At 40.6% G+C, this 72,089-nt stretch overlaps 5 protein-coding genes and 1 pseudogene across 5 annotated transcripts in view; 5 read left to right on the top strand and 1 right to left on the bottom strand.

Annotated features, from left to right (window-relative positions):
* LOC127636426 (C3a anaphylatoxin chemotactic receptor-like) overlaps positions 1–1,801 on the top strand; it is a 1,840-nt gene extending 39 nt beyond the window's left edge. Inside the window, exon 1 of the mRNA XM_052116898.1 lies at positions 1–1,801. This exon is cut by the window's left edge and continues 39 nt beyond it. Within this exon, the coding sequence (XP_051972858.1) occupies positions 1–977 (977 nt within the window). The 3' untranslated portion in view covers positions 978–1,801.
* A 15,345-nt stretch (positions 1,802–17,146) lies between these two features.
* LOC127636319 (C3a anaphylatoxin chemotactic receptor-like) lies at positions 17,147–18,115 on the top strand. The gene has a single exon (XM_052116780.1). The coding sequence runs from the start codon at positions 17,147–17,149 to the stop codon at positions 18,113–18,115; it is 969 nt and encodes a 322-aa protein (XP_051972740.1).
* A 5,198-nt stretch (positions 18,116–23,313) lies between these two features.
* Positions 23,314–41,998, bottom strand: LOC127636438 (uncharacterized). The gene is made up of 2 exons (XM_052116915.1): positions 41,902–41,998; positions 23,314–27,056 (listed from the first exon to the last, which is right to left on the bottom strand). Exon 2 carries the CDS (start codon positions 26,333–26,335, stop codon positions 25,637–25,639), a length of 699 nt encoding a protein of 232 aa, XP_051972875.1. The 5' UTR covers positions 26,336–27,056; positions 41,902–41,998; the 3' UTR covers positions 23,314–25,636.
* Positions 38,004–38,981, top strand: LOC127636320 (C3a anaphylatoxin chemotactic receptor-like). Its single transcript, XM_052116781.1, has one exon. The coding sequence runs from the start codon at positions 38,004–38,006 to the stop codon at positions 38,979–38,981; it is 978 nt and encodes a 325-aa protein (XP_051972741.1).
* An 18,486-nt stretch (positions 41,999–60,484) lies between the features above and the next one.
* Positions 60,485–64,076, top strand: LOC127636321 (C3a anaphylatoxin chemotactic receptor-like; annotated as a pseudogene).
* Positions 64,077–71,967: 7,891 nt separating this feature from the next.
* Positions 71,968–72,089, top strand: part of LOC127636322 (C3a anaphylatoxin chemotactic receptor-like) — a 2,320-nt gene continuing 2,198 nt past the window's right edge. Inside the window, exon 1 of the mRNA XM_052116782.1 lies at positions 71,968–72,089. This exon is cut by the window's right edge and continues 614 nt beyond it. The gene's annotated coding sequence lies outside the window, so the exon portion shown is untranslated.

Consider the following 72,089-nt stretch of genomic DNA (forward strand, 5'->3'; position numbering starts at 1 on the left):
ATTACTATCCAATGAACGACACATACTATGACTTCGATGTACCTTCAGAAGAGAGCGTTGCTATGGGAGTGACTTCTCAGGTCGTCTTCTGCCTGACGTTTCTCCTTGGAGTTCCAGGAAATGTCTTTGTTGTGTACATTGCTGGGATGAAGATGAAGAGGACCGTTAATACCGTATGGTTCCTCAATCTAGCGATTGCAGACCTCCTGTGCTGCCTTTCCATACCTTTCCATGTGGCGGAGATTCTTCTTGACCATCACTGGCCATATGGATCGGTCATGTGCAAGATTCTTCCCTCTTTTGTAGTTATCAACATGTTTGCCAGTGTCTTCACTTTGAACGTGATTAGTCTGGATCGGTTCACCCAGGTGATCACACCGGTTTGGGCTCAGAACCATCGTAACTTGATGCTTGCACGGGTGTCCTGTGTAGTGGCGTGGGTGCTGTCATTACTCCTTAGCCTGCCCTTTATGATATTAAGAGAAACTTATGATGAATTAAATATAACAATCTGCACATTGTATGGTTATGAAGAAGGTGAGACTAATACAAATGGAATATTGAGTGTCATCAGGTTTGTGTTTGGTTTTTTGATTCCTCTCGTATGTATCACGACATGTTACGGATTCATCGCACGAAAGTTAGGCAGGAGTAATTTTCAGTCTGGACGAGCGTTTCGCATCATGTCGGCTGTTATTGTGGCATTTTTTCTGTGTTGGCTGCCGTATCACATTGTGGATTTGATCACGATATATGGCGGAGAATCGAGTTTCTCGGTGGCATCTACCATGGACCCATTGGTCATCTCTTTGGCGTATTTCAACAGCTGTCTGAACCCGGTTCTGTATGTTTTCATGGGGCAGGATTTTAAGGAGAAGGTCAAGCTTTCTCTAAGACATGTGTTTCAAAGAGCTTTCTCAGAGGAGGAGACACAAATCTCACGATCCACCCAGTCTCAACAAATGCACTCAATGTAGTTTAATAATAACTCATGTATGCTTTGCATTTTAATCATTTTTACCATTTCTTTTCAAAACTGAAACTTAAGGCGAAACAGCACATGACATAACATAAGTAGCTTAGTCTAGCACTTCTCAATAGGAGGAAGTAGAACTCTGCTGTTCTATTTTGGCAGGAAGTTATGAAATGTACATTAAATGTACCTAAAATATACTCTTAAAGTGTGCAATGTGCAAAAACATAGAGAGATATTGAACTGAGTGTTAATATGATTTTTTTTGTAATCTGTTTGATCAGAGAGTGTTTTCCTGTGCAGCTGGTTTCAGTTTTAAAGCTGTTAGAATATTGCTGTATGATTTAAAGACGTTTAGAGTTTGATTACTGATGCCGTGTGCCATATATTATGAAGACTTATTTTTTAATTTATCTGAAATAAATTAATATTCTGTCTTGTACAAACGTTTCTAGTGTCTTTTAGATGTATGTTATTTTGCACTTTTTATGATTTTCAATATTGTTACACTGTTGTCATGTGACCGCGTAGAAGTATGAGGCTTTAGTTCATTTACTGTAGTTGTTTTACTATTGTTACCATGAAACATCCCATTCAGTTTAGAATAAAAGTATTTTTTTTTGTTTGTTTTTTCAGTCAGGAAAAACAATGTTTGTATTTACAGGAAAGATTACTCAGTGTTTTCACCTAAACACTTTTCAGATTGTTCAATTGATCGTTATCCCAGCAACCAATTTCCCGTATTGCTGATTCATGTCTCACTCTGTGCTCTTATAATAATAATAATAATAATAATAATCATATTACATAATAAAATAATGTCAATATAACCACCTGAGATCCGAGTGTGACTGTTGTGTGCTTATTCCATTTCCCTTTTTGATTTGTACATTTGCATTTATGCATGTGGCAGATGCTTTTATCCAAAGCGACTTACAGTTCACTTATTACAGGGACAATCCCCCCCGGAGCAACCTGGAGTTAAGTGTCTTACTCATGGACACAATGGTGGTGGCTGTGGGGCTCGAACCAGCAACCTTCTGATTACAGTTATGTGCTTTAGTCCACTACACCACCACTGTATCTAGTAGCACCTAATAAACATGCACCGATCAGCCACAACATTAAAACCACCTGTCTAATATTGTGTAGGATGCTCCCTTCCTCCAGTGTGCTGTCTGTCTGCACTGGTCTCAGAACAGTTATAGGAGAGCTATAGGATGCTCCCTTGCTCCCTATTTAGTGCATGACTTAACCTCCAGTGTGCTGTCTGTCTGCACTGGTCTCAGAACAGTTATAGGAGAGCTATAGGATGCTCCCTTGCTCCCTATTTAGTGCATGACTTAACCTCCAGTGTGCTGTCTGTCTGCACTGGTCTCAGAACAGTTATAGGAGAGCTATAGGATGCTCCCTTGCTCCCTATTTAGTGAATCAATTAACCTCCAGTGTGCTGTCTGTCTGCACTGGTCTCAGAACAGTTATAGGAGAGCTATAGGATGCTCCCTTGCTCCCTATTTAGTGCATGACTTAACCTCCAGTGTGCTGTATGTCTGCACTGGTCTCAGAACAGTTATGAAATGCATCTTATTTTCATCATAACTCCATATAAAGCCTCTGAAAGACACATTTTCAGTTTTTGGATGAACCCATGTGATAATGTACAGTCAATATATGAATGCATTTACTAATGTTAATTAATAGAATTGTATTGCACAGAGATAACAGAAATAAACAGCATAATGTATATTAAAATGAAGCAAAATGACCCACAGATCGACAACATCGTGTGAGAGAAATACTTGGAGCGAAAAGAAGTCCTAACTTCTCTTTTGGTCTGCATCATCACTGCCTTGAATGTGAGACTTTAAACAAATTCTGTCCTGTTTTTAGACACGATTTGCTGACTTATTTTCTCAGAAGAAAAACTGATCGCAGCACTTTCCAGTTGCAATGTTCCTCTTTTAATAATAAGTGAAGTGTCCAGTGCAGATTTAAAGGGACAGTTTCAGCTCCGTAGGTCCTTACAATGCAAGTGAATGGGTACCAATACTTTGAAGCTCCAAAAGCACATAAAGGCAACATAAAAGTAATCCATATGACTCCAGTGGTATAATCCATGTCTTCAGAAGTGATATGATAGGTGTGGGTGAGAAACAGATCCATGGAGCCGTTAATTTGTGGGGAGAACTGAAAAAGTGTGTGTGAGCAATGAGGCCTCCAAACCTGACTCAGTTACACCAGTTCTGTCTGGAGGAATGGGACAAAATTCCAGTAACTGATTGTGAGAAGCTTGTGGAAGGAAACCCAAAACATTTGACCCAAGTTAAACAATTTAAAGGCAATGTTACCAAATACTAACAAAGTGTGTGTAAACTTCTGACCCACTGGGAATGTGATGAAAGAAATAAAAGCTGAAATAAATAATTATCTCGACTATTATTCTGATATTTCACATTCTTAAAATATAGTTGTCCTAACTGACCTAAAACAGGGAATTTTTTCTACCATTAAATGTCAGGAATTGTGAAAAACTGAATTTAAATGTATTTGGCTAAGGTGCATGTAAACGTCTGACTTCAACTGTTGTGGAGCAGAGGGGGGCGGGGTGGGGCCAGGTCGGAATATCGCGCGCCCGGTCCACAATCGGCCTGATGATGCGCGCGAGGGATAAAGGTGGCCGGTGACAACAGTTCGAGAGACAGAGAATTAGGCAGGCTGCCCACTGTTCGAGCGGCCAGCCCCAGATTTCTGCCGTGCACTCGAACAAATCGAGGAAGGCCTCAGGATCATCTGCTGCCCCCATCTTCTGTAACGTGGGCGGGGACAGCGTAGCGCGTGTGTCCGGGGTTGCGGTTGTGGCCGACGCAGCCTCCTGACTGAAGAGGCTCCGGATAGCGTGCCGGTCCTCTGCCTGAGCCCGCATGATTTAAAAAAAACCGGCGATCTTGGTCCTGCCGGAGCTCAAGCAGGGATTGCTGGTGGCTTTGGTGTAGGGTCGCGAGGGACTGGATGACGTCCGCCAGTTGGGAGGACTCTATGGGGCGACCTTTCTCCATGCTTGGAATTTTTTGATCCCGGGTTTCAGCACCAATGTAAAACAGTTAAAAGATGGGCAAGGAGGAGGCGAGAACCGGCTTGTCAACATAAATCATAATTTAATGCAAACTTAAACCAAAAGCATAAACAAACACACACATGACGGACATGCCCGTAATTCTCTCTCTCTCTCTCTCTCTCGAACCATCGTCACCGGCCGCCTTTATCCCTCGCGCAACTCATCAGGCCGATTGGGATCCGGCGCGCAATATTCCGACCCGCCCCTCCGTCCAGCTTCCATATCAACTGTATATATATATATACATATATATACAGTACTGTGCTAAACTCTTAGGCACATTAGATGTTTCACAAAAACATTTGTCTTAAGATGGTCATTTATATCTTCAGCTTTAGTGTCAATAGGAAATATAGTAAATGTTAGACTCCCAAATATTACTTTTGCAAATAGAAAATGGCCCCCACAGAACATCGTGTCAGTCTGAGATTATATGAAGAGACAGAAGAACTGTGGTGAATTCTCTAAGAAGCTTGAACATCCGATCTGCCAACAACCAAGAAAAACTGTGTCCAAGTGTAAGTTGGAGAATTGGGGCTGTTTTGAAAGCAAAGGTGGTCACGCCAAATATTGATTTAGCTTTTTTGATGTTTACTGTATTTTGTATGACATTAAGTGATAAATTAAAACTATCTATGTCATTATTTTTGAAGACATTCTCATTATGCAACATTTTTCACAAGTGCCTAAAACTTTTGCACAGACTGTGTATGTATGTGTATATATATATAAACATATACATGCAGTGCATTCAGAAAGTCTTACAAAGAAAAAAATTAAATATTACATTGTCATAAGTATTCAGACCCTTTGCTATGACACTTGAAATTTAGCTCCGGTGCATCCCATTTCTCTGGAGCATCTTTGAGATGTTTCTACACTTTGATTGGAGTCCATCTGTGGCAAATTCAATTGATTGGACGTGATTTCTGACATACAGCTGAAAATGTATATCAGAGCAAAAACCAAGCCATGAGGTCAAAGGAACTGCCTGCAGAGCTCAGAGACAGGATTGTGTCGAGGCACAGATCTGGGTAAGACCACAAAACAATTTCGGCTGCATTGAAGGTTCCCAAAAGCACAGCGGCCTCCATAATTCTTAAATGGAAGTTTGGAACAACCAGCACTCTTCCTAGAGTGGGCCGCCCAGCCAAACTGAGCAATCGGGGGTACGAGTAAATCATTGGTAAGAGAGTTGACCAAGAACCCGATGGTCACTCTGGTTGAGCTCCAAAGATCATGTGTAGAGACAGGAGAAACTTACAGAAGGACGACCATCACTGCAACAGTCCACCGATCTGGACTTTATGGCAGCGTGGCCTGACGGGCGCCACTCCTCAGTGCAAGACACACATAAAAGCACCTAAAGAGATGTCTTTTGTGTCAATTGAATGTAAGTTCCCCCTTCTGGTTAGACAGAATACGAATGGCACTGACATCTCCGGTAAGAGTTAAAACCATCCTGTGACCACATCTGTTGTAATGTGATCTCATGCACAGGGAAGCGCAGCGATTGGATGGAAGTGTTCCTTCTTATGAATAATGTAGATGTAGACAAAAACACTCAGAATCTAATGGCGTAGACACATACTCTCTAACCAATCACACACCAGACTTTAGACATACTCTATACCTCACATATTCGAGACATTGCTTCAACTTTTGTTTTTAAACTGGAATAACGAAAATGGCTAAAATGAACCACTTTCCCCTTAATATTAAACATAAGTGCTATCATTTCTTTAGGGATGTGCAAATGTGTTTTGTGGTTTCATGACCCTTTTAAAGGAACCAGGATTTACTGTCGAGGACTTAAAGTCAATGTCAAGATCTGAGGAAAGTAAACGAAGTAAATTCATTTCTTAATTTCTGAGAAATCGAAGCACAATTTCAATGAAGGTTTGAATGGAAAATGCAGGATTTCCATGTAAGTGACTACAAATATGATGTTTAAAAAGCAGATACTTAAACACAAACACACCAGGTAGAAGCAAAAGAGGAAGTTATGGTTACGGTTATAGTTTTTCTTTCTTACTTGCCAATAAATGTAGCATTTATTTAGTTGTACATTTGTCATCGAAATTAAATCGTCTACTAATGCATTGATCTGATATTCTAGAGGTGGTGTCCGCAATAAACAAATATCTTGTCCAACGCTTCAAAGGTTTCATGACATTGACAGTATGTGATGTTAGCAGGATAACGGGACACTTTGCACTACATCAGCTCAATCACAATAACGTGAACCAGATATTTAAAGATGATTACTTCTATTATATGACTTATCTTAATAATCACTCTGAGTGACTATTAAGATAAGTCTGTGTGCAAAAAATGGTTGATATTGTAAACTGATACATGTATTTTGTTTAAAAAAACAAATGTCCTTATCTTTGAATAATGATCCTGAATCAGGGCCATGGTCAGGGAGGATAACCCGCTAAGTTTCTCAATGCTAAAGGCTATGTACTGGGCCAAGGGGAGAGCGGAGACCCACCCAATGAGAAAAAAACTCAAAATTAACAGCACAATTTTCCTGTTTAATCAGAAATATCTGCTGATGAAAGTGTTATTTCATGTGTGCTGACAGCCACAGTTTCGAAGCAGGAAGCAGACTGTACTAATGCTTATAAGCTCAGAATTGTTTATGGTGGGTTTACTGATGGCATGTGGTCTCAATGATAAATTTTAATTTTAATTGTCAATCCTTTGACCAAGATGGTGAAGGCAGAGGTCAGTGAGGTGCATCACAGTCCAACTGGTAGATTGTGGCAGTTCATTTCGGGGTACTTAACTCCATTTTAAGTCCAAGTTTCAGCGAGTGGCCAGTGAAGTATCCCATGTTTTATGGTTGGAGACTAATTGAATTGAATATACTTTTCATGTAGGAAAATTTGTCTTTGATTCGATGCACAGCAGCTTGTAGACAACATACAACACAACATAATATAAACATTTCAAGTACAAAATAATACAAGCACAATGTAAAATACAAATCCACAAAACCTACAGTTTCTTATTTAAAAGTCTGACTGAGGTTGGTACAAAATCATTTTTAAAACGGTTAGACTTGCATAGCGTAACTCTGAACCGTCTATCTGAAGGTAAAAGTCTATATTCATCACTGAGGATGTGGTCCCATCAGATATGATATTTTGAGCTTGCCTCCGTGTAGACTGCTCATATAGCAGTTTTACTTGGGTCTCCGACTTCCTGGGCTGTCTGTCTCAGGGGCGCTTTGAAGCCTTCCTTGGGTTCTTAGCGACCGGCTATAAGATGGGTGGCGTCTGCTTTCTGCGGGTGGCTCCATGCCGGGGCCGGCCTACTGGGGCGGGCTGTGGTGGAGCAGGTGTTGCTGCTGCAGGGGGAAGCCCTTGGCGAAGAGCAGATGGGGTGTGGAACCTTGAGTCGTGCCAGGGCAGGATGTGTTGTATGGTTCCCATCTGCATTTTGACCACTGAGAATTGCTGGGCGAATTCCTCCATGGTGTCACCGAATAGGCCAACCTGGGAGATGGGGGGGAGACAAGATATCATACCTTGTCAGCCTCCCTTGACTCGACCAGGTTGAGCCAAAGTGGGATTCCTGGACAACCAGGGTGGACATCGCTTGCCCGCGAGACCACGCCATGACCTTTGTCACCCGGAGGGTGAGATCGGTCACAGAGCGCAGCTCCTGCATCGATCTCAGTTCAGAACTACACTTGTGCAGTTCTCTGAGCACCTCGGCTTGGTGCACCTGCAGGAGAGCTGTGGCACTGCAGCCTTAATCGCCAGTGACAACATATACCTACAGGCCCTGGACGGGAGTCTCGGACTGCCCCACCAGGTGGTGGCACTCTGCGGGCACCAGTGCACTATGATCACCTTGTCAACTTGGGGAATCGCCGAGTACCCCCTGAGAGACCTACTCTACCACCTGAGCCACCGCCACCCCATCCTATAGTGTTTTAAAAGCACTCATAAAAACAAGGTTACAAAAAACATCCGAAAGCTAGCTGTTTCAGGTACTAGGCGCAGTACCTACTCCCCTCTCTAAACAATGGAGGCTAGAGTATATTTGCACTCAAGCTCATCCATGTGCTCAAACACTCATCATCCACATCCTCACCGCCCTCTAGTGGCGGCTGGTTTAAATACACAATTTCACCACCTTTGCTAAATGAACAAACCATTATATAAATAAAATTAACCCTCACTTTTCCATTCTTAAATACAAAATCTTAGAATAACCTACTCTACCACCTGAGCCACCGCCACCCCATCCTATAGTGTTTTAAAAGCACTCATAAAAACAAGGTTACAAAAAACATCTGAAAGCTAGCTGTTTCAGGTACTAGGCGCAGTACCTACTCCCCTCTCTAAACAATGGAGGCTAGAGTATATTTGCACTCAAGCTCATCCATGTGCTCAAACACTCATCATCCACATCCTCATCGCCCTCTAGTGGAGGCTGATTTAAATACACAATTTCACCTTTGCTGAATGAACAAACCATTATATAAATAAAATTAACCCTCACTTTTCCATTCTTAAATACAAAATCTTAGAATAAATACATAAGAATGAGTTCAAATGAGACCAATAAATGTATTGTGTCCCTCATCTGTTTTTTGGAATTGTGCCCACACCTCTTTAGTATTCTTCAATCTATCTCTTATAAATAGTGTGACACAAACATTGCAACAACCAAAAAAAGCATAATGGTTTAAATGTAACAGAAGTGTATATGGTCATTAGAGACACATACAAATGTTTATGCACTTCCATAAATGATATATTTCATATATAATTGACTGTTGTTGTCATTTGAGGGTGCAATTGACATCATATTGTGCATCTATTTAGACTCGATACGTGCCTGAGAAAATACTGAAGTGTAGATTATCTGCATTAGTCAATGTGAGCACACTTTGAACATTTTTCAGAACAAGTCTGGACGGTTATTAAAATACCATAAAACTAGTCCATACAACACATAGCTGTTGCATGGCCCCGGAAAGCTTGAAATACAGTATAGAAGTCATATGGACTTCTCTTATGATGTCATTATACTGAACCTTTAATAGTGTTTTATAGTATTTGTTCATTTTTTAAGCTTGACAGCTCCTGCTCACTATAAACTGTTATTCTATGGACTATCTATATTTATGTTTCAAGAAAAAGTAACAACACTTGGGTTTTGATACATTAAATGAGTGAATAAAATCACATTTTCCATTTTTAGATGAACACTTTTAACCTGTTGATACACAATCGCCCGCACGCGGTAGTGACGTCACTCTGCTTACATTTAATATATAATTTACCGTCTATAAATGTAATTAATGTTAATAGATGATGCATCATTTCAAAGGTCGAAGGGTTCAATATTGATATCCGATCTCTGTATCACGATAGCAATCCTCCAGAAACAGTAATTTAGTTATTTGTGCAGGAGTACAAATGAAAACATTCGATATCAAAACGGGACTTTTATTATGAAAACACGATCGCCAGATGAATCCAGTTCAACACACTTGAGTCAATCGTCCATGTCAAGCTTTCATTGAAAAACATCCAATCGCACGTTTTGTCCATAAAAGTGATAAATGTGAGAAATATTGATATATTCTCCATTGTTTACATGAGATCTCGCCTTCGTCATCGTTCTTCATCAAACTGCAATCTGAGCAGCATTCATGTTGTAAAACTGTTTATGATCTGATATATTAGAGTCTCATAAACAAAACCAGCCCGTCTCCAAAGTCTATTTTTAAAAATGTGGCGTAGTTTTATTCATAATAGTCGAGCAGTGCCGTCAGATTTAGTGTCGTCTTGAGAGGCGGAGCCTTAATTTTACTCTGAACACTTCCAGAGATTTTACAGAGATTAAAGCTGCAGGAACTCATTTATTATTAAATCATCTTCAGATTAGAAACAAAACTTCTTTAGACTCGTGACTTTGAGAACATTGTATTTCTGGGTTGTTTTGCCACTTTTATTATGTTTTTTAGATTATAAAAACATGTTCAGCACAAAATATTTCCATTACTATAAACTTCATAGTTCTCTAACTTTAATAAATAACAACATATATTAATTCTGAAACTTGTGAAATAAACCCCAAAGTGTCTTCTTTCAATAGATACTACAACTGTGTCCAAACTCCAAAGGGTCCCGTAAATACAAGCATTTAAGTTCAGGTGCTCAAAAAGGGGGCGTTCATCAACAGGTTAACTGGTGACAGACATGACAAGGACTTACTCAAAATAAAATAGTCCTAGACTCTTTGGAGATGCTGTTCAAAATTCACAAAGTTCAATTGAATTGATTTACATTTACATTTATACATTTGACAGACGCTTTTATCCAAAGTGACTTACAGTGCACTTATTACAGGGACAATCCCCCCGGAGCAACCTGGAGTTAAGTGTCTTGCTCAAGGACACAATGGTGGTGGCTGTGGGGATCGAACCAGCAACCTTCTGAGTACCAGTTATGTGCTTTAGTCCACTACGCCACCACCACTCCTTTCAAATTAATTCCTAATAATATTTGCATTAAGATGTCGGATATAGAATGTAGAAATCGGGCCGGGATTTTACATAGCAACTGGCCCAAAAGTTGTTGAGCCGGCGGGAGGCTATATCGTGGCGCCGTTTTGTGGTCCGTTCAGCATAACGCGGTGGCTCAATTTAGCTTATTGTGGCCCATTCGGCCCTTTTCACGGCCGACACACAGGCCCGCTCGGTTTTTCCAATGGCAAGTCCACCCCTGATTATCCCTAAAGTGCGTCGGTCCACTGGGAAAATTCCCAGTATGCCAGATTACCAGTCCAGCCTTCCACTTCACATAATCTTTTTAAGAGCACTACAGAAAACTACCTCCCCCCTCGGTAGTCTCAGACCCCGGCGCATTTCAGCGACTGGTAGGGGACTCCTCCGCCCCTGGCAGCGGACCTGACCACTCCAGGCGGTCGGTTAGGAGCCCTTTCTCCCCTCGCAGTCGGCGGCCGTCCTCCGCTTCCAGGCGGCCGGGCTCCTCGTCCCCCGGCAGATGGTGTAACGTAATATAGATGGAAAGGAGGAGGCGAGAACCGGCTTGACAATGTAAATAATAATTTAATTATAAACTGAAACAAAAGACAAACAAACACACATGACGGACATGTCCGTAAACGATCTCTTTCTCCCGCACAATCCTCCGCAGTCGGCCTTTATCCCTCTCTGGGGCTTGATTAGCCTGATAAAGGACCGGGTGTGTAGGATCACGACCCGGTCCCGCCCTCCGCCCTGCCACATTCATATTTTGTGAAAAAAGGTTATGCATATGCGATGACATCACTTCTGTAACAGCTTTGAGATTTTGTTTTAAGTCTTTAGTTTTAACTGCACCCAGCGGCCAAACAATTTGCCTAAATACATTTGATTGAATAAGACTCGCTCAGTCAAAAGTTGCTGGTTCATGTTCTGGAGAAGAGTGTAACTGAACTATATTTACACGAGCTTAAACACGGTGCGCTCCACCGGAACTGGACCACGGATGCTGTCGTTGCACGTGTTGAGTGTTGTTAAACTCACCGCTGAGTTTTGCGCAGAGAGCGTTCGAATGGTTACTGCGATTTTATCAAAATCATTTGGAAGGTCAGATAAAAAGTGAAGGCAGGTGTCATCGAATCACTGACTCACTGGGAGACTCTGACAAGTGGTGATATGCAAGAAAAACTCCCAGTACTCTTTAGACAAAATTAGAGAAGTGCAGTGTGGAGCGGAGGGGGGCGGGGCCGGGCTAGAATGTCTGGTCCCCAATCAGCCTGATGGGTGCGCGAGGGATAAAGGCGGCCGGTGACGACGGTTCGAGAGAGAGAGAATTACGGGCATGTCCGTCATGTGTGTGTTTTGGTTTAAGTTTTTATTAAATTAATATTTATATTGACAAGCCGGTTCTCGCCGCCTCCTTGCCCATCTTAACCCCCTTATGCTGCGTTCACACCGGACGCGAATAGCGCGTCAGGCGCGAGTGATTTCAATGTTAAGTCAATGCAAAGACGCGTTACGCGCGTAAAAAATTCCTGCGGCGCGAATGAGGCGTAGAGCGGCGCGGTAGACGCTGAATACGCCTCATTCGCGCGTCAAGTTCGCGCGAATTGAGCGTCTGGCGCATTACGCGCGAATGGTGCATTTTGTGCATTCACGCGTTTGACGCGAATTCGCGTCTGCCGCCCGAGTTGAAAAATCTGAACTTTGGCGTCAATTCGACAGGTGTTAGACAGGCGTCAATTCGCGCCGCGTTAACCAATCAGGAGCCTAGCTGCCTGCACTCAGGAGGTAAAGTGACGTAAACTTTCATTATTATTGTAATGTAAAGACAACCAACATTAGTGTCTGGACAGTGTTGAATAAGGAAAAAAACACAGGACAGGTTAATTACTTTTGGAGGCTGGCTCCATTTATCATCAAAACAAAAATAAATAAATAATTTAACCTGATATACTACCATGGAAAACCTGACATTTTTTAAAAGTCTCAACTTAATAAATGTGCATGTTGTGGACTGGGAAAAAAAATATAAAAATATAATAATAATGGACTATTTTTAGATAGTTTAGCTCTTTATAGGTTTGTGGGTGGCTCTTAAAAGAGCCGTTGTGGGGAAGTCATGAGGAGGACTTCAAACGCTACTCCGTCGGCTGCCATGGTACTGCTCCCTCCGCCGAGAAGTGTGCCATGAAGACATCCCTCACCCGGAGTGCCTCTCTGGAGGAGTTGTTGGCCGCAACCCGACCCAGACCTGGCAGTGGCTCCTCTCCAGCATGTCCCGCCACCGCTGGTGGACCCAAGTACGGCGACGACGACCCATACGCCGCTGTTCTGCTCTCCAGAGCAAATAAAGAGCGGTGACTCTCTCCACGAATGCTCGATCAACATCAGCCATCTTGTAAAAAGATGGCCGTCATCGGATTTCAGCCTCGGCGCAGCGCCACGCTGCGTAAATTTCGCTTCAAACTTTTGTTTTTTACGCGCGTCAATTTCGCTCTTGACGCGCGAATGGATTCAAAGTGGTCAAGCGTATAACTAGACACGGTAGGCGCGAATTTGACGCGCTATTCGCGTCCGGTGTGAACGTAGCATTACATTGTAAAACTCGTCTTCAAGGAGGGAAGGAGGACACAGGAAACAGGGCTTCGAAAACACAGGTAAGGCTTTAATTGCCGTTTTCTCTTTATCAGTAAATATAACACAATGATTCATAAGCGCATTGGGTTGGCTTGTCAGACTCTCTCTCTGGACTGGAGGCTCTGTGGCTGCTTTTATGCCGCTCTCCCCATCCTCACTGAAATTAGAGACAGGTGTTAGACATAATTTAGCTCAGGTGCAAGCGCCCTTACCGCTTTCTCTCCCGGACGGGCGCTTGACCCCGCCCCCGCTGCCACATGCAGGTACTACATACAACTGTGCACCACCACACTTCAAGCACTGACTGTACGTGACATATTTCCAATTCTAAATGCTGAATTTCCCAAAATGGTGAATAGTTTGCACCCTTGGAAATGACTCAGTTGGTACAACATTTCAATCTTAAAAAAGTGGGCAAATATTGCATGTTTAGTTAGTGACATCATACATGACACAAAGACTCTTATTCTGAACTGCTTGCTGATGCGCGGCGCTGGAATAATCCACGAGGTTCCCACTTAGCGACTGAAACTTGAGTCCCGCCTTCATCGATTTGATTGACATCTTAAATTACACTGACGAGCGGTGTTAGACTACTGAGCGTAGTAAACATTTTACTTTTTTAAACCATTATGTTATACTTGCAACAACACCATGATAATTCAACAGCAGTGCATAATGGACTGCAGCAGAACAGCAACAAGGGTAACAATAATTGGGGGTACAATCTGGCCATATCTGATTATTGGAGGGGAACCGTCCCCCTCAAATGGCCCTGCTTTTACCCCAAGGAGCCTTTAGCCCTGTTGTACCCCTATACTACTAATGAAATTTAAGATTACAGTTTGAAAAATCTCTGTTTGTCTTTCATTGTTAGAATGTTCAAGATGTAACCAACAGAGGTTATTGAATACTGAATTGTGATTGGTCTGTTCTTTTCTAAATGTATTTATTTTAACCATCTACAGTATATCCACTCATATATTATGTGCACATACATTTGATGGAGTATATATAGTGAACTGGGTGTGTTTCTCTCCTGTGACATTGCACAACTCAGCTCAAGTTGGGAAATGTTGATGAAACCTTTAACTGAGAAAAATACAAACAGTTCACCAGAAGAGTCATCATCTTCTTCTTCTTCTTCTTCTTCTTCTTTTTTTTTTACTTTCCACTAAAACTAGCATTTATTTGGTATCATGTTGGTATCACCATAAAGCAAACTGGCCAATAATTTTAATATGATATTCTGAAGGTGCTGTCAGCATTGGAACAGATGATCTTGTCTGGACGCTTTATGTATGATTATGACATTGATAATATGTGATATTAACAGGAAATAAGAAGATTTCAGCTCAAAGCAAGATGAACACTTAGAGGTGATTGCTGCTATCACAACAGAAGGAATTCTATAATTAGAGTTGATTACTTCTATAAGATTACTTCCCAGAGTATGCTAAAGAAGATGTGTCTCCAGAAGTGGGTAGAAAGTTAGACAGGAGTCATTTTCTCTGTGGACGAACGTTATGCATCATGTTGGCTGTAAATGTGGCCTTTTTTCTTTGTTGGTTGCTGTATCTCACAGTGGATTTGTTTATGAATTGTATATTTATTTGTTATTGTACATTAAGTATTTTGGTGGCCTTGAGAGTGGAACCATTGGCCATTAATTTTGGTGCATTTTAACAACTGTCTGAACCCGGTTCTGTATGTTTTCATGGGGCAAGATTTTAAGGAGAAGGTTAAGCATTCTCCAAGATGTGTTTTTGAAAGTGACCTTTGAGTCCCCAGCTGCCCTGTCCTCTGAGTCCCCTGCATCTCCAGCTGGTCTGACATCTGAGCCCCCTACGTCTCCAGCTGCCTTGACCCCTGAGCACTCTGCATCCCCAGATGCCTTGACCTCTGCATTACCATCTGCCTTGACCACTGAGCCCTCTATGTCTCCAGCTGCCTTGACCTCTAATTCCCCAGCTGCCTTGACCACTGAGCCCACTGAGCCCTTGCTCTCTGAGTCCCCAGTTACCTTGCTCTCGGAGTCCCCTGTTGCCTTACTCTCGGAGTCCCCTGTTGCCTTGGTCTCTGAGTCCCCTGTTGCCTTGGTCTCTGAGTCCCCTGTTGCCTTGGTCTCTGAGTCCCCTGTTGCCTTGCTCTCTGAGTTCCCTGTTGCCTTGCTCTCTGAGTCCCCTGTTGCCTTGCTCTCTGAGTCCCCTGTTGCCTTACTCTCTTAGTTCCATGTTGCCTTACTCTCTGAGTCCCCTGTTGCCTTGCTCTCTGAGTCCCCTGTTGCCTTGCTCTCTGAGTCCCCTGTTGCCTTACTCTCTTAGTTCCCTGTTGCCTTACTCTCTGAGTCCCCTGTTGCCTTGCTCTCTGAGTCCCGTTGCCTTGCTCTCTGAGTCCCCTGTTGCCTTGCTCTCTGAGTCCCCAGCTGCCCTGATCTCTGAGTCCCCAGCTGCCCTGACCTCTGAGTACCCTGTTGCCTGGACCTCACAGCCATCAGCCAGTTGTCACCTGCTGCCTCCAGCATCCGCTCCTGATCCCCCATGTTCTCCAATTTCTGCTCCTGATACCCCGTGGTCTCCAGTGTCAATTCCTGATGCCCCGTGGCCTCCAGCATCTGCTCCTGATCTCCTGTTGCCTCGCCTGGCTCCCCCTTGTCTACTGGCTGCCAGAACCCTGGTGGTCACCTGCTGCCTCCGCTCTGGTCGTCCGTCTGGTCCACCATGGCCGCCCCTGGCCGTATGCCTATCAAACATTCTTCTAGACAATCACTGGCCATTTGGATCTTTCATATTTTTTTGATACCTCATATGCATCATGACATCCGTTGTCCTGGCTTTCCGCCTGGTCTGACTAGTGTTTGTGTGGTCCTTCCCCTAATGGCCCATAGCGTTCGCTAGGAGTTGTGACTTTTATTTTGAAGTTGATTTCTCTGTTCTTGTCTTAGTTCATCATCCCTTCCTGATTGTTTACAGGTGTTTCTAGTGTGCTTCATTATTATTGCATATTTTTTTATTTTATTTGACAATGTATTATTAAAAAGACTTAAAGTTCTGTCCCTGCTTGTATTATTCTCATTTGTAAGTTGCTTTGGATGATTGCATAATTATAATTCTTGATAATTTATTGTAATTTACTCACACAGAAAATGTATGTTCAACATAATAGTGTTAATGTGAAAATACTCTCGCTACAGCTGTGATAGTGTAAACATAAAAGTCTCAGATTGCCATTATGCATTTTACTGTTAATGTTTTAGTCCAAGACTGTGAGAGGAACAATTATGCAAATTACTGTAACATGATTAAGTGAATGTATGATTGTGCTCCTGGTTATTCAGACTGTAAATAACATTGACTTCTCAGAAAAGAGCTGAAGTCATCCTGTGACACAGATCTGTTGTATTTTCAGAAAAGGGAACCAGTTTTTACTGTCATTCGACATTTGCAAGATCATCACTTGAGCAGCCGACATAGTAAGTAAATAAAGTAAATGACTATATTTGATAAACTCTTATTTGATATCTTAATTTGTGTCTCAGTTAAAAAAACCTGTAAAAAATGTAATGAATGTATGCATGGAAAATGCAATATTTACATGTAAATGACCGCATATTTTGTTTAAAAGTGCATTAAAGTGGTTAATGTATATGGTTACTGTAACAGATAATTGTGATTTTTAATGCTTTGTTTAACTTGAAAGTTACATTTATTTGGTTGCACATTTGCAATCAAAGTTAAAACATCTACAAATGCATTGATGTTGTATGTTTGCTGTGGTGTCAGCAATAAAACATTTTTTTTTAAATATGATGATAAATATGTTTAAATATTTAAATAACTTTAAATATGATTCATATTAACAGGATATACAGGACACTTTGGGTAACATCAGCTAAATCAAAATGAACCTGACATCTACATACAATGAAAGTGAAAATATTTCTTTCTATGATTACGAATACGAAGATGTGACTCCACAAGTGCAAACTGCTATAGAAGTGATTTCTCAGATCTTCTACATTCTGACGTTTCTCCTCGGAGTTCCAGGAAATGTCTTTGTTCTGTACATCGCTGGAATGAAGATGAAGAGGACCGTTAATACGATATGGTTCCTTAATCTGGCGATTGCAGACCTCCTGTGCTGCTTTTCTACACTGGTCTTTATAATAGGGTACTTTATTGGCAATTACTGTCTATTTGGATCTGTCATGTGCAAGATTATTCCATTTGTTGCATTTGTCAGCATGTTTGCCAGTGTCTTCATCTTGAGTTTGATTAGTCTGGATCGGTGTACACAGGTGATCACTCCAGTTTGGGCTAAAAATCATCGCAGTCTTTTGCTTGCGCGACTGTCCTGTGTAGCGGCCTGGATCCTGTCTATAGCTCTTAATGTGCCCTTTATGATGATAATTATAGCGCTTGATTTTGATTACTTGGAAACATATAGAATATTGACTATCATCAGCTTTGTGTTTGGTTTTATGATTCCTCTCATATGCATCGTCACATGTTATGGATTCATCGCACGAAAGTTGGGCAGGAGTCGTTTTCACTCTGGACGAGCGTTTCGCATCATGTCGGCTGTTATTGTGGCATTTTTTCTGTGTTGGCTGCCGTATCACATTGTGTATTTGATCTGGATGTTTGGTGTGAATGAAAGTGTCCAGGTGGCTGATAGACTTTTCCCATTGGTCATCTCTTTGGCGTTTTTCAACAGCTGTCTGAATCCAGTTCTGTATTTTTTCATAGGGCAGGATATTAAGAAGTTTAAACTTTCATTAAAGTTAAAACATGTTTTTGAAAGAGCTTTCTCTGAGGAGGAGATACAAATATCACAATCCACCGAGACACAACAAATACAATCATTATAGTTTGATTATAACTCATTTCTTTATTGTCTTTTCTGATGAATCAGTTTTTCTTCTTTGCCCCATTATTTGCTTTTATAAGTGTATCAGATGTTAAGAAATTAAATAATGAATCATAGAAGTCACCAAATGAATAAATAAGAAGCTTATTCTAGTGTGTTTCAATATTAGGAAGTGTGTCTGGTCCACTCTTCTTCTTATTTCAGTGAATATATGAATTTGATCATTAATATGAAAAACACTTTTTGTATAATATTTATCAGTAGTTTATTAGTGATATATTCCCTCATATGGTCTCTATTGTGAAGTCTTAAAACAAATGGAGATATTAAACTCCCCCAAAACTGCTCTCATGTATAATGCAAATGTTCAACATGAATACAGCTTTTACTGTTTTGCTTTTTATCACATTTATTTCAGTCATTTTATAATTTTGCTGTTAAATATTTTCTATTTTCTCTTTTTAATGTTGCTATGCAGTTATCAGAAGTGAGTTATGTATAGAATATGTGTTATAAACGTTATTTTTAAAATTGTTTTATGACCTTTAAACCTTTTAAGTAATAAAAAGAGTTTCATTGTGCTAAAAGAGTCGTTTCTTGAATCAGACTGTTTAAAGTGACCCAAAGGTTCAGCTACTAAACACAAACTAAAGAAAACTTAATTGTCATGGAAATGTGTTTTAATGTTATTTTTAGACATGTTTTGTGGACTTTTTTCTGCAGAAGGAAAAACAGACCGCTGCAAACTTAGAAGTAAAACAAGTTCCTCTTTTTAATCACATCAACACAAACAGTTCCTATCAGCCTCAAATACAGACAGTATGTGCAATAATTCATAGTAATATTTGAATGTGAAAATGTCTTGTAGAGAAACTAAACAGATCATTATCAAGGTAACATTTTGATTCAACATTTACTGTATTGTCAGTAATGTGTGTTTGTAAATGATGCACCAAAAACACACACGAGTCAGTAATAATTAGAGTAGATCGACTCATTTAATGTTTAAGTGGTTTGGAGGATGCAGATTCAGAGTTTTATATGCAAGTATGCAACTGGCAGTCGGTGGACATGAGTAGAGGTACACAAACTCTTTTGGGATCATTGAAGTCCAGATGTTTCAATGCATCCTGGATCATTTACAGAAGTTGTACATGCAGGAAAGCCGGCTAAAAGAGCAAGTTCCTAGCGGACCAGAATGCGGCTATTGTCGATTAGTCTTGATGAATTGTGACGTTGTGTTGAATTGTTGGCTGGGAGGACGAGGAGCTCTTCACTAAATTGAGTTCTTTCATCCAGATCAAGATGTCCACCACAATCTAAACTAAAAGATTCACTAGGCATCATTGAAGTTCTCTCAGAAATAACTATAAGTGTCATAAAAGTGCCAAAAAATGACGTGATTGCTTCAGCTCGTTTTTGATCTCACATTTGCTCTTATGACACCATCAGTTCGGTTTAGGGAGGTCAGTTTTGTTCATTTAATATTTCATAGAGAACCTTACAAACCTCATCTGTTTGAGAGAACATTTCATATGTTAAATTGTGCCCCATTTTTGGAGCATGGCATGAAAATAGCATGGCCTAACTAAAGTGGTTGTAGTTTCTGAACCCTTTGGGCATAATTTAGTATCTTCTGAAAGACACCCTGCGGTTTAATAAATGACATTTTTCAAATTTATAAAAAGGTTTAAAAAAAAAGCTAGAAAAGCATAAATGTACTCACAAGTGTTTAGCACAGAACATTTATGTATAATAATTTATATATATATATATATAAAAATAATAATTCAAATCCAGAAAAGCTCTGGTCTCATATCTACAAGTCTCAATAAGTTATGTTTTAATTGTTATGATTATAGCACAAAAAAATAAATGCTTCTGTAATATAATTGTAGTGTAGAGGCAGAGGAGTTTGGATCCATTTGCAGTAGTTTATTCACACATGCGATCAAACAGAGAGAAGCAGACATAAACAGAAACAGGCTCTGATAAAGGGACAATCAAGTACTCGTAATCAGACACAGGCAAGGGTCAGGGCAGGCAGCAAAGGTTCACAGAGTCTAGAGTCCAGGCAGAGATCTAAGGTCCAGATAATAACGGGAATCAGGGAATAACGCTTGGTAATGTCAGCTGAGCAAAACAACATTTCCCAAAGTAACAATGAAAGGGACAGTCCAGATATAGGGGAGATAATGATAAACAGGTGACGGTGATGAGGATAATCAGATAAACCAGGCAGGGATGGAGATAGATAATGACCAGAGGGAAAGATGGGAAGTGCAGTTCTAAGACTCCGAGAGAGAGCGGATGAAACCAGAGGGAGGCGTAGCTGAGCGCTCCGTGACAATAATACAAAGCACAATTGTAACTTGAGGATTCTTCCTTAAGCCAAGGTGACCCAAAAAACCTTACTTGACACTCCGGTTAATCACAAAAATTTTAATTTATTAATACAAATAAATAAAACCCAAGATACCAATAAACAAATGCAATGAACAAAAACATACAACAAATTAATTGCAACTCAAATATTAATAGTAGGGCTGTCGATTTAACGCATTAATTCAGTGCGATTAATTTGACAAAGAAATAATGCATAATACAAATGCAAACAGATCAATCACACCATAAAGAAGATTCCTAGAAATTGCAAGCTTATAATACCATCTGTTATACTTCAGAGGGCAGCAAGTGAAATTTCAGCTGTATGAGCAACACACAGTTTATACAGTGAAGAAAACCCACAACACAAACATGCGTTACGTTCAAAACACTTGGAGCGCAAATGCAAACTAAGGGATCTCAAGATGTGTTTAAAGAGTATTAAACTATATTTAAATTGAAACAGTGAACTAAACATTTTATGTTTATGACGCAACGCACCGGAGACGCGACACAAGCATGTCTGACGCAGGTGTAGATTGACGGGTCCTTAAACAAGTCCTCATATTAAATCTCCAAATTCACTAGTGAAATGGATTGCTGTGAACTGTGTGTCAATGATTGACTTATAATCAATAATACACAAAAAATACATTGTATTCTAAAGTCGCTTTTTATATTGTCTTATTAATGATTAATTCTTCTGCTACAAGAATGTAATGCATTTTAATTAGCTGATTTTTAAAAAAATTATATATAATTTTTAAATATTTAAAGATAACTTCTGTATAATTATATATTGATATAAATATTGTAGCTCTCTGGTTTACTTATGGTCGACTCTTTTACGGAGTTCACATATTCCTTTTTTATTTTCACAGATTACTTGAGCAATCTTCAATCACTTTCAGTAACCATGAATCACCGCGAGATGTTATGAATCATTGTGAATCACCGTAAGAGCTGTATGAAAACATAAACATACAATAATTAAAAACATACAATGTATACCAATTAAAAAAACATTTACATTAAAACACAGTTTCACCATTTTATAACCAAGTATTTCTACACAACACCACAAGGCGGCGACAGAGACCTTACCATGTAAACAATGCAATGAGTCAGCACAATGCATGTACAAACTTCTATAATAAGTAAATTCACTCAATAGAACACACACCTTGTTCTCCACTGCAAACCAGGACTAAACTAAATAAACTTAGGTTTCACTTAAACACGGATTCTTTTCAAAACATTCACAGAGTGCATTTTTAGCATCTTTCTCCTTCAATCCCGTATCATGCACTAACTTAACATGCGCGGTAAAGGCTGACACGTGATGTATCGGGCCTTTCAAAATAAAAGCCCTCAAACTCCTCAACAGACAAATGAAATAATTCTAATTACTCAAATACAGAAAATATAGACAGTAAAAAGTCAAATATAAACAATATATATGCACATTCCATTAAAATCAATTAATGGACATTTACAAATATGTATAATCTTTATATATTGAATTATTGTTATATGAGGGGCAACAACCACTAAAGATACTAGCCTACCAGACCATCCACAATGTTTTCATCTACATTTATAGCATAATACCCTAATTTAGTGAAACAAAGCTACATGCTGTGAAACCAGAAATAAAACAATAGATATTCACTTAGCCTACCTGCTCACCCCGATCATGTCCATGCAAAAGTAAACAATGGAGTGCTATCGGACCCCATCTCAACGTCTCCTTTCGGGCACCTGCTTAAAAACCCTCTCATTGCCTAACTGGCCGCGCCCTCTACTGGTAACCACCTCACCGGCTACACAATGTTATACATTTACACTAAATATTTGTAAAACTGGAAATATTTAAAGGTTTGCTACATTTACGTTGATAAAGAAGGCTGAAACGCGTCATAACAGGTCTGTGAAAAGAGTCCATTTCTATGGAAGCAAATCTGTTTCACCAGATTTTGACATTTAAAAGCCATCAAATTTCTAGCACTGAATTTTTCAGCATTGACATTTTTTATTGCCTCTAAATTCAACTCTTCAAAATTTTAATAACTCATTTGTATTTTTGAATGGTCACAAATTCAGAATCAAAAATTAGAATGATTTATTTTAGATTCAGATGGCAAAAATTCAGTGTTAAAAATGTCAGATGCGGGATACCAAGGATAAACAATCGATTCTGGATTAAATCCAAACATCAACATCCAGTCACGTTACGCTCTATTTGTCACGTGATGCAGATGCTTGAAATTACGAGATATGTCCAGCTGTAGACCCACAGCACCAGCAGTTTCAGAGCAGCAGCGCCAGAACGGAAGTGAGGGGTGGAGCATACGTTCATAATGGAGTAATTTTAAAGCGTAATTTTCTTTTATTACATATGAAACGTCATACTTTTAAATAAGGCCAATTTTCAGTTTGTACATGTATAAGTTATAATGCTACAGTAAGGTACAGTACAATAAACATTGTAAAACATTAATCTTGTGTAATATTATTGAATAATGTTATCAGTATTATGTGAGTATTATTTCCTATTCGTGATGTTAGAATTAATGCTTAAAGAAACTTATGGGCAATTAATATGAAATATACTTTAATCACAACATTCAAAATAAACGTTTATTCCAATGCCAAGAACATGTGCACATGCACTTTTCTATATGAATACTAAAAAAAAAAATATTTACAAATATAACTACATTACAAATATATATATATAAACAGCAACATCATTTTAAAAGAAACAATAAAACTTTTTATTAAATTTCTTTAATAAAATCACTCTTAGGCCCATTTTATCATAACATTCCTGCAAAAATAACTCCATGTCATCCCTGAACACAAAATGTAATGTGAAGGGCTCTTTGGAAGCATCTGATTGTTCCAGGAGATTTTTGAGGGCCTATTCCTTGTCCTCTTCATCCATTGTAAGGAAAAGAGGCTCTTCCACTGGGCCCCTGAGCAGACGTCTGTTGGAATGGAGCCGTTTCACAGCTTCTGTCATGTGTCGGATTACTGGGAGCTCCTTCATTAGAGAATGTTAATGTAATAATAATTTTAATCCATCCATCCATCTTCAACCGCTTATCCGAAGTCGGGTCGCGGGGGCAGCTGCCCCGATTCTCCGGCCAACCTCCCGCTCCATTGTCACCTCACTCGTGAACAAGACCCAGAGGTACTTGAACTCCTTCACTTGGGGCAATACCTCCTTCCCTACCTGGAGTACGCACTCCATCGGTTTCCTGCTGAGAACCATGGCCTCAGATTTAGAGGTGCTAATCCTCATCCCAGCCGCTTCACACTTGACTGCCAAGCGATCCAGTGAGAGCTGAAGGTCACGGACCGATGATGACATGAAGACAACATCATCTGCAAAAAGCAGCGATGAGATCCCCAGCCCACCAAACCGCACCCCTTCCCCAGCCCGACTACGCCTCGATATCCTGTCCATGAATATCACAAACAGGATTGGTGACAAAGCGCAGCCTTGGCGGAGACCAACCCCCACATGGAATGAACTCGACTTCGTGCCGAGGACCCGGACACAGCTCTCGCTTTGGACATACAGGGATTTGATCGCCCTAAGAAGGGACCCCCCACCCCGTACTCCTGCAGCACCTCCCACAGTCTCTCCCGGGGGACCCGGTCATACGCCTTCTCCAGATCCACAAAACACATGTAGCATACTCCCAGGCCCCCTCTCCCTCTTAATATTTATTATAAATGTAATATTTGCAAATATATAAATACACTGAGATATATATATATGTGTGTGTGTGTCTATATTTGAGACACACCTCACTGCTTGGAAGGGCCTCTTGAAGGGTTTCTCTACAGTAACATACATTTCTTGGTTAATTTAGAATTGGTCTGAAGGGGGTGCAAATGTAACGGTGAGATGGAAGCAATGTCCAGTATCTACCTTTCAGAGAAAACCCCAAAGTTCTCCAGAAGAATAAGAGTCCACCATATCCGTATGTTTGGAAAGTCGCTTGGAAGACAAAAATATAGAGAAATCTTGAAATATCAACTGCTACAACATCATAAAAGGTCAATGACGTGAACTGTAATTACTTACAAATGAAGAATCAAAGGGTGCTCCCAAAACAAGATGTAGAGCATACTGAAAAACAACAAAGAAACAAGAAAATTCTCTCTATAAAGGTCATAAATAAAAAATTGCTTCTGAATGACGACTCCACAGTCCACAACGCCAATATGTTGGGGGACATCCTAAAAAAAGTAGAAGCATGAGTTTAAGTGTAAGGGTTTGAGACTTTGAGACTTTAGCGGACTTCTTTATAACCAACCTTGTTTTTCAGTAGCATCCCATGTGCCAGGAGCAATTTTTGCATCTTTCTGCAACACAAATACACCAATAATAAAAATGATTCGTAATATGCAGATACATTGTGCGGCACAAACAGTTTGAAGCTCTGAATCCATGCAAATTCACAGCAGTCACCAGTATTTGAGTCTTTCTTGTAACAACGGTCACAGCATGCAAAATCAGAACATCATGCAAGTAACCATTAGCAAAGCTTCTTAAACTCTTGAACGGTACATTCTGAATGGCAAACCTTGAACAGCAAACCTTGAATTTAGAACCATGAACATTTTCACTTCTATATTTATTTTTGCAACCTGAATACTTTCACATATTGCTCATCACCCAACCCATATGGATTGGTTGTATATAGAATGTACATTATCTTTTGGCTTCATGACCTGCAAAAAATAGTGTTAGCAGGTCTGAATCATGAAATGTTAATTCTGAATTGTGATAAGACAAATGCAAGCAATTTTCAGACAACACTGCAAAGAACTTTTGGAGTATAAACAGGACTGTCTTCTTGGAAATCCTCCTCCTGAGACTGTGCATGTGGTGCTTTGTGTGGTGATTCTTACCTCCTGAAGACTTTTCGAAACAGCTCACATTGTGTCTGAAATAGGTGCCATTTGGCAACGTATTTGTGCACACATGAATGCCGCAATTTGGCACAGGGAGAATGCCATGTGTTTAATTGTGTGTCACACACAATCATTACACTTCCCTACCAGCTGTAATAGGACACACTGGGTTCAAAAACTGAAATGAACTTTTCAGGGGTGTCAATCAAAGTTTGAACAGAAAGTGGTATGCAGTTGCTGTTGACAAGCAGCTGCCTAGTAAGGCATATCTTCTTCTGGAGATGGTGTGTCTCTCACTGCTGGTGTGATCAGCGTTGCACTGGCTGGAGATGGTGTGTCTCTCACTGCTGGTGTGGTCAGCGCTGCACTGGCTGGAGATGGTGGGTCTCTCACTGCTGGTGTGGTCAGCGCTGCACTGGCTGGAGATGGTGTGTCTCTCACTGCTGGTGTGGTCAGCGCTGCACTGGCTGGAGATGGTGTGTCTCTCACTGCTGGTTTTTTGATGCGCAGGTGCAATGGGCAGTCTCCACTTCCTACTGCTATTGACTGAGGAGGTCCAAGTTGCAGCCCAACAAATACTGGTCGACAACTTTCTGAGGTACCCTGAGCTGAAGAAACAATTCTGTAGCGGGTCAGCCGCAGCTCCAAAGAGCATTGCTGGTGGTTCCGAACCCTGACACTGAGTGAAGTAGGCTGACCATTTGCCTTCATTCAACAGCTCCGCGATCTCTGCCGGAGGTGGATGCTGGCTAAGGAACAATTCATTGGCAAACAACAAAAGGAACAGTGGAGTGTGTCCAGTGGGACCAACTGGTGTCGCTGGATGAAGCAGTGCAGTTGGTGGAGGACCATTTAGCGTACCCAGGGGCTGGCGAGCCACTCTCTCTCGTAGTGTGTTAGACATCAAGAAGGAAAATTGGGAGGAGGGACCTTCACAGAGCAAAAATTAAATTACTCAAAACAATGATTGACTGACGAGTTTCTAGAGAAAGCCGTTTCTTTTTTGCCATTTTAGACCTAATATTGACCTTAAGACATGCCAGTCTATTGCATACTGTGGCAACTCAAAAACAAACACAAAGACAATGTTAAGCTTCATTTAACAAACCAAATATAAAGCAAGTGATTTTCTAGTACCAATATGTGTGATATGAGCACGAAGCAATCATCTGTGTTCCGCAACTGCTTTAGGGTCCTTGAATAACGTATAACGTGCGAGTAAGGGTAGCCGGTGGACTTTCTGGTGCCCTCCTAGGGTAAGATGGTGCCCTACACAGACTGCGTAGTATGCTTATAGGGAGCGGCGGTAATGGCTGAAATCACAGCACAGCTGTTGTCTTGAACTTATGAAACATGTCTGAGTTTGTAGTCCAAGAATTGATGGTTTGCGATGTCAAACTTTACGGTTAAAGAATATTACACTGATGCATAATGCCATGCTTTCTTTGGAAGAATGCAAGTGTTTTCAGTACTTTAGGATGATTTTCATTCATCCCACTGATAATTCATTCTAAACTCTTAAAATCCCTTACACCCTTTGAGCTTTTCCTAATTGCTCTTCTCTCATGCTCTCCATCATGTGCTGCTTCTGAAATTGAAGCCTCTGAACCCTGTCCTCACACAACCTGCAAAGAAAACATGCAGTATTTAAGATGACAGTTTTACCACATTGATGTCTCTCTGACACGAAATTCACAGCCACAAGCTGCCAATGCAACAGCACATAAACCAAACCTGCTGATCTGTTTCTGTGGCTTTAGGTGCCAAATTCTCCAAACTGTCGGTCACTTCATGTTACTAGTTTTACAGGCCATGAACAAATCATGATACTAAGAAACCCAATAAAAAATATAAAATGTAATTCTGACATTAAATCTCACAATTCAAACTTTATTTCTTGCAAACACAAGATAAGAAGTTGCAATAATCTGATATAAAGTCACAAGTGAGAGATATAATTATAACTCGCAATTGCAAGAAATCAAGTTGCAGGTTTTTATCATGCAATTACAACTTTACTTAAAATCTCACCATTATTAAATATAACGTTATGACAATATATAAAGTTGCAATAACTAGATATAATTTGTAAGTGTAAGTGTGATTATGAATCCTATTTCTGGAATGAAATACAGCCTTTATTGTTTTGCAGTTGTGACACACCATCACATACACTACAACAGTCAAGTAACATTCAAGAGTTTCTCAATACACAAGATAACAGCCATGATAATTTAAGCCAAACATGACACAAAACACATCCTATATTTAAATCCTCAGACAATTCTAAAGAGAGAATTTCAAATTTTTCCCAAGCTACAGCATGAAAACTATGGAAAAAAACAGCATGAAAGCAGCCTATTATAAAACCAAAAACCAATTAACAGATTAATACAATAATTTGATAATCAAATTAAGATGTGCTCTATTACTGTCACAAATCACTGTTGAAACACTCACATTTAGCTAGTTAATTTAGATGATTATTAGCCACCAGGATGTTTCTATCCATTCCTCTGTTGCATCAGTTGCAGGTGTATGAATGACTCTCCTAATAAATACAGTATTTATGTGTGTAACAAACGCTCAACAATGGCGGCTTTACAAAGAATCCTACAGCTTGAGCACAGAAGGCGACGCAGAAAGTGTATATAAATGCCTACATAAGGACATATTTCTCCCCACTTGACTCTCTATCTGATGATGACATCATAAGAAAATTCTGGACACCAAGGACCAAGATCCTTGAATTGCTGCAGGTTGTGAAACCACACCTACAGAGGGCCACAAGTACAAACTACACCTTAAGTACAGCAGTGCAGTTCTTAGCTGCATTATTTTACTGTGGGAAGTTTTATGGAGGTGGTTGGTGATGGCCTGTGGCTCAGCAAGTCTTAGGTCAGCAAGGCTGTGAAAGCAGTAACACCTTTGCTGTTACAGCTTATGAACACCACGCTGACTTTACCTCAAAACTCAGAAAAAAATCCAGTCACAACATTGCGGTCATGGAAATTTGTTCAAATTCCTTCGGAGGAAGAGGGATGTCATGCTGGTGCTGTTGTTGATGATCCACTGAACCCACATCAAGACAGAATGCATCCGGCAGGAGCAGAAGACAGAGAACATTTCATTCAGAAAAGATTTTGTGTTATTTCCTTCCTTGGTCTATGTTTTTTCCCCCTGCAATCATTCACTGAAAGACTACTGAAAAAAAGTCAAGTCAAGTGCTTTTTATTGTTGTTCAACCATATACAGTTAGTAACGTACACAGTGAAACGAGACAACATTCCTCCAGGACCATGGTGCTACATAAAACAACATAGCACAAACCCAGAACCACATGAGACTACACAGACTAAATAACATACCTATATAAAGTGCACGTGCAAACATGTGCAAAAAAGTACGGGAGTCCAATAAATTACTAAAAATGCACAGGACAATGGGCACAGTGAGAGACAGTACACAGTAGTGCAAAAAGATGACAGTTTCTAAAAATGCCAAATGTAAACATAACATACTATGAGATCGTGTCCTATGGACATAGCAGTTATTGAGGTAGCAGCCAGGTATAAAGTGACAATAATTAAAGTGCAACTCAGGGCACGTGTGTGTGTGTCTGTCCAGTCTCTGAGTTATGAGGGGTGTGTGGGGTCGTCCACAATGCTGGTTGCTTTGCGGATGCAGTGTTTTTTGTAAATGTCTTTGATGGAGGGAAGAGAGACCCTGATGATCTTCTCAGCTGTCCTCACTATACTCTGCAGGGCTTTGCGGTCCGAAACGGTGCAAGTCCCAAACCAGGCAGTGATGCAGCTGCTCAGGATGCTCTCAATAGTCCCTCTATAGAATCTAGTGAGGATGGGGGGGTGGGAGATGTGCTTTCCTCAGCCTTCGAAGAAAGTAGAGAAGCTGCTTCTTGGTAATAGAGCTGGTGTTGAGGGACCAGGTGAGGTTCTCCGCCATGTGAACACCAAGGAATTTGGTGCTCTTCACGATCTCCACAGAGGAGCCGTCGATGTTCAGCTGAGAGTGGTCACTCTGTGCTCTCCTAAAGTCAACAACCATCTCTATTGTTTTGTCCAAATTCAGAGACAGGTTGTTAGCTATACACCAGTCCGTTAGCCACTGCGCCTCCTCTCTGTACACTGACTCGTTGTTCTTGCTGATAAGACCAACCACAGTCGTGTCATCGGCAAACTTGATGATGTGATTCGAGCTGTGCATTGCTGCACAGTCGTGAGTCAGCAGAGTGAACAGCAGTGGACTGAGCACACAGCCCTGGGGGCCCCAGTACTCAGTGTGGTGGTGGTGGAGATGCCGTTCCTGATCCGGACTGACTGAGGTCTCCCAGTCAGGAAGTACAGGATCCAGTTGCAGAGGGAGGTGTCCAGGCCCAGCAGGTTCAGCTTTCCAATCAGGTGCTGAGGAATGATTGTGTTGAATGCTGAGCTGAAGTCTATGAACAGCATTTGAACGTATGAGTCCTTTTAATCTAGGTGGGTGATGGTCAGATGGAGGGTGGTGGCGATGGCGTCATCTGTTCAATGGTTTGGACGATACGTGAACTGCAGTGGGTCTAGTGAGGGGGGCAGCTGGGTCTTAATGTGCCTCATGACGAGCCTCTCAAGTGCGACGGGACAGTAGTCATTGAGGCAGGACACTGAAGACTTCTTTGGCATGGGGACGATGGTGGTGGCCTTGAAGCACATTGGAACGATGGTGCTGCTCAAAGATGTTGAAGATGTCAGTAAGAACATCTGCCAGCTGGTCTGCACATCCTCTGAGCACTCTGCCAGGAATGTTGTATGGTCCAGCAACCTTCCATGGGTTGACTCTATGTAGAGTTTTCCTGTCATCAGCCCTGGGAGGAGGGGTGGTGCTTCAAACCTAGTGTAGAAGTCGTTCAGCGCATCTGGAAGGGAGGCATCTTTGTCACAGGCAACTGATGTTGTCCTGTAGTTGGTGATGGCCTGGATGCCCTGCCACATGCGCCACGTGTCACCACTGTCCTGGAAGTGACTGTGGATTCTCTGGGTGTGTGGGCGCTTTGCCTCTCTGATGGCCCGGGACAGTTTGGCCCTCGCTGTTCTTAGAGTAGTCTTGTCGTCTGCTCTGAAGGCGGACTCTTGGGTCCTCAACAGCTCACACACCTCCGCAGTTATCCACTGCTTCTGGTTGGCGCATGTGGTGATGGTCTTGGAGAAGGTGACATCATCAATGCCCCCCTGAACATTTGCCAGTCAGTACACTCAAAACAGTCTTGAAGAGCAGAGATGGCTCCTGCTGGCCAGGTTTTCGCGTGCTTCTGGAGCGGTTTTGTGCATCTGACGAGCAGTCTATATGCTGGAATTAGCATAACAGAGATGTGGTCTGAGTAGCCGGGGGCTGGGCTCCGCACGGTATGCATGTTTGTGTAAACAAGATCAAGCGTGTTCGCCCCTCTCATTGCAAAGTCCACATACTGATGGAATTTAGGGAGCACTGTCTTGAGATTCGCATGGTTGAAATCTCCGGCGACAATAAACAGTCCTTCAGGGTGAGCGTTCTGCAGTTCACTCATAGCCCCATACAGTTCACAGAGCGTTTCCTTAGCATTAGCGTTGGGGGGAATTTAAACTCTGGAGGAAGAATAATTGGACCTAAAAGTCTGGATCTTTGATAATATCAGTCCACATAAGAGTCGAAAATGTCTTTGAATTTGCACACAGAAGCTAGATCCTTGTGCAGATAATAAATAATCAAGAAACGGTGAACAAACTATTTTGATGATGTTCAGGTTTGTGAACGCTGACACACATCTGTGTATAGAAACAAACACTGTCAGGACATACAGTCTGCATTGGCATGTTCAGTGACACTTCACCAGGGCTGGACTGGAAAGAGAAATCGGGCCGGGATTTTACCTAGCAACTGGCCCAAAAGTTGTTGAGCTGGCGGGGGGTGTTCGCTGTCCTTTTCTGCATATCGTGGTGCCCTTTTTTGTGGTCCGTTCTGCATAACACTGTGGCTCATTTTAGCTTATCGTGGCCCATTCTGCCCATTTCATGGCTGACACACCAGCCCGCTCAGTTTGCCCAATGGCAAGTCTGCCCCGATTATCCCAAAAAAAGCGCCGGCCCACTGGGAAAATTCCCGGTATGCCAGATTACCAGTCCAGCCCTGCACTTCACATAATTTTTTTATGAGCACTACAGAAAAGAAATGAGAATAAATTAAAATCTCCTTTTGTTAATTCATCTTTTGTGAAAAAAGGTTATGCATATGCGATGACATCACTTCTGTAACAGCTTTGAGATTTTTTTTTTAAGTCTTTAATTTTAACTGCACCCAGCGGCACTACAATTTGCCTAAATACATTTAATTGAATAAGACTCGATAACATGTGCTCAGCCAAAAGTTGCTGGTTCATGTTTTGGAGAAGAGTGTAACTGAACTATATCCAGACGAGCTTAAACACGTGCGCTCCTCCGGAACTGGACCACGGATGCTGTCGTTGCACGTGTTGAGTGTTGTTAAACTCACTGCTGAGTTTTGCGCAGAGTGTTCGGATGTTTACTGCGATTTTATCAAAATCATTTGGAAGGTCAGATAAAAAGTGATTGGCAGGTCTCATCGAATCATTGAGTCCACATTCTACCGGAAGTCTCTGAGAAGTGGCAAGAAAACTGCGGTACCACGAAACTTCAAGCACTGGCTGTACGTGACATATTTCTAATTTCCCAAAATGGTGAATAGTTTGCACCCTTGGAAATGACTGTCAGTCAGTACAACATTTCAATCTTAAAACAGTGGGCAAATATTGCATGTTTAGTTAGTGACATCAAACATGACACAAAGACTCTTTTTCTGAACTGCTTGCTGATGCGCGGCGCTGGAATAATCCACGAGGTTCCCACTTAGCGACTGAAACTCGAGTCCCGCCTTCATCGATTTAATTGACATCTTAAATGACACTGACGTGCGGCGTTAGACTACTGAGCGTAGTAAAAATTTTACTTTTTTAAACCATTATGTTATACTTGCAACAACACCATGATAATTCAACAGCAGTGCATAATGGACTGCAGCAGAACAGCAACAAGGGCAACAATAATTGGGGGTACAATCTGGCCATATCTGATTATTGGAGGGGAACCGTCCCCCTCAAATGGCCCTGCTTTTACCCCAATGAGCCTTTAGCCCTGTTGTACCCCTATACTACTAATGAAATTTAAGATTACAGTTTGAAAAATCTCCGTTTGTCTTTCATTGTTAGAATGTTCAAGATGTAACCAACAGAGGTTATTGAATACTGAATTGTGATTGGTCTTTTCTTTTCTAAATGTATTTATTTTAACCATCTACAGTATATCCACTCATATATTATGTGCACATACATTTGATGGAGTATATATAGTGAACTGGGTGTGTTTCTCTCCTGTGACATTGCACAACTCAGCTCAAGTTGGGAAATGTTGATGAAACCTTTAACTGAGAAAAATACAAACAGTTCACCAGAAGAGTCGTCATCATCTTCTTCTTCTTCTTTTTTACTTTCCACTAAAACTAGCATTTATTTGGTATCATGTTGGTATCACCATAAAGCAAACTGGCCAATAATTTTAATATGATATTCTGAAGGTGCTGTCAGCATTGGAACAGATGATCTTGTCTGGATGCTTTATGTATGATTATGACATTGATAATATGTGATATTATCAGGAAATAAGAAGATTTCAGCTCAAAGCAAGATGAACACTTAGAGATGATTGCTTCTATCACAACAGAAGGAATTCTATAATTGCACACAGAAGCTAGATCCTTGTGCAGATAATAAATAATCAAGAAACGGTGAACAAACTATTTTGATGATGTTCAGGTTTGTGAACGCTGACACACATCTGTGTATAGAAACAAACACTGTCAGGACATACAGTCTGCATTGGCATGTTCGGTGACACTTCACCAGGGCTGGACTGGAAAGAGAAATCGGGCCGGGATTTTACCTAGCAACTGGCCCAAAAGTTGTTGAGCTGGCGGGGGGTGTTCGCTGTCCTTTTCTGCATATCGTGGTGCCCTTTTTTGTGGTCCGTTCTGCATAACACTGTGGCTCATTTTAGCTTATCGTGGCCCATTCTGCCCATTTCATGGCTGACACACCGGCCCGCTCAGTTTGCCCAATGGCAAGTCTGCCCCGATTATCCCAAAAAAAGCGCCGGCCCACTGGGAAAATTCCCGGTATGCCAGATTACCACTCCAGCCCTGCACCTCACATAATTTTTTTATGAGCACTACAGAAAAGAAATGAGAATAAATTAAAATCTCCTTTTGTTAATTCATCTTTTGTGAAAAAAGGTTATGTATATGCGATGACATCACTTCTGTAACAGCTTTGAGATTTTTTTTTTAAGTCTTTAATTTTAACTGCACCCAGCGGCCAAACAATTTGCCTAAATACATTTAATTGAATAAGACTCGATAACATGTGCTCAGCCAAAAGTTGCTGGTTCATGTTTTGGAGAAGAGTGTAACTGAACTATATCCAGACGAGCTTAAACACGTGCGCTCCTCCGGAACTGGACCACGGATGCTGTCGTTGCACGTGTTGAGTGTTGTTAAACTCACTGCTGAGTTTTGCGCAGAGTGTTCGGATGTTTACTGCGATTTTATCAAAATCATTTGGAAGGTCAGATAAAAAGTGATTGGCAGGTCTCATCGAATCATTGAGTCCACATTCTACCGGAAGTCTCTGAGAAGTGGCAAGAAAACTGCGGTACCACGAAACTTCAAGCACTGGCTGTACGTGACATATTTCTAATTTCCCAAAATGGTGAATAGTTTGCACCCTTGGAAATGACTGTCAGTCAGTACAACATTTCAATCTTAAAACAGTGGGCAAATATTGCATGTTTAGTTAGTGACATCATACATGACACAAAGACTTTTTCTGAACTGGTTGCTGATGCACGGCGCTGGAATAATCCACGAGGTTCCCACTTAGCGACTGAAACACGAGTCCCGCCTTCATTCTTTAATTGACATCTTAAATGACACTGACGTGCGGCGTTAGACTACTGAGCGTAGTAAAAATTTTACTTTTTTAAACCATTATGTTATACTTGCAACAACACCATGACAATTCAACAGCAGTGCATAATGGACTGCAGCAGAACAGCAACAAGGGTAACAATAATTGGGGGTACAATCTGGCCATATCTGATTATTGGAGGGGAACCGTCCCCCTCAAATGGCCCTGCTTTTACCCCAATGAGCCTTTAGCCCTGTTGTACCCCTATACTACTAATGAAATTTAAGATTACAGTTTGAAAAATCTCTGTTTGTCTTTCATTGTTAGAATGTTCAAGATGTAACCAACAGAGGTTATTGAATACTGAATTGTGATTGGTCTTTTCTTTTCTAAATGTATTTATTTTAACCATCTACAGTATATCCACTCATATATTATGTGCACATACATTTGATGGAGTATATATAGTGAACTGGGTGTGTTTCTCTCCTGTGCATGACATTGCACAACTCAGCTCAAGTTGGGAAATGTTGATGAAACCTTTAACTGAGAAAAATACAAACAGTTCACCAGAAGAGTCGTCATCATCTTCTTCTTTTTTTACTTTCCACTAAAACTAGCATTTATTTGGTATCATGTTGGTATCACCATAAAGCAAACTGGCCAATAATTTTAATATGATATTCTGAAGGTGCTGTCAGCATTGGAACAGATGATCTTGTCTGGACGCTTTATGTATGATTATGACATTGACAATATGTGATATTATCAGGAAATAAGAAGATTTCAGCTCAAAGCAAGATGAACACTTAGAGATGATTGCTTCTATCACAACAGAAGGAATTCTATAATTAGAGTTGATTACTTCTATAAGATTACTTCCCAGAGTATGCTAAAGAAGATGTGTCTCCAGAAGTGGATAGAAAGTTAGACAGGAGTCATTTTCTCTGTGGACGAACGTTATGCATCATGTTGGCTGTTTATGTGGCCTTTTTTCTTTGTTGGTTGCTGTACCTCACAGTGGATTTGTTTATGAAGTATATATTTATTTGTTATTGTATATTAAGTATCTTGGTGGCCTTGAGAGTGGAAACATTGGCCATTAATTTTGGTGCATTTTAACAACTGTCTGAACCCGGTTCTGTATGTTTTCATGGGGCAAGATTTTAAGGAGACGGTTAAGCGTTCTCCAAGATGTGTTTTTGAAAGAGCTTTCTCTGAGGAGGGGACACAAATGAATAATAGGGCCAGTGGTGGCTCAGCGGTTAAGTCTCTGGGTTACTGATCGAAAGGGTTCAAGCCCAAGAACTGTCAAGATACCACTGTTGGGCCCTTGAGCAAAGCCCTTAACCCTATCTGCTCCAGGGGCGCTGTTTCATGGCTGATCCTGCGCTCTGACCCCAGCTTAGTTGGGATATGCGAAAACAACTGCATTTCATTGGCTCTGTACCGGTACTCTGCACAATGACAATAAAGTTGAATCTTAATCTTAATCTTAAATTGTAGTTTAACCCTTTAAACTCTGAAGGTGTTTTTATTATTTCCTGTTTCAGTGTCACACTCAAAATTAAAGGATTTTAAATCGACAAAAAATATACAAATAAACAAGGAGGGTCAAGTGTTTGATATTGTAAAAAAGCTGTTTCACATTTTTTAATGATAATAAATCATGATATAATTATATTGTGTTGATACGACAAAGCAATCAAAAGTTATAGTGGGCTTGTTTGAAAGATAATTGCCGCCTCTAAAGTGATATGGGATATTTTATTTTCTGTTTATTTTTTGTGAAGTTATAAGCTAAAACATGACATATAAGCAACACCAACTTAATTATCAAAGATATATACTTACTGTAGCTATTACTCACTAAATGTTTGTCTTTGAGTAAAACAACATATGACACATTGCTATTTAATTAGTTTGCTGTTTTTGCTGATTGCAATTTTCACTGGCCCTTAAGGGTTAATAACTCAGTGTTTTTCTGTTTTGGTAATCATTAGTGCTGCGAGTCGATTTTAATCAATATTATTTCCGTAGTTAATCGCAGATTTTTAAAGTTCTGAAAGTTGCCACTAGATATACTTATTTTCTTGTCAAAATGTAACAGTATAATGCTTTATTAACATTTTCCAAACGAAGCCTTCCACGGTATAAAGATAGAAATGCACTAAAATATCACCAATTCAAGTAATATTAAATGTTCCCAAAGTCTAAGTGGAAGGTGGAAGATTTAGTTTCCCCATAGGTTGCCCATTCGTTGCAATGCGCATGAAATCTCTTAAACTCTCATCCTCCACAATATTAATCTGCCGGCTGACTGTGGCTTTCCACTTTGTTACAGCAATCGTGAAGCTGCGTTCATGATACCAGCATCAAACGGCGCTTTGAACTCACCATGAAAAGTGCTTTCAGACAAAAACATCTAATTCTGCATTTTGGTGATTAGTTAAGACTTGACTTGCTTCTTTGGTGATTAAAATGCACCTTACATGTCCCATCTGGGCTTGTTTTATATATCATTTATATATCATATCGCTGCGCTAAGAGCTCTACAAGGATTCGCTATTCTGAAAATCACTGGCCATTTGGATCTTTCATGTGCATGATTCTTCCATTGGTTATGCTTTTGAATAGGTTTGCCAGTGTCTTCAATTTGAGCTTTATTAGTTTGGATCGATTTACCCAGGTGATCACAACAGTTTGGTTTAAAAATCATTGCAGGCTGTTGCATGCACAACTGTCCTATGTAGCAGCCTGGGTCCTGGCTATTGCTCTTAGCGTGCCCTTTATGATATTAAGAGAAATGAAAACAGAATATAACAAAATGTTCTGCCTGTCTTTTCGTAGTGACATGGAATGTTAACTATCATCAGGGTTGTGTTTGTTTTTTTGATACCTCATATGCATCACGACATGTTAAAGATTCATCGCACGAAAGTACAAGTTACTGTAACAGGATTAAGTGAATGTATGGTTGTGCTCCTGGTTATTCAGACTGTAAATAACATTGACTTCTCAGAAAAGAGCTGAAGTCATCCTGTGACACAGATGTGTTGCATCTTCAGAAAAGGGAACCAGTTTTTACTGTCATTCGACATTTGCAAGATCATCACTTGAGCAGCCGACATAGTAAGTAAATAAAGTAAATGACTATATTTGATACCCTCTTATTTGATATCTTAATTTGTGTCTCAGTTAAAAAAAACCTGTAAAAAATTAAATCAAGGTATGCATGGAAAATGCAATATTTACATGTAAATGACCGCATATTTTGTTTAAATGTGCATTAAAGTGGTTAATGTATATGGTTACTGTAACAGATAATTTTGTGATTTTGTTTAACGTTTTGTTTAACTTGAAAGTTACATTTATTTGGTTGCACATTTGCAATCAAAGTTAAAACATATACAAATGCATTGATGTTGTATGTTTGCTGTGGTGTCAGCAATAAAACATTTTTTTAAATATGATAATAAATATGATTAAATATTTAAATAACTTTAAATATGATTCATATTAACAGGATATACGGGACACTTTGGGTAACATCAGCTCAATCAAAATGAACCTGACATCTACATACAATGAAAGTGAAAATAATTCTTTCAATCCACAAGTGAAAAATGTTATAGAAGTGATTTCTCAGATCTTCTTCTATCTGACGTTTCTCCTCGGAGTTCCAGGAAATGTCTTTGTTCTGTACATCGCTGGAATGAAGATGAAGAGGACCGTTAATACGATATGGTTCCTTAATCTAGCGATTGCAGACCTCCTGTGCTGCCTTTCTGCACTGGTCTATATAAGAAGGTACTTTGTTTATCACTGGCCATTTGGATCTGTCATGTGCAAGATTCTTCCATTTGTTATGTATGTCAGCATGTTTGCGAGTGTCTTCATCTTGAGTTTGATTAGTCTGGATCGGTGTACACAGGTGATCACTCCAGTTTGGGCTAAAAATCATCGCAGTCTGTTGCTTGCGCGACTGTCCTGTGTAGCGGCCTGGATCCTGTCTATGGTTGTTAATGTGCCCTTTATGATATTAAGAAGAACCACTGAATATGATAACAACACATACTGCTTAGTGTTTGATTATGATGACTTTGAAACATATAGAATGTTGACTATCATCAGCTTTGTGTTTGGTTTTTTGATTCCTCTCATATGCATCGTCACATGTTATGGATTCATTGCACGAAAGTTAGGCAGGAGTCGTTTTCACTCTGGACGAGCGTTTCGCATCATGTCGGCTGTTATTGTGGCATTTTTTCTGTGTTTGCTGCCGTATCACACTGTGGATTTGATCAGGATATTTGGTGGGAATGAAAGTTTCATGTTGGCCAATAGATTTGCCCCATTGGTCGTCTCTTTGGCGTATTTCAACAGCTGTCTGAATCCAGTTCTGTATTTTTTCATAGGGCAGGATATTAAGGAGAAGTTTAAACTTTCATTAAAATTAAAACATGTTTTTGAAAGAGCTTTCTCTGAGGAGGAGATACAAATATCACAATCCACCGAGACACAACAAATACAATCATTATAGTTTGATTATAACTCATTTCTTTATTGTCTTTTCTGATGAATCCGTTTTTCTTCTTTGCCCTATTATTTGCTTTTATAAGTGTATCAGATGTTAAGAAATTAAGTAATGAATCATACAAGTACAAGTCGACAAATGAATAAATAAGAAGCTTATTCTAGTGTGTTTCAATATTAGGAAGTGTGTCTGGTCCACTCTTCTTCTTTTCATTTTAGTGAATATATGAATTTGATCATTAATATGAAAAAACACTTTTTGTATAATATTTATCAGAAGTTTATTAGTGATATATTCCCTCACATGGTCTCTATTGTGAAGTCTTAAAACAAATGGAGATATTAAACTCCCCCAAAACTGCTCTCATGTATAATGCAAATGTTCAACATAAATACAGCTTTTACTGTTTTGCTTTTTATCACATTTATTTCAGTCATTTTATAATTTTGCTGTTAAATATTTTCTATTTTCTCTTTTTAATGTTGCTATGCAGTTATCAGAAGTGAGTGATGTATAGAATATGTGTTATAAATGTTATTTTTAAAATTGTTTTATGACCTTTAAACCTTTTAAGTAATAAAGAGAGTATTCATTATTGTTAGTGTAAATCATATTTAACCAATAGAAAGTTTCATTGTGCTAAAAGAGTCGTTTCTTGAATCAGACTATTTAAGGTGACCCAAAGGTTCAGCTACTAAACACAAACTAAAGAAAACTTAATTGTCATGGAAATGTGTTTTAATGTGAGAATTTAAAAGAACAAGAAAAATAATCAGTTATTTCTAGAAATATCTTTTGTGGACTTTTTTCTGCGGAAGGAAAAACAGACCGCTGCAAACTTAGAAGTAAAACAAGTTCCTCTTTTTAATCACATCAACACAAACAGTTCCTATCAGCCTCAAATACAGACAATATGTGCAATAATTCATAGTAATGTTTGAATGTGAAAATGTCTTGTAGAGAAACTAAACAGATCATTATCAAGGTGTAACATTTTGATTCAACAGTTACTGTATTGTCAGTGATGTGTGTTTGTAAATGGTGCACCAAAAACACACACGAGTCAGTAATAATTAGAGTAGGTCGACTCATTTAAAGTTTAAGTGGTTTGGAGGATGCAGATTCAGAGTTTTATATGCAAGTATGCAACTGGCAGTCGGTGGACATGAGGAGAGTTACACAAACTCTTTTGGGATCACTGAAGTCCAGATGTTTCAATGCATCCTGGATCATTTACAGAAGTTGTACATGCAGGAAAGCCGGCTAAAAGAGCAAGTTCCTAGCGGACCAGAATGCGGCTATTGTCGATTAGTCTTGATGAATTGTGACGTTGTGTTGAATTGTTGGCTGGGAGGACGAGGAGCTCTTCACTAAACTGAGTTCTTTCATCCAGATCAAGATGTCCACCACAATCTAAACTAAAAGATTCACTAGGCATCATTGAAGTTCTCTCAGAAATAACTATAAGTGTCATAAAAGTGCCAAAAAATGACGCGATTGCTTCAGCTCGTTTTTGATCTCACATTTGCTCTTATGACACTATCAGTTCGGTTTAGGGAGGTCAGTTTTGTTCATTTAATATTTCATAGAGAACCTTAAAAACCTCATCTGTTTGAGAGAACATTTCAAATGTTAAATTGTGCCCCATTTTTGGAGCATGGCCTAATTAAAGTGGTTGTAGTTTCTGAACCCTTTGGGCATAATTTAGTATCTTCTGAAAGACACCCGCGGTTTAATAATCACATTTTTTAAATGTATTTGTATAATTATAAAAAGGTAAAAAAGCATAAATGTACTCACAAAACATTTATGTATAATAAAACACACACACACACACACACACACACACACACACATTTAAAAAAATGTCTTTCGAATCCAGGAAAGCTCTGGTCTCATAGCTACATGTATCAATAAGATGTTTTAATTTTTATGATTATAGCACAAAAAGAATAATGCTGCTCTAATATAATACAAAGTACAATTGTAACTCAAGGATTCTTCCTTATGCCAAGGTGAAAATATCTTGACACTCAGGTATCACAAAAATAGTAATTTATTAATACAAATAAATAAACCCAAGATACTAATAAACAAATGTAATGAACAAATAAACATATAACAAAAATTAATTCCCACTCAAATATTAATAGCCAACCAACACTCCATAAACCCCCCAAAAACCCCAGCTTCAAATATATAACACAGGTTTACCAGAAAACACAGCAAACATAAACCCCAACAAATGAACATTTCACGTGTTTTGAAGTATCGAGAGAATGGAGGTTGGCTGGCAACACGAGGCTGGGAAGGTATAGACGAACTAACAAACAAACAAACAAAAAACATCAAACGCCCGCGAGCCAGTCCTGTTTACAACAACCATTAAAGATACTAGCGCTGGTGCACACACGCGCACATACATGGACGGCCAGAGAGGAAATAGAACAAAAATACACAAGAACAGCGATCAACTTAAACCTAAAAAGAAAAACCACCAACAAACATTTCCTCCATCTACATTCTGTTTTAATTCCTCTTTAGTAACTCCTAATGGAACTCCATTTATCCCTCCATAGACCCACGACTTCTGTCCTACAATCTTATTATTCATTACCATCTGTTTGCCCACCATTTGAAGTTGTACTGCTCTATTTTTTTGCTCTTCGTTCCTGCATGTTATCAACAAAGCACCATCTTGTAATACTTTTGCAAATGTAATCTCACCCACTTGTTTCTTTAATTCAAATGTCAACGCCATTAGATTTACTCCTTATACTCCATCTCCCTTATACTTCAATATTACCATATACTCATTCTTATTTTTATCCCTCTCATCCCCTTCTTCATCACTTGTTATCAAACTACTTTCCGATCTATCCTCCTTTCCTTTTTTAGTTACTTTCTTTCAAGTTTTTCCATCTACCTGTGTCCATCCTACCTCCATCTCATCCTCCTCTTCAACTTCTTCCATTTTTTTAGTCTCTGATCCTTTTTCAGTTCGATAACCTCGGGATCTTGACATCGCACTGAAAGCGAAACTCGCTCTCGTCCACCGTCTGATTCCCCCTAGCCCCGCCCCCATTCAAAAGACGAGGGAAGCGCGTGTTCCATAAAAGCTCGCCCCCGAGATGCTGTGCTCGTACCACTGTGGTTCTACGGAGAGCGCGAAGGCTCAAAACTAGAGTTTTTAACGAGCTTTATCTGTAGAATGTTGTATTCTAGAAGTGAGAGGCAAATTCCATAACTTTCTAGTTATATTTTGGAAAAGGGGTAACAAGAACCTATGTTTGATGCATTTTGTATGTCTTATTGAACACAACCACCTACTGTTATTTCTATCAATAAATAATATTATATTTGTGAGAGTTTTAATTTGTAATATTGTAGACTATTGGAATAAATGCACGCTCACTCACTTAACTGTGAGTTTATAGAGTAAATATGCAATTGTACTTACATATTTCTCTTTTTCACCTTAGCGAAGCTTTTTTTTTTTTTTTTTTTTTTTTAATGCAATTGCGTGATTTGGCCACAAGAGGGCTCCATTGTCCACTTTAGTTCAGCTGTTACAGTGAATTAAATCTGATGGTTTTCTGTCCAAACAAGTACACTTTCACTGCAATTTACATGGAATACTTTAATAACATTAAAAAATACATTTAAAATGTGTGAATTAAAGAAATATTACAAATAATATATATGGAAAAATCTAAGTCATTCAAAACAAACATTCAAAATCAATGAAAAACAAACGATATTAATCTCATAATTACAAGTATGTAAATTTTTGGTCTGTTGGTTCCTTCCTTGTGCTCACTGAAATTAGAGACAGGTGTTAGACATAATTTAGCTCAGGTGCAAGCGCCCTTAAGGTGCCTTACAGAAGCGACAGCCAATAGGAGAGAAGACGGGAGAGCTCACGTGATCCTTCTCTCTCTCTCTCTCTCTCTCTCTCTCTCTCAGCTCCTGCAGTAACGGACAGATGGTTGAAAGTCTAAATTCTTGCTGTTAGAAATTTCCCAGTGCTCTATGATATGTCTCTTCCCACGTACAAGGACATTTTTAAGAAAAATACTGCGTGGAAAGGTGTATCTGAGATCGCAGGGATTTTATGGACCCAGACAGACCGGCATTTGCATTTTCGCCGCAGATAAACCGCCGCTATGGCAAACAGCACGCCTTGTTTCTCATTCTTCTTTGATATGAAGCATTGTATGTACTGATTCCATTTATATTTAGTCTTTTCCCTCCAAAATGTTTGTTTTTAGCGGCAAGAAAAGCGATTCGCTGTCAACAGCAATGGAATGACATCCCTGAATGTCATTTATAAACATTACTAGGCAACCAGTAGTGGGAACGCCCACTAGCGACTTCACCGCCAGCCACTGGCGACCTGCAGCGACAAAGTCTCTGGCAGTGTGTACGCACCTTTACCGTTTTCTCCACCGGACGGCCACTTGACCACGCCCCCGCTGCCACAAGTATTAACAAAATAAATGACTTATTTCACTGAATTTGTAGTGTAGTGAGCTGTCCATGGTGCTGAAAGAGCACGAAGCGCAATTCATTGTAAACCACCAGAAGATTCAGACACTTTTAATTCCCAAACAAAATATGTTATTGCTGTTGTTGTTAATTTAATATGAGGAAATTGTTTAAGGTGTTTTTATGTCCGCTGACACATAACACATAGTGCTATTCAGTGCTGAATTGTAGTTGCAAAGGGCGAGGCTTCTCCTAATTCCAAAGCAAAAATAACAGCATTGTTTCAGTTTTTATTAAGGGAATAAAATTGTTAAATTGTTTGGACTATTTCTACGCTAAGCTGCTGATGCTGAAATTGCACATAATGCATTTAAGCTGTGATCAGAAAATATACCATATTGATGAATACAAACTTAAATCTTTGCTTTTTTATCTCCTATGATTTCTTTATGGGGGTAGGGCCCCACATTAGCTCTTGAAACGGGCCCCCAGATGCTTAAGTCCGCCACTGCTGACGATAATACTACATCTGGCCTCAAGGAGGTAATGGCGACCTGAGAAGGAAATATCAGCTGCCGGCCGATTACAATCACTTCTAGGTACCAGGATTGATCAGGCTTCCCTCCATGCAGTACCTTGTGCGGTGCCTTCATTCTTAAAATCAATGTACTGCCTCTGAGTAGCATGATGGCATTTGTTTGCCTTTACTCTACACATCTTTAGGATCTCCGCTAGCTTGCACAGGACATAATCATGCCACTATCTGTACCATCTTTGTGCCAAGGCAGTCTTGCACCCCACCAACAGGTGTGGTAGATATGCTCTTGGGGCCTCACATAGGGGACAACTCTCCTCTTTGCCATACTACAGCACAAATTTCCTGGGCTTGGAAGGGTGTCACATGTGGATCTTATTAGAAAGCTTTGCTTGGCCTGGGGTACCTTCCACAGGAAAGCTAGTCCTAAATGTACCCATCACCCATCAGATGTACCCATACTGTCCAGCGCCCTTGCTGCTGCTGGCTGACTGTTCTAATCATATTCCCTTCCTCTTCCGTCCTATGTAATTCTGCCACTACCATCACTTTTCTATGAAGTCTGGAGGCTGCTGACCACAGTTTGGGAGTCATCCACATAGAGGGCCTGCTCTTTTTGACCGGGTTCTTCCAACAATCTATTAAAGCTTCTATCTTGAAACCACCCTTTTTACAAGCTTCTCTGCTTTCCAAGCACGACCTGTTTGGACCTGGGCTTGACCAGCCCTCACAGACTGGTCTGTTAATTCCTTTAGCTCTAAGATCAGCCTGGTCTTCTCCTGCTTGTAGCCCAGGATGATGGTGGCATTTCTAAGGCATTTCTTCCAAACAATGTAACATCTGAAAGTCAACGCAGCAAGCCCAGTTACTTCCTTATGTAACTGTTGGCCTTGGTGTCCATCTTTGCCACTGCTGCTGCAGTGATGTCAGTACAATGTAAACTGGTAATACCAGACCTTGAATTTGCCTTGAACGATGGTCTTATCCAGGCCCTCTTTCTGCTGCTTCAGAACCAACCCTGCCATGTTTTTATGCTGTGTATTCTGTACCTAAACCTCGAATATGCAGCTTTGCCAGTAACAGGATTCTTTCCCCATACACTTCAATGATCTCTGGTCATATTTCTAATTAATTTAGAAATAGAATGGCTATGTAGATTTGTTTGCTTAATCATCATCCTGGCCCATGCCAAAAGCTCTTTCAGCCTTTTCAGGTTCTGTTTGCACATGCAGCAGTCTGGAGGATGCTTGTGACGTCATCTATATAGCTGTGCAGTGCTGGCAATCTAATGCAAGACTGTGCACGGATTCCTCGGACCATTTGTCCAGCACCAATTTGGATGATCTCAAATGCAACTCTGAACATGATAGGAGAGGTTGAACATCCCATCGCAATCCCATCGGCATCATATATTTACACTTGCTCTTGTCCTCTAATGACTTGAAAGACTTCAGAAGACCTGACAACATTTCCAGTAAGGGAACATAATGAGCAACGATGCTCACTCTCTTTTACGTGCATACTGGGAATTTTCAGGAAGCAACCGTTTCAGTGTACTGGAAAGATTATGCAAAAGAGACAGTCCTAAAAATGGTTGCCTGAGTGGTTCAAGTAAATGCACAAACATTTTTGCTAAATCAAGGACATGCATGCATTCCGTGCATGGACAGTATGCATAAAGCATGTGGTAGTTAAACTTGAAAAATCTCAAAGGATCATAATGTATTCTAGCGTTTATGTGCGAGTCTGAATTTGGTTGTGAGAGGAGATTTGGCAGTAAGATTATGAGAAATGTGTTAATGCAGACAGCAAATTCCACTGACTTTGCAGAAATGTAACGCATCTTGTGCAACAGTACTTAAGAGGATTTCCTGTAATTTGCTAGATTCTGTATCAGAATCACTCGAGCCACTAATGAGGGAAGTAATCGTATGGTAAATGGCTGTAATATTTGATATCTTACACTTAATTTTCAACTCAATAAAGAAAAATATGAACGATAAATGCAACATTTACATGCAATAAATTATTACAATAATGTAGGGCTCTAAGTTTAGGAGCGGGTTTGGTTATTAGCAATAATGCATAATTATGATTGATAATTATAAATTATTAAAATCAATAGAACACTGATTAGAATCAATGTTAGCTTTTTAATCCTTTAAATCAACAATCATCAAAGACAACCATCAATTATCAAATTCAATAGAATATTAATTATTATCAAAGATAATAATTAATTATAAAAATGTATGGAACATTGATTAGAATTAACACTAGCTTATTGATCATTCAAATTCAACAATCATCAAAGATAATTGTCAATTATTAAAAACTATTAAATGTTAATAAGGATTAATATCGCCGGGGCACCACCCTGGAATCAGGGACTAATAACCAGACAGTATAACAGTCTCAATATTAGATTGTTCTCTTAGGAAAATTGACGTCCATAGAACATCAACATTAAAAAATAAACAATGAAGGCTTGAATGCGAGCACTGGCATCCCCTGCCAGCCTTTGACACATGTGTATGCAAAACAAACCAAATCACTTCTCTTTGAAATATAATAGTTTATTGATGCAGTAATATAAATTAATAATCAATACAATGCAGTCAATAAACTTCAGACTTACAACTACAAACTAAACAGTGACTTGATTAGATATGATAACCAACATAAGCCTAAAACACAGAGGAAGAGGAAGGTATGTGTGTGTGTGTGTGTGTGTATGTGTGTGTGTGTGTGTGTGTGTGTAAGGAGTGATGGGCACAAAATGTGGAGGTGACTCTCGTGGAGAATACGTCACGCGATATTTCCTGCCAGAGAATATGGTCATGGTTAATGGCGTCTGAACGTTTCCACCACAGCTACAATTGAAATAGTTGGTAATCAGAATACTGTAACATTAAAAAAAGTATTTTGATTACTGAATAATTACTTTGCATTTTATTGTCATTTGTTTCATTTAATATATATACTATTCAGTTGGAAAACATTTATACATAAATAATGTTTTTGAACAGAGGTGAAACACTTTCTTATGATTTGTTTCATTCTACAAGTTCATACTGTTGTGAGTGAAAAGGTGGATATGATGTCATTGAGGAACTTTATTATATTTTAACATGTGAGTCATGTGAACTTTTTTCTTTATTTACATGTTTTTGGTCAAAACAAGTGAACAAATCTGCATGTATTCTGTAATCTGTAGTGGATTACATTTTAAAAGTAACTCTCCCAACCCTGCCGGTCTACATAGATGATTTGATCTGGATATATGGTGAAAATCATATAGTGTGTCAAGTGTCATAGTGGCTGAGAGACTGCGTCCTTTGGTCATTTCTCTGGTGTATTACAACAGCTGTCTGAACCTTGTCTGAATATATATATATATATATATATATATATATATATATATATATATATATATATTATATTATTTTTTGTTTTGTTGCCATAAACCATTTACACAAAAACACTTTGCTCTGCATATTATTTCCTTCCATCCATCCATCCATCCATCTTCAACCGCTTATCCGAAGTCGGGTTGCGGGGGCAGCTGCTCCAGCAGGGGGCCCCAAACTTCCCTATCCCGAGCCACATTAACCAGCTCTGACTGGGGGACCCAGAGGCGTTCCCAGGCCAGTGTGGAGATGTAATCTCTCCACCTAATCCTGGGTCTTCCCCGAGGCCTCCTCCCAGCTGGATGTGCCTGAAACTCCCCATAGGGAGGCGGCCAGGGGCCATCCTTACCAGATGCCCAAACCACCTCAACTGACTCCTTTCGACACAAAGGAGCAGCGACTCTACTCCGAGCTCCTCACGGATGACTGAGCTCCTCACCCGATATCTAAGGGAGAAGCCCGCCACACTTCTGAGGAAGCCCATTTTGGCCGCTTGTACTCATGACCTTGGATCGCCCTAAGAAGGGACCCCCCCCCCCAACCCGTAATCCCGCAGCACTTTCCACAGTCTCTCCTGGGGGACCTGGTCATATGCCTTCTCCAGATCCACAAAACACATGTAGACCGGATGGGCATACTCCCAGGCCCCCTCCAGGATCCTTGTGAGAGTACAGATCTGGTCCGTCGTTCCACGGCCAGGACGAAAACCGCATTGTTCCTCTTCAATCCGAGGTTCAATCGGCCGAACCCTCCTCTCCAGCACCTTGGAGTAAACTTTACCAGGGAGGCTGAGAAGTGTGATACCCCTGTAGTTGGCACACTCCCTCTGGGTACTCCTCTGCTTTTCATTTTGGTGAAAGAACTTTGAAATTCACATTTAGAGCTTATGAAATATGCTGTACAAAAATATTAAATGAAAATGGGAGAATATAGAGATTGAATTTGGTCTTCAATGTAAAAAATATATCGTACGTTAATGCTCTTTATCTAGTTTTTTAATTAACTCAATAAAATGTTTAAAGATAATAATGTTATAAACTGTTTCATGAAAGTGTGCTATTCTAGGGTTTATATTTAAGTCTGAGTTTGGCTGTGGGAAGAAATTAGATGAGATAAGGTGATTTGGCTTTGAGATAATCAGAAATGTGTTTCTACAGACTGCAAATTGCACTGACTTTCAACATTGAACTCATCCTGTTACCACATTTGTATGCAAAAAAACTGTTTTAGAGCTCTTCCTGTTATTTGCTAGATTCTGTATCAGAATCACTTGAGCCACTAATGAGATAAGGCTTTTCTATCTTTAATTTTACTGCCAATTCTGTAAATAAGTCGAAAGAATTCTATCAATGTATGATTGGAACGATGCATGATTTACAATTGAAGTCAGAAGTTTACATACACTTAGTTGTAGTCATTTAAATTAGTTTTGGCAAGTCGTTTAGGACATCTATTTTTTCATCTATCACAATTCCAGTGGGTCAGAAGTTTACATACACCAAGTTAAATATGCCTTTAAGCAGCTTGGAAAATTCCAGGAAATCAAGCCTTTAAACAATTAGCCAATTAACTTCTGATACAAGGTGTAGTGAATTGGAGGTGTACCTGTGGATGTATTTTAAGGTCTACCTTCAAACTCAGTGCCTCTTTCCTTGACATCATGGGAAAATCAAAAGAAATCAGACAAGACCTCAGAAAAAAAATTGTGGCACTCCACAAGTCTGGTTCATCCTGGTGAGCAATTTCCAAACCCCTGAAGGCACCACGTTCATCTGTACAAACAATAGTACGCAAGTATAAACACCATGCGACCACGCAGCCATCATACCGCTCAGGAAGGATCTTATCCTAAAGATTAACTTTGTTTGGTGCGAAAAGTGCAAATCAATCCCAGAACAACAGCAAAGGACCTTGTGAAGATGATGGAGGAAACAGGTAGACAAGTATCTATATCCACAGTAAATGAGTCCTATATCAACATAACCTGAAAGGCTGCACAGCAAGGCTGCACAGCCCCGCCATAAAAAAGCCAGACTATAGTTTGCAAGTGCACATGGGGACAAAGATCTTACTTTAGATCTTACTAAGAAATGTCCTCTGGTCTGATGAAACAAAAATTTTACATTTTGGCCATAATGACAATTGTTACGTTTGGAGGAAAAAGGGTGAGGCTTGTAAGCGAAGAACACCATCCCAGCCGTGAAGCATGGGGGTGACAGCATCATGTTGTTGGGGTGCTTTGCTGCAGGAGGGACTGGTGCACTTCACAAAATGCATCATGAGGAAGGAAAATTATGTGGATATATTGAAGAAACATCTCAAGACTTTAGCCATGAAGTTAAAACTCAGTCACAAAGGAGTCTTCCAAATGGACAATCACCCCAAGCATACCTCCTTGGCTAAGCACCATATTTCCCTATCTATGGGTAGTATATTGAGTGAGGCTTCCCCTGCAAACAAGTCCCGTTCCTCTCGTTCTCATTTTTCCTGTTCAACTGCTTGCTGGGCTTACCCATTCGAATGCCATGAGCGCTCTCTCTCTATGGAGCAGTCTCCCATTCGAATTGCAGTGTGAGCCCTCCCTTTCGAACACAGCACGTGCCTTCTTCCTGATCGACTGCTTCTTGGGCTTACCCGTTCGAATGCCGTGAGCGCTCTCTCTCTATAGAGCAGTCACCCCTTCGAATCCCAGTGTGAGCCCTCCCTTTCGAATGCAGCACGTCCAACTAGTGCTTACTTTCCCTGTTCGACTGCTTGCTGGGCTTACCCTTTCGAATGCCCTGAGCACTCTCTCTCTGTAGATCAGTCTCCCATTCGAATCGCAGTATGAGCCCTCCTTTTTGAACACAGCGCGAACCAACTCTCGTTCTCATTTTCCTTGTTTGACTGCTTGTTCCCATTTGACTACTTGCTGGGCTTACCCGCTCTAATTCTGTGAGCGCTCTGTCTCTATACAGCAGTCTCCCATTCAAATCGCAGTTTGAGCCCTCCCTTTTGAACACAGTGTGAACCAACTCTTGTTCTCACCTTCCCCATTTGACTGCTTGTTGGGCTTACCCGTCCAAATGGCGTGAGCTAAACCTCTCTCCCTTAGAACAGTCTCCCGTTTGAAGTGCAGTGTGAGCCCTCCCTTTCTAATGCATCTCGAGCCAATGCTCATTTTCACACTCCCTATTCACAAACCATGAACCCACCCACTTCTACGACGAGTGGCTGTCTCTCATTCGAATCGTAGTCTAGCCCTCTCGACCAGCCGTAGTACAAAAATGCACCTTCAAACAAATTCTTAAAGCAAACTCTTAATACAGATTTTGGGGGTAATCAGGACTCGAGTCAAGTCTCGAGCTCCAAGTCCTCCAATAGACGGACAGCAAGCCAAATATGTTTTACAGCTTCAACACAAGATTACATTAACATACAAACTACTGATGTATACATTGTTTTCTATAACATAGCCTATTGAGAATATTCCTTATTATATTATATTCTACTTCTGTGAACACCTCACAACAAACACAAAACCACTTACACAGACATGTTATCCCAAACAGAAATCAGACATATGGCCATACATGAATATTTCTATAATTATTGTTCATTTATTTGGCTGTATAAAATTACACTGTGATTTGGGAAATTATGTTTTACATTTATGAAAGTGTAATAGTTGGAAATATGTAAATTAATGAATTTTACACAAAGCACTTTTCTTACACTTTACTCAAAGTACTGAAGAAATGTTGCAAATACTGCATGTACAGCACAGTTAACTTTTTGTATCAGTGAAAACCATTAACATGCATATTGTGATTTACATTATAGCCATCTGTGAAATTTCTTTTTGGAAAATGTTGTAAAAAATATAATTACATTAAAACGAAGCCAATCCTGTGTTCCAAACATCATAAATAATGCCTTAGGGGGCACTTTGAAGGAAGAACAATTGGGACAGTTTCAAACTGAATTTCCAATAAAAATAACTTTGAGCACCAAAACTTCAAACTTTTCAAAGAGTTGATGGTGAATTATTTGAAAGCAATAGGTCATAGGGGTGATAAGTTTGTGAATGTTCGTTGAAACTACGGTTTCAGGAAACACAAAATCGTTGAACTATGTTGGTAATGATGGAACTTGCGACCATAGTTGTCTAACGATAGTTTTGGGAAATGCACCCCTGAATGATAATATTGTGTTGAATTGTTTGATAGTAGTAAATGTGACTATGACTGTGATAGTTTAAACTTATAATATCTCAGACTATCATGATGCATTCTAGTGTTTATGTTTCAGTCTTGAGTTTGGCTGTGAGAGGAAATGAGATGATGTAATGTGTTTCTACAGACTCATCTTGTGACCACATCTGCAGAATTTCTTCATGGGTAATCAGTATTTAAAGGTCTTCCTGTCATTTCTTGGATCAGTATCACTTGAGCAGCCAACAAGGTAAGTAAATGGCCATTTGATCATCTCTTTGGCATATTTCAACAGCTGTCTGAATCCAGTTCTGTATTTTTCATAGGGCAGGATATTAAGGAGAAGTTTAAACTTTCATTAAAGTTAAAACATGTTTTTGAAAGAGCTTTCTCTGAGGAGGGGACACAAATACCACAATCCACCAAGACACAACAAATACAATCATTTTAACTAATTGCTTGTTTAATTATTAAAAAATGTAATGAAAATATGACTCTGTATTATTGTTGTTGCAAATCATATATTCACCCAAAATAAAGTTTCTTGCTAATGTGATAATTCTCTAAAATATACAGATGAAAATGATTCAGGGGGGAAAGATCGAGAAATAAATGGACGTGAGCAGGTTGCAGTAAATCTGAATAAACAGTCCTAATATACAGTCTGTAATATTCTCTTGTGAATAATAGTTTCAAGATCCACAAATCAATGTCAAGACGACTCTGTACTCTAGTTAGGGCATATCTATTAGACAATGAAAAACTGCACACAGGTAGAAAATATTATAGTTTATTTACTTTTTTTTTTTTTTTAAACATTATCTTGATTACACCAACTTCTATTATAAAAAATTAAATAAATAATCAATAAATAAAAAACAAATACATCTCCTGACTTCAACATTTCTGAAATCACAAGTTCACTGTTAATTACGGAGCACAACACATTATCACAGCACCACTCAATTCCAAAATATTCATTGCAACCAGTAAAAATGTAAATCAATAACAATTCGCCATTTCACAATTTTTTGGAAAGCCAATACAAGATCTTGACCCCGTTTCTGATCTATTCTGTTCCTCCTAGCTCCACAATTAGGGACATAAATATTAAAAAATACCATTACAGTATTCTCAAATCTAGCCTTAACCTTCAAGAAACATCCTTTTACAATTTAATCAACTTCATCGGATATCGGAATTATATTCTTGGAAAATAAAATAGCAACACCTCCATTAATGGAGGATTTATGACTAAAATGACTCGACCGTTCCTTTCTCTCTTCCAATCCACCTCATTTCTAATGTCACTATGTGTTTCTTGTACAAACATGACATCAACAGACTTTTGACTTGTGAATTCAAACAACATCATCCTTTTCTGAACATCTTTAGCTCCATTTAAATGAAGACTTCCAATTTTAAACTGATTCATTTTGTTATTCAGATTTGAAAAAACAAATTACACAAATCAACAAATGACCTAAAGTGAAATAATTAAACTGTGACATCCCTGTCATCATTACAGTTTTACTTTTTGAGCTTGTTTAAATATTTCTGTAAACGAGAGACCTCAAGTTCAGAAAAGACCTTCTTTTATGAAATATCTCTTTCTTTCACAAACTGTGCACAGTCAGTATATATATATTACATTTACATTTATTCATTTGGTAGAAGCTTTTATCCAAAGCAACTTTCAAAAGAGGAAAGATGACTGATTGTCATCCAGCAGCTTGATCTGTGAGAGATAGGCAGAGATCTGATTGAAAACTGCCCTTTCAAGTGTTTTTGCCTTGAATGGGATGAGAGAGACTGGTCTGTAGTGTTCTATCTGTTAAGTGCAGGTTTTTTCAGCAGTGGGGTTACTCGAGCCTGCTTAAATGTAGTGGGAAAAGTGCCTGCAAGAAGGGATGTGTTAATTATGTGTGTAAGTGCCGGTAGGATGGACGGAGAGATGGCCTGGAGAAGGTGTGATGGAATGGGGTCAAGGGAACAGGTTGTGGGGTGGTTGGAGAGGAGGAGTTTAGAGACCTCAGTGTCAGTTAAAGGAGAGAACATAGGGAAAGAAGGGTTGCATACAGGAGCCAGGTGTTTGACAGGGTGTGGTGCTGTGAATGTATTGCTGATGGCTGTAACCTTATTAGTAAAATATGTGGTGAAGATATCTGCTGTCAGTGATGTGTCAGGTGGTGGAGGGGGAGGGCAGAGAAGTGTGTTAAATGTTCTAAACAAGCTACGAGTGTCTGTGGTGCTGTTGATCTTGGTCTGGTAATATGAAGTTTTTGCAGTTTTCTGAAAAAAACTGACATAACTGAAGTTATCTGAAAAAGTTGCTTGCAGAAGCTGATTTTTACCTAGATCAGCTGGATCTTTAGATTTCTGCCATCTCCTCTCAGCTGCCCTGAGATCAGTCCGATGTTTACAAAGGACGTCAGACAGCCAGGGGCTGGGTGGTGTAGTACGTGCTGGTCTAGAGGAGAGAGGACAGATGTTGTCTAGACAGGTTGTTAAAGTAGAGCTAAGTGTGTCTGTGGCAGTGTTCACATCAAGCATGGAAAATACATTTATTGTGGGAAGAGAGGCAGAGACATCAGTGGAAAGGTGAGAGGGTGAGAGGGAACGGAGGTTACGGCGAAAGGAAACCAAAGGTGGGGTCGGTTTTACAATGGATGGGAGAATCATGTTGAATTGAACAAAGTAGTGATCAGAAACATGTAAAGGTGTAACAAGAATATTTGAGGTGGTACAGTTATGTGTAAAAATGAGGTCAGAAGAGTATTCAGTTCAATGGCCTGGGGCTTGTCTTGGTGTATGTTGAAATCACCAAGAACCACAAGTGGCCTGCCATCCTCTGGCAAGGAGGACAGCAGGACATCCAACTCCTCAAGAAAGCTTGTCAGCTGACTTGGGGGGCGATAGATGACAACAACATGTAATTTTGTGGGTTGCATTGTAGTAATGGCATGGAATTCAAAAGATGTATTGTTACATAGTGAAGCCTGTGGTGAAAAAGTCCAGTTATAATGAATGAGCAAACCTGTTCCCCCACCCCTACCAGTATGTCGAGGGGTGTGGGAGAAGGAGAAGTTGTTGGAGAGAGCAGCAGGTGTTGCTGTATCCTCAGGACGTATCCATGTCTCTGTCAGTGCCAGGGTGCTGAGGGTGGACTGTGTGGCGAAAGCTGGAATGAAGGCAGCTTTGTTTGGCCTTTGTTGTTCTTAGGGCAGCCTTGTCTCCTGCTCTGAAGGCGGAGTCTCGGGTCCTCAGCAGCGCACGCACCTTCAAAGTCATCCACGGCTTGTGGTTGGAGCGTGTGTTGATGGTCTTGGAGAAGGTGACATCATCAATGCACATGTTGATGTAGCTGGTCACTGATGCTGTGTATTCCTCCAAGTTGGTAGAGTCGCCATATGTTGCAGCCTCCTTGAACATGTGCGTCAGTACATTCAAAACAGTCCTGAAGAGCAGAGATGGCTCCTGCTGGCCAGGTTTTACCTGCTTCTGGAGTGGTTTTGTGCGTCTGATGAGCAGTCTGTTTGCTGGAATTATCATAACAAAGATGTGGTCTGAGTAGCCGAGGTGGATGCGGGGCTTTGCCCAGTACGTTCCTGGGATATTTGTGTAAACAAGATCAAGCATGTTCGCCCCTCTCGATCCAAAGTCCACATACTGATCGAATTTAGGGAGCACTGTCTTGAGATTCGCCTGGTTGAAATCTCCGGCGACAATAAACAGTCCGTCAGGGTGAGCGTTCTGCAGTTCGCTCATAGCCCCATACTGTTCACCGAGCACTTCCTTAGCTCTGGGGGGAATGTAAACTCCGGTTATAATAACATTGGTGAATTCCTGTGGTAAATAAAAAGACGCAGCAGTCTCTAAGCTCACGCTGCGTAGTCTGCTGGAGTCAGATGTATTCCAGTTTATTGTCCAGGGAGCAAACATTTGAGAGCAGGATAGATGGGAGAGCAGGCCGGCTAGGGTTTGTTTTTAGAATAGCATGGACCCCCGCCCTCTTGCCGCGCTTTCGCTTCCTCGTACACCGCTTATGACGTCCCCTCCCCCGTGCACCGGCATCAGGCGAAGCCGAGAACTGAAGGCCTGGTCTCCGCAGCAAGACGAGTTCGTGTAGCAACTCCTGCAGATCATCATGCAGCTTGGTTGTTGCATGAATCTTATATTTTAACAGTGTCTGGCGATGGTAGACAAGAACACTGTTTGCAATTAAAAAAATAATCAAAAATAGCACCAGAAAGTACTGTGATAGATTTTGTTGCTATTTAGTGTTTTGGGGAAAAAAATCTAATCAAAGAGGCCTTTTACCCAAGGCTGCAACTATGTGAGTACTGAATTGTGATTGGTCTTTTCTTTTCTAAATGTATTTATTTGAACCATCTATATCCACTCATATAGTATGTGCACATACATTTGATGGATATTCCAAGTCATATGGACCACTCTTATGATGTCTTTATACTTAAACTGTAATAGTGTTTTATAGTATTTGGTTTTGATACAGTAAATGAGTGAATAAAATTACATTTTCCATTTTTAGTTGAAGAACTCTAATGCATTAGGTGGTTCATTTTTTGAGCACAGACCTGACAAGGACATCCTCAAAATAAAATGGTCTCTTTTAAAAGAAGACTTTTAGGAGACGCTTTTGAAAATTCAGAATTAACTAAAGACGTAAAGAAATTATTGAGAAAATCTTAAACTGATTTACAATATTACCTAATAATATTTGCATTAAGTATACATGACACTGTCCTTGCCAAAACCTAAAATCACAACAGAAGTCACAAGTCTGACCATGTTGGAGTTTAAATCTGGACGATAACGCTCAACTTTGGGTTTACAGATCATTTTCTTTGACCATGTCGAGTGAAATTTCTTAAAACCTACTTCAAAAACCTGCCAGATTACCTCATTCATTCAATTCCTTTATAATAGACACACAGAAAACTACTCTGATAATGTTTTCACATTCACAATTATGAATGACATACAAATCACATGCTTGAAATGGAATAAAAAAAGTGCATTTACAGGGGGTGTTCGTTGTACTTTTCTGCATATCGTAGCGGCGTTTTGTGGTCTGTTCTGCATAACGCAGTGGCTCATTTTAGCTTACTGTGGCCCATTCGGCCCTTTTCACGGCCGACACACCGGCCCACTCGGTATGCGCAATGGCAAGTCCGCCCCTGATTATGTGTGATTCGGATGTTTACTGCGATTTTCTCAAAATCATTTGGAATGTCAGATAAAAAGTGATTGGCAGGTCTCATCGAATCACTGACTTACATTAAACAAAGACATTACATTGTAGCGGGAGACAAAATTAGAGAAGCGCAGGCTCTGCTTACAACTGCGCACCACCACACTTCAAGCACTAGCTGTACATGACATATTTCCAATTTCCCCAAAATGGTGAAAAGTTTGCACCCTTGGAAATGACTGTCGGTCGGTACAACATTTCAATCTTAAAACAGTGGGCAAATATTGCATGTTTAGTTAGTGACATCATACATGACATAAAGAATCTTATCCTGAACTGCTTGCTGATGCGCGGTGCTGGAATAATCCACGAGGTTCCCACTTAGTGACTGAAACTTGAGTCCTGCCTTCATCGATTTGATTGACATCTTAAATGACACTGACGTGCGGCGTTAGATAGTAAAAATGGTACTTTTTTAAACCATTATGTTATACTTGCAACAACGTCATGAAAATTCAACAGCAGTGCATAATGGACTGCAGCAGAACAGCAACAAGGGTAACAATATTTGGGGGTACAATCTGGCCATATCTGATTATTGGAGGGGAACTGTCCCCCTCAAACGGCCCTGCTTTTACCCCAAGAAGCCTTTAGCCCTGTTGTACCCTTATACTACAAATTAAAATTAAGATTACAGTTTGAAAAATCTCTGTTTGTCTTTCATTGTTAGAATGTTCAAGATGTAACCAACAGAGGTTATTGAATACTGAATTGTGATTGGTCTTTTCTTTTCTTTTCTTTTCTTTTCTTTTCTTTTCTTTTCTAAATGTATTTATTTTAACCATCTACAGTATATCCACTCATATATTATGTGCACATACATTTGATGGAGTATATATAGTGAACTGGGTGTGTTTCTCTCCTGTGACATTGCACAACTCAGCTCAAGTTGTGAAATGTTGATGAAACCTTTAACTGAGAAAAATACAAACAGTTCACCAGAAGAGTCGTCATCATCATCTTCTTTTTTTTTTTACTTTCCACTAAAACTAGCATTTATTTGATATCATGTTGGTATCACCATAAAGCAAACTGGCCAATAATTTTAATATGATATTCTGAAGGTGCTGTCAGCATTGGAACAGATGATCTCGTCTGGATGCTTTATGTATGATTATGACATTGATAATATGTGATATAAGGAGATCACGAAGGAATGAGGAAATAAGAAGATTTCAGCTCAAAGCAAGATGAACACTTAGAGACGATTGCTTCTATCACAACAGAAGGAATTCTATAATTAGAGTTGATTACTTCTATAAGATTACTTCCCAGAGTATGCTAAAGAAGATGTGTCTCCAGAAGTGGATAGAAAGTTAGACAGGAGTCATTTTCTCTGTGGACGAACGTTATGCATCATGTTGGCTGTTAATGTGGCCTTTTTTCTTTGTTGGTTGCTGTACCTCACAGTGGATTTGTTTATGAAGTGTATATTTATTTGTTATTGTATATTAAGTATCTTGGTGGCCTTGAGAGTGGAACCATTGGCCATTTCTTTTAGTGCATTTTAACAGCTGTCTGAACCCGGTTCTGTATGTTTTCATGGGGCAAGATGGGTTTTTGAAAGTGACCTTTGAGTCCCCAGCTACCTGAGACCCCTGTTGTTCTCTAAGTCCCCAACTGCCCTGACCTCTGAGTGGCCTGCATCTCCAGCTGCTCTGAGCGTCTGAGCCCTCTATGTCCCCAGCTGTCTTGACCACTGAGCACTATGTGTCCCCTGTTGCCTTGCTCTCTGAGTCCCCTGTTGCCTGGACCTCACCAGCCTCTCATGGCCATCAGCCAGTGGTTACCTGCTGCCTCCTGCATCCACTCCTGATCCCCCATGTTCTCCAGTGTCCACTCCTGATCCCCCATGTTCTCCAGCGTCCACTCCTGATCCCCCATGTTCTCCAGCATCCACTCCTGATCCCCAATGTTCTCCAGCGTCCACTCCTGATCCCCCATGTTCTCCAGTGTCCGCTCCTGATCCCCCATGTTCTCCAGCGTCCACTCCTGATACCCTGTGGTCTCCAGCATTTGCTCCTTATCTCCTGTGGTCTCCAGCGTCCACTCCTGATCCCCCCGTGGCCTCCAGCATCTGCTCCTGATACCCTGTGATCTCCCGTTGCCTCGCCTGTCTCCCAATTATCTACTGGCTGCCAGAACCCTGGTGGTCACCTGCTGCCTCCGCTCTGGCCACCACCTGGTCCACCCTGGCCGCTCCTGGCCATATGCCTGGAAAACATTCTTCTAGACAATCACTGGCCATTTGGATCTTTCATGTGCATGATTCTTCCATTGGTTATGCTTTTGAATATGTTTGCCAGTGTCTTCACGTTGAGCTTGATTAGTTTGGATCGATTTACCCAGGTGATCACAACAGTTTGGTCTAAAAATCATTACAGCCTGTTGCATGCACAACTGTCCTATGTAGCAGCCTGGGTCCTGGCTATTGCTCTTAGCGTGCCCTTTATGATATTAAAAGAAATTAAAACAGAACATAACAAAATGTTCTGCCTGTCTTTTCGTAGTGACATGGAATGTTAACTATCATCAGGATTGTGTTTGTTTTTTTGATTCCTCATATGCATCACGACATGTTAAAGATTCATCGCACGACAGTTAGGCAGGAGTCATTTTCACTCTGTTCATCCGCCTGGTCTGACTGGTGTTTGTGTGGCGTCAGTATCCTCCCATTTAAGGGGGGCTATGTAATGTATGGGTCCTTCCCCTAGTGGCCCATAGAGCTCGCTAGGAGTTGTGACTTTTATTTTGAAGTTGATTTCTGTTCTTGTCTTAGTTCATCATCCCTTCCTGATTGTTTACAGGTGTTTCTAGTTTGTTTCATTATTATTTCATATTTTTAGATTGTGTTCAACATAATAGTGTTAATGTGAAAATACTCTCGCTACAGCTGTGATAGTGTAAACATAAAAGTCTCAGATTGCCATTATGCATTTTACTGTTAATGTTTTAGTCCAAGACTGTGAGAGGAACAATTATGCAAATTACTGTAACACGATTAAGTGAATGTATGGTTGTGCTCCTGGTTATTCAGACTGTAAATAACATTGACTTCTCAGAAAAGAGATGAAGTCATCCTGTGACATCAGATCTGTTGCATCTTCAGAAAAGGGAACCAGTTTTTACTGTCATTCGACATTTGGACATTTGCAAGATCATCACTTGAGCAGCCGACATAGTAAGTAAATAAAGTAAATGACTATATTTGATAAACTCCTATTTGATATCTTAATTTGTGTCTCAGTTAAAAAAAACCTGTAAAAAATTAAATCAAGGTATGCATGGAAAATGCAATATTTACATGTAAATGACCGCATATTTTGTTTAAAAGTGCATTAAAGTGGTTAATGTATATGGTTACTGTAACAGATAATTTTATGATTTTTTTTTTTAACGTTTTTTTTTTTACTTGAAATTTACATTTATTTCGTTGCACATTTGCAATCAAAGTTAAAACATCTACAAATGCATTGATGTTGTATGTTTGCTGTGGTGTCAGCAATAAAAAAAAAAAAATATGATTTGATAAATATTATTTAATGTAATAATGCATATTAAAATATGTAAATAATTTTAAATATGATTCATATTAACAGGATATACGGGACACTTTGGGTAACATCAGCTCAATCAAAATGAACCTGACATCTACATACAATGAAAGTGAATATTATTATTTCTATGATAATGAATACAAAGATGGTGAAGATGTGACTCCACAAGTGAAAACTGCTATAGAAGTGATTTCTCAGATCTTCTACATTCTGACGTTTCTCCTCGGAGTTCCAGGAAATGTCTTTGTTGTGTACATCGCTGGAATGAAGATGAAGAGGACCATTAATACAATATGGTTCCTTAATCTGGCGATTGCAGACCTCCTGTGCTGCTTTTCTACACTGTTCTTTGTAATATGGTACTTTAATAATTACTGTCCATTAGGATCTGTCCTGTGCAAGATTCTTTCATTTGTTGCATTTGTCAGCATGTTTGCGAGTGTCTTCATCTTGAGTTTGATTAGTCTGGATCGGTTTACACAGGTGATCACTCCAGTTTGGGCTAAAAATCATCGCAGTCTGTTGCTTGCGCGACCGTCCTGTGTAGCGGCCTGGATCCTGTCTATAGCTCTTGATGTGCCCTTTATGATATTAACCATTGTGTTTGATTACTTTAAAACATATGTAATATTGGTTATCATCAGGTTTGTGTTTGGTTTTATGATTCCTCTCATATGCATCGTCACGTTATGGATTCATTGCACGAAAGTTAGGCAGGAGTCGTTTTCACTCTGGAGCGTTTCGCATCATGTCGGCTGTTATTGTGGCATTTTTTCTGTGTTGGCTGCCGTATCACATTGTGTATTTGATCTGGATGTTTGGTGTGAATGAAAGTTTCATTAGACTTGCCCCATTGGTCGTCTCTTTGGCGTTTTTTAACAGCTGTCTGAATCCAGTTCTGTATTTTTTCATAGGGCAGGATATTAAGGAGAAGTTTAAACTTTCATTAAAGTTAAAACATGTTTTTGAAAGAGCTTTCTCTGAGGAGGAGATACAAATATCACAATCCACCGAGACACAACAAATACAATCATTGTAGTTTGATTATAACTCATTTCTTTATTGTCTTTTCTGATGAATCAGTTTTTCTTCTTTGCCCCATTATTTGCTTTTATAAGTGTATCAGATGTTAAGAAATTATATAATGAATCATACAAGTACAAGTATTAAACTCCCCCAAAACTGCTCTCATGTATAATGCAAATGTTCAACATAAATACAGCTTTTACTGTTTTGCTTTTTATCACATTTGTTTCAGTCATTTTATAATTTTGCTGTTAAATACTTTCTATTTTCTCTTTTTAATGTTGCTATGCAGTTATCAGAAGTGAGTGATGTATAGAATATGTGTTATAAATGTTAATTTTAGAATTGTTTTATGATCTTAACCTTAATACTTAAAGAGAGTATTCATTATTATTACTGTAAATCATATTTTCAACCAATAAAAAGAGTTTCATTGTGCTAAAAGAGTCGTTTCTTGAATCAGATTGTTTAAAGTGACCCAAAGGTTCAGCTACTAAACACAAACTAAAGAAAACTTAATTGTCATGGAAATGTGTTTTAATGTGAGAATTTAAAAGAACAGAAGCAAAATAATCAGACATTTCTAGAAATATCCTTTGTGGACTTTTTTCTGCGGAAGGAAAAACAGACCGCTGCAAACTTAGAAGTAAAACAAGTTCCTCTTTTTAATCACATCAACACAAACAGTTCCTATCAGCCTCAAATACAGACAGTATGTGCAATAATTCATAGAAATTTTTGAATGTGAAAATGTCTTGTAGAGAAACTAAACAGATCATTATCAAGTAACATTTTGATTCAATATTGACTGTATTGTCAGTAATGTGTGTTTGTAAATGATGCACCAAAAACACACACGAGTCAGTAATAATTAGAGTAGGTCGACTCATTTAAAGTTTAAGTGGTTTGGAGGATGCAGATTCAGAGTTTTATATGCAAGTATGCAACTGGCAGTCAGTGGACATGAGGAGAGTTACACAAACTCTTTTGGGTTCATTGAAGTCCAGATGTTTCAATGCATCCTGGATCATTTATAGAAGTTGTACATGCAGGAAAGCCGGCTAAAAGAGCAAGTTCCTAACTGACCATTATTGGGCCTGGGGAAGAGAGTACTCACCCAAAACATTTGAAATAGATCTCATTTTAACAGCCCACCCGGGCCTGTAAATGTTAAAAATAAAACTATGCGATACAACTGCTGTGTGTACATTGGTACACATGCCACATATCTTTGGAAAGCTACATTTCTTGATTTACTATTGATATAAACCATTTTAAGATACAATCACAACATCAGGTACAATCTATAGCTTTGTCAGACCACCAACATATAAACAAACAATAACAAAATTTAGGCAACTCACATATGAAGCCTCATAGTAGTCCACTGATCCATAACTTCCCGACAAATACGGAACATAACCGTGGCAGCATTGCGGTCACGGCTTTCTTTTGTCTTGAGAGAAAGCCACTTCAGCTGCCCCCCGCGCCTCACCTCCTTCCAACGGGATTGAGGCATGCGCAATGGGCGATGGAGGCAATTTGGGGATAATGACGGGCTCCGTTAGCAGGGTAAATCTCCTCAAACCACCCGCTTCCCTGGCACACTTGCTTGCTTCCGTCCGAGCTCGGGATGAGTGTGGCCCGCTTCACGGCCGGCCGGCTGATCCCTTGAGCTCCCGGAATTGGATGACAACATCGCCGCTGCATCGAAGAGCATTACAGCAGCGTCTGATGCTGATGACTCGTCTGGGCCATCACCTTTGGGTCTGCTCGCCCAGTCTGAGCCTGACGCACAGAGGTCCGCTATGCTTTCCCGGATTGAGCCGGCTTCCTCGCTCCTCCGCTCTCACTACCCTCGCGGTGGGCATCTGCCCTGCATTCCATAGCCCCTCCAGCAACCAACACCAGGCCAAGGCACTTCAAAACATGCACTTAGGTAGTCCTGTTCTTGATGTGCTGCAGGAACTGCGCTCAATGACCGATCGCCCCCTGGGCCCCGAAGGTCAGAAGCGCCGGAACTCAAACGGGTAATGGCCACCCTTGTGGTCTGGAAACTTAATCTATGGACTGGACAAGGTAGAAATACGGGAGGAAGACAAAACGTGCTTTCTCGAACGCCCCTGTCTCCCAGCTCTGTCCATTCGGCGGCACCGTTGACAACTCCACCCAGCAGTCCTCAGCGGTGAAGAAGCAGACGGAGGCATCCTGCCCCGCCGCAAACCTGCCACCAGGGGCCATGGGGAATTTGCCAGGGAGGTGCTGTCATGAGGAGCGTGAAGTCTGGGTGGGCAAGTACGGCGCCACGAGGGGGACTTGTTCCTCGTCCTCCCGTTTGCTTTCTCCCAACAGCTCCGAGGCTCCCCTCTCACTCTGCTCTCTCCCCAGAGCCCATTCCTGCCATGTGGAGACGAGGAGCTCCACCACTGCAGCCCGTTCACTGCACACGGTGGTGGACACCCCCCACCGCTACAGTGTCTCCCCCTCAGGTGGAAGTGTCCGCAGATGCAGGTGCGGGCATGGCATCTTGGCCGGCCAGCTGGAGTTGCGGGGATCTGGGAAAATTCTGGGATCAATGACCGGTGATGGAGCTGGGGACGGTGGTCCGAATCCCTGACCCTCGGCATACCTGACGAGCCGGGCATACCGGATACCGGTATGGGTCAAGGGGGGTACTCCCCAAGCGTTGGTGGACACTGGTTGTAATCAATCAACTATCCACCAATGCTTGGTTGAACCCCATGCATTGGGCATAGCTAAAATGATGAGGGTGAAGTGTGTACATCTCACAAATACCCTGTGGTGACCCTTGCAATTCAATTTCGGAGAACAAAACATAGAGTGGAGGCCACGGTTAGTTCTTGTCTCACCCATCCGCTGATTTTGGGAACTAATTGGCCTGAATTCAAGAATGTATTAAAGGGAATATGTGTGGATGGGTCCCGCATAAAAGAGATGAGATGTGATATGTGTGATGCTCTGGCAGGGGAGGCGGAGCCAGGGCCATCATCGTCAGCTCCACGTCATGATGACATGAGGGGGGGAGAGTTGCTGTGGCTCCTCCCATCCTCAAGGGATTTCCCGAAGCGATTTCCCTTTGGAGAGGTCGTGAGACAAAACCCTCAAGCACGCCTTCGACCAAGTTTGAGTAATCGATGGTCAACAACTCCGACCAAATGTCACATTTTCATATCCCTATTTCGCAATTTTAAACGAGCGGTTGTATTGAGTGATGCAGGACACTCAAACAATAGAAGATACAACCCAGCTCTTAATACCGCAGAGCTGCCAGGAAATGGTGTTCCAGGTGGCTCACTATAATCCGATAGCAGGTCACCTAGGGGAAAGAAAGACACTGAACAGCTTAATAGCCTATTTTTATTGGCCAAGCATTGGCGCCCGATGTCTGCAGCAGGTGTGCGGTGTGCTGAGAATGTCAGTTGGTGAGTCCACCGGCCACCCCAAAAGCACCATTGCGCCCCCTTCCACAGATCAAGGTCCACTTCGAGAGAATTGGCATGGACCTCCTCGGGCCATTAGAGAGGACAGCATGCAGACATCACTTTGTATTAGTCTTGGTGGATTATATAACACGATATCCGGAAGCAGTGCCTCTACGCAACATCTCAGCACGTAGTGTTGTCAAGGCACTCTTCAGAATAATCTCCCGGGTGGGGATTCCGAAAGAAATCCTCACTGATCAGGGCACAACTTTTATGTCACGGACACTAAACAAGCTTATTGGGCATTAAGGTGATTTTCACATCAGTATTTACCATTCACAGACAGCTGGCCTGGTGGAGCGATTTAATAAAACCCTTAAGAACATGATTCGTAAGTTTGTGCTCGACGATACTAGAAATTGGGATAAGTGGCTCGACCCTCTTTTATTTGCTGTACGAGATGTCCTGCAAGCCTCCACTGGGTTTTCCCCGTTCGAGCTGCTGTATGGGCGGTGCCCGCGCTGGGTGCTTGATGTCATCTGCGAAGCTTGGGAAGAGGGACCTTCATATAGAAAGAATGAAATTCAGTAGGTTCTTGATCTTATAGCAAAACTCCACACCTTGGGGCCACTAACACAGGAGAATTTGCTCCAAGCTCAAGAATGACAGAGCTGACCATGTAACAGAGGAGCTTAGCTGCGAGAATTTGCACCGGGAGATAAGGTACTCATATTACTCCCCACATCAAGCTCCAAATTACTCACCAAGTGGCAAGGACCCTTGAGGTCACACGACGAGTGGGGGATCTCAATTATGAGGTTAAGTGAACCAATAGAGGGGGTGCACATCAAATATATCACCTCAACCTCCTGAAATTATTGAGGGAGGCAGTCCCTGTGAAGCTGGCTATGGTAGTTCTGGAGAGGGCGGAGCTCAGGCCGGTTCAGGTGGCCAAGTTGCAACAAGAATTTGCAGATGTGTTCTCCCCTCTACCGGGTCGAACGAACCTCATACAGCACAACATCAAGACCAAACTGGGAGTAGTTGTATGTAGCCGACCCGATCGCTTGCCTGAACACAAAAAGAATATAGTTCAGGAAGAATTGGATGCGATGCTTGCTATGGGGTAATAGAGCTATCCCACAGCGATTGGTCCAGCCTGGTTGTTCTAGTTTACAAGAGTGATGGGTCTGTACATTTCTGTGTGGTTTATAGAAAAGTCAACGCGGTGTCAAAATGCCCTGGCTACGTTTCAGCATCTTATGGACCGTATCCTCAGACCACATGCAACTTACACCACTGCCTATTTAGATGACATTATCGTTTACAGTAATGATTGGCAGCAGCACATACAGCATCAGAGGGCAGTCCTGAGATCGTAGCGGTGGGCGGGGCTCACAGCAAACTGAAAGAAGTGCACGATTGGGCGGGTGGAGGTATGGTATCTGGGGTTCCACTTGTATCATGGGCAGGTGCATCCCCAAATTGACAAGACTGCGGCAATTGCGAACTGCCCGAGACCCAAGACCAAAAAGGTGGTGAGTCAGTTCCTGGGGCTGGCTGGCTATTACTCAAACCTCCTGGTTTGAGCCTAATTATTTTGATTGACTGATCTCACTAAAAGGGGGCTCCAGACACAGTCTAGTGGACGAAGCAGTGCCAACAGGCATTCACCAGGTTAAAACTGCACTTTGTGGGGGGCCGCTTTTGCATATACCAAATTTCTCTCTCTCCATTTTCTATCACAGACAGACGCTTCAGACAGAGGACTGAAGGCCCTACTCTCGCAGGTGGTGGAGGGGAGGAGCGCCTTTCTTGCAGGAAACGATGTACAGCACTGTGGAAAAGGTCTGGCCATCAAGTGGGCGGTCCTCACCCTCTGCTACTAACTGCATGGGTAGGCCTTCTACCTTTGCTCGGACCATGCCCCACTCCAATGGATCCACCACATTAAGGATACCAACACACAGAGTATCCGGTGGTATCTGGCTCTCCAGCCATTTAATTTCAAGGTGGTTCACAGACAGGGAGCGCAGATGGCTGCCGCCGACTTCCTTTCCAGAGCGGCATAAAAGCACCCATGCCACCAGCTAAATGAGAGAGTGTCTGGGTCCAGAGAGTTATTATTGTGAAGCTGAAGAATTATAACTGTGAAGCTGTAAGCGACGAAGACCTTTCATTAAAAATCCTTACCTGTGAGTGGAGCAACCTGCCTCCAGTGTCCTCATTATCGTCAACTCTTACACACACCCAACAAGCCACATGATAAGATGCACAGATTGATTGTCTCAGACACGGAGGCAACTGAGATTCATCCTCCGCCACCCGGATTGAGGGTCACTACACCATCACAAAGACTTAAAGCGCACTGGGAATTGGGCATTCCAAATTGGGGAGAAAATCACAAAAAATATGAGACCTGAGCTCTCACTAAATAGGGAGAAAGTCAAGTCATAATAAGCAGTTCGTGCAGCTCTCGAAAGAAAGTCATCAGCGGCGAAACTCGAAGGTGCGCCAACACGGTGAAAACAACTTGACCCCTCCACAAAAGCTGCTTTGGCATCCTGGTGACGCAAGCACTCGAGATAGATTTCGTAGCCATCCAGTGAGGAGAGATAACGGCCACACCCAGTAGCACAAAGGCGAAAGGACATCTTTAAAAAGACGGCAATCATTTGTGTGAGCTCTTTTAGAGAAAATATACTCTTTTGAATATTCTCTTTTTACACCTGTGGAAGCACAACACTCGACTGTGCGAGGGTGACTGCTTATATTCGCCGTTTCCAGCAGCAGAAAGTAAAGTGATGGGACAAACACACACATGTTCTCGGCTCTTAAGAACAAGTCTGAATGAGTGGTGCATGACATCTCCTTTTATACCCGTATGTCCGGGCGGAGAGTGGCATGCAAATTCCACTTGCCAATTTTCATTGGCCTTTTCTGAATAAAGCAAAGGTGATTGGGGCACTGAAGAGCGAACCTCTAGTGTCTCTACATCGACACAACATCAAGTGTGTGACAGGCAGGGAAAAGGTGTTTAGGAAAGCACTTTGTTGCTGGTTAGTGTTTTGGGAGGAAATAAAGTCAAATGTGCCTTTTACCTCAGGTGGCCTGTTGTACCCCTTATGCCTACTTTTATGAAATTTAAGATTCCAGTTTGAAACACACTCAAATTGTAAGTCACGTTGGAAAATATTGTTGCGGTTTCTGCCCAATTTGTGAAAAATCACTCTGAGATAAGTTTTTGACCGGCAGAAAATAGACTTTATAATCAGAGATAACAAGCCGAGTTGCCCCTGCAGAAACAACTGATGTGTCTTGAGATTGCACTCGCTTACATAGGTCTAACAAGGCGTGGCTAAAACCTTCCATACATTTTGTTCTGTGTCTTCAGTCTGTTATTTTTAAGAAGGGAACATCTGGAACCTCTTTAAGGGGTCTTATCCTATATTTTAAAAACATGAGACTCAAGTATACCATATAAGAGTACCATATGTGATCACGTATTGCATTTGAGGGGCCTATTTTTCACAGGCCTCTATACACACACACACACACACACACACACACACACACACACACACACACACACACACACACAGTAAAATACATGCATACAGAATGCAAATTACATCGACTTCTAAAAGGAAGAGTTGTTATCTGATGCATCTTTTTTAAAAGGAAACCAGTATTTAATATCAAGGATATTTGCATGATCAGTATCACTTGAGCAGCCAACAAGATATATGAAGTAAACAAAGTATTTGTCACACACGAACTGAATTCATCTGGCGTATTGCATTTTCATAATGGAGAAATAGAGTCCCATTTTGATTTTGCATGTTTTCATTTGCACTCTGACAACAAATTATTATATAACTGTTGCTGGAACATTACAGTTGTAAAATAGTGATGAAACACTGACTCTGAACCTTTCAAATTATGTTTAGTTTGTCAACTTCAATAACATTTTTGGATGGTACAGTATAGAGTACAGGTAAGCTATGTAAACAAAGGGACGTAATGTACCGTACATTGCACCTCAACAGGTTTTTAGCACCACACAGTGGACATTTCATCTTGGAACTGCCGCGATATGTGTAATAAACACATCATTTCTCAAAAATGTTGCCACAGTCATGTAATTTTCATGAGATCAGGCTGGCTGATTGAGTTGTGGGCCAGTCCGACAAGACATTCAAGGACTGCGAAACATGTGCTTCGCCACGAATCTCCCGCAACATGGCTAAAGAAACTAGCCTAAAATTTATGTGGTTGAGAGCTTGCAGTTTAAATGTGATCAACGCAAAATACAAAAACAACTCGTCTCTCTATTGCATTGTGTTTGTTGGATGCACTCAAAAACAAACATACAGCTCAGTTTGATTCACAAACAATATTATGATCCGGTTCTTTCAATTAATCAATCTAAACAACTGGTCAGCTGAATCAATATTCCTGAATTAACTCACTGAATCAATGCGGTGAGTGAATTAAAAGTGTCTCATTAACTGAACCGCAAGTCATGAGGCAAGAAATCAATTAGACAATCAATCAACATCAATTATTACACTTGTTGATCATAATGTGTAGGCCTAAATAAAGATAGAAATTTAAATTTAATAAAAAAAAATATTTAAACATTAAAATATGTTACCAAAATATTAGGTGACTTAGTTTTAGGGCTCTATTTTCATGACCACGCTAGGAACAGCTCAAAGGCTTATCCAGTTTTTGCGAGAACACTACTTCTAAGCACAATTTTTGTGCCAGTGCAAGTGGGCATGGGTGGGAGTGTTTGTGCCATCTTTGGGTGTATTGTATGTTAACGAAATGGTGCTGTAGGAAAACAAGTGATGGGGTAAATGTGTCACAGTTTGTCTCCACCGTGTTCAAAGACACTTATTTTGAAGTTTTCTCCTGCACTATGTTTCCCAGAACCCACTGCCCTAATCACTCATCTGTTCATCGTTATCCCCACCTGTATGCCATTTCCTCATTAGTTTCAATGTGTATATAAACCCTCTAGTTTTGTTCATGGTTTGTCAGTTCTTGAAGTGTAATGTTTGAAGTGTTGCATTGTGCTATGTTTAGATTTAGTGTTTGTTCCAGCATTTGATCCACTCCATTGGTTACTATTGTTGAGTCTTTTGTTGGTTCCACTCCAGCATATGTTATACTCCAGTTTAAGTAATTAAAGGATTTAAAGATTATACTCCTGCATCTCCTCTCTTCCACTCCTTGGACACCAAAAATCACAGAAGGACTGGCCAAGCAACAACAAAGAATAAGGATTCACTTACTTCATCCATACCCACATGAGCATGGAGCCAACAACTTTATTCCTGGAGCTTTTCAGGCTGGATTGTCCCCTACTGGAATATTCAACCAGCTTCCTTCACCTCGCTGCTACTACAGACTTTTCAGATAAGTACCTCAAGCCCATTTATGGCATGGGGTTAAATTTGTATTGTGCAACATTGCTTCCTGAGGTGGGGAATCTCTCCCTGGTTGAGTATGATGCTGCCACTCTGATCCTCAATCTAGCCTCACAATCATCCTTGTCCAAAATAACTCATCTCCCAGTTTTCTCTCCTCACCTTGAGGGTTATGGCGGGAACTCCAAGCCTTCCTCTGCCCCAGCTTGCATGACTCCGTCCTTGCCCTTTGTCTCCAAGGTAACTCCAATTCATTCAACTCTCCTAAATCTTTTTTGGGGGGGCTCATCCTCTCCTTTTTCGGGTGGTCGATTCTCTGCCGCAGCCAGTGAGCTAGGGTTACCTACGGGCAACCAGCACATGTGGAGCACCAACCCCAGTACAGGGCCTAGTTAGCCCACTTTCTCCGAAAACTCCCACTGCCCCAGACCATGATGGACACTCCACCTCCAAATCGATCCTGCTCCAGAGTACAGGCCTTGGTGTAATGCTCATTCCATCAACGTTAAACGCGAGTCCGACCATCACCCCTAGTGAGACAACCATGACTGAAGTGTGAAGAGCACTTTTTGCAGTCATGTCTGGTCCAGTGAAGGTGGATTTATCCCCATAGGCGACATTATTGCTGGTGATGACTGGTAAGGACCTGCCTTACAACAGGACTACAAGCCCTCAGTCCAGCCTCTCTCAGCCTATTGCAGACAGTCTGAGCACTGATGGAGAGGGATTGTGCATTCCTGGTGTAACTCGGGCAGTTGTTGTTGCCATCCTGTACCTGTCCCGCAGGTGTAATATTTGGATATACCAAGCCTGTGCAGGTGTTGTTACACGTTGTCTGCCACTGCGAGGATGATCAGCTGTCCTTCCTGTCTCCCTGTAGCGCTGTCTTAGGCTTCTCAAAGTATGGACATTGCAATTTGTTGCCCTGGCCACATCTGCAGTCCTCATGCCTCCATGCAGCATGCCTAAAGCACGTTATGCACATGACATGACCATAAAGGAGCTCTTCATTCAGCTCTGTGATGTTCAGTCAACAACAGGAGAACAGCTTAAAAACCTACTTGCTGAAGGAGAACCAGCTGAAAGTTGAGGACATCCATGGCCAGGGTTATGATGGAGCAGCCAACATGAGCAGGCCTTACAAAGGACTACAGTCCAGTATACAAAAGCAACATGAAAAGGAATTATATGTTCTTTGCAGTGGAGAGTGCAAAGTCAAGCATACACTTTGTCAGTTTTTTTACAGTAGTTGAAAAACTTTACACCTTTATTGGAAATCTATTTAAATTCCTGAGGAGGAAGAGGGTGCTTCTGGGGCTGATGATGATGAAGATGATCTACTGAACCCACATCAAGACAGAATACAATGTTTGGTTACTTTTTCATTTTTAAAAACTGATTGGTTACTGCATTTTCTATTGTTTCATCCGACTGACAAAACATTTTGTGTAATTTCATTCCTTGGTCTGTGTTTTCCCCCTGCAAACATTAATTGAAAGACTACTGCAAACAAGAAGTATACATTTGTTTTCTATAACATAGCCTATTGAGAATATTCCATATTATATTTTATTTCTGTGAACACCTTGCAGAAACACAAAACCACTTACACAGACATGTTATACCAAACAGAAATCAGAGATATGGCCATACATTAATATTTCTACAATCATTGTTCATTTATTTGGGCATATTGGTTGTATAAAATTACACTGTGACTTGGGAAATTATGTGTTACATATATGAAAG

The sequence above is a fragment of the Xyrauchen texanus genome, chromosome 44 (assembly GCF_025860055.1).
Source record: "Xyrauchen texanus isolate HMW12.3.18 chromosome 44, RBS_HiC_50CHRs, whole genome shotgun sequence".
In the NCBI taxonomy this organism is placed as follows: Eukaryota; Metazoa; Chordata; class Actinopteri; order Cypriniformes; family Catostomidae; genus Xyrauchen; species Xyrauchen texanus.

Bases quoted from the DNA above. Each gene is read 5' to 3' on its own strand.
- LOC127636319 (XM_052116780.1), top strand. From the start codon at position 17,147: ATGAACCTGACATCTACATACAATGAAAGTGAAAATATTTCTTTCTAT.
- LOC127636438 (XM_052116915.1), bottom strand. From the start codon at position 26,335: ATGTCTAACACACTACGAGAGAGAGTGGCTCGCCAGCCCCTGGGTACG.
- LOC127636320 (XM_052116781.1), top strand. From the start codon at position 38,004: ATGAACCTGACATCTACATACAATGAAAGTGAAAATAATTCTTTCAAT.